Source organism: Dermacentor variabilis, chromosome 8 (assembly GCF_050947875.1).
Source record: "Dermacentor variabilis isolate Ectoservices chromosome 8, ASM5094787v1, whole genome shotgun sequence".
Classification (NCBI taxonomy): domain Eukaryota; kingdom Metazoa; phylum Arthropoda; class Arachnida; order Ixodida; family Ixodidae; genus Dermacentor; species Dermacentor variabilis.
In genome coordinates, this window is record NC_134575.1 from 93,687,260 (window position 1) to 93,759,348 (window position 72,089).

Here is a 72,089-nt window from a genome sequence, read left to right on the forward strand (position 1 = left end):
GTATGCTAGGCAAGATGTGTTATTGTCACAATAACGCGCATAATCCAAGCTCGCGACGCGTATCACCCAAACCAGCCACCTAAACATCGCGACAGCTTGGACAGAGAGACAGAGCGCAAACGTCACAGGCAGCTGCCGTTATCAACTACAACTAGAAACTTCTACATTATACTCGAAGAAGAGAGAGGAAAGAGAGGGCGCGCGGCCGAAACACCCTGTCATATCCCAAACACGGTGAGCGTAGGGAGAAGGGAGGGCGACAGACCGAGCGTGCGGCAACGGATGAGTCGCCACCTTCCTCAAATACATCTGTGGCCGCGAACGAAAATGCACGAAGTGTCTAGAAGATTGCCACGCTTCGTCCGTGCTACGTGAGCACGACTCCGCCAGAAATTCGAGAAACGGCAGGACGGGGGAGGCTATCAAAGCTCCGTGCGGGAATCAGTGGAGCAGAGATAGACCGCGCCGGCGAAGAGGTGTCACGTGCTGACTGACCGTCAGCAGAAGCAGATTTCCCATCGAGCTGACGAGGTCCTCGGGCGTCTGGATTTCCTCAAGAAGCCCCTTCTTCGAGATTTGCCTCAAGTTACGTCGGGCACGTCTGGGTCAAGACCAGCACAGGTGAACACGAGTGCACGCTTGTTACTCCTATTCATTTTGTACTGTACATGTTTAACTATTAGTGCTTGTCGTTTATTATTTTCCACAGTTTTGCTAACACCAATCTGAATTGCATGTGCCTAGCCGAAACGTGCATGTTTGTATGTGGCGGACTTATTGGAAGAACATGGTTTGTTGAGTTTTGATAACTCTCGGCTCTGGCTCAGTCTTTGGACCAAAACCGCAGTTCGCTGGGGCACCAGGAGGCCTCTTAGTATCTCCTCGTGCTTTCGCGAGGTTATTTTCGGAGGCTGATTAGTTGGTTTTGGAATTTGGCCCGCCCTTGGCGCCTGGCGCCTGGTACAGTACCAGTGGCACCTACGACGATAATGGAAGAGAAAATAGTCTAGAGGAATCTGAAATCCCACAAGTAACGCCGCAAGACGTAAAGAAAGTCTTGGGAGCTATGCAAAGGGGGAAGGCAGCTGGGGAGGATCAGGTAACAGCAGATTTGTTGAAGGATGGTGGGCAGATTGTTCTAGAGAAACTGGCCACCCTGTATACGCAATGCCTAATCACTTCGAGCGTACCTGAATCTTGGAAGAAAGCCAACATAATCCTAATCCATAAGAAAGGGGACGCCAAAGACTTAAAAAGTATAGATCGATCAGCTTACTGTCCGCTGCCTACAAAGTATTTACTAAGGTAATTGCAAATAGAATCAGGCACACCTTAGATTTCCGTCAACCAAAGGACCAGGCAGGATTCCGTAAAGGCTGCTCAACAATATACCATATTCACACTATCAATCAGGTGATAGAGAAATGTGCGGAATATAACCAACCCTTATATATATAACTTTCATTGATTACGAGAAAGCGTTTGATTCAGTCGAAAGCTCAGCAGTCATGGAGGCATTACGGAATCAGGGTAGACGAGCCGTATGTAAAAATACTCAAAGATATCTATAGCGGTTCCACAGCCACCCTGGTCCTCCATAAGGAAAGGAACAAAATCCCGATGAAGAAAGGCGTCAGGCAGGGAGATACGATCTCTCCAATGCTATTCACAGCATGTTTACAGGCAGTATTCAGACACCTGGATTGGGAAGAATTGGGGATAAGAATTAATGGAAAATATCTTAGCAACTTGCGATTCGCTGATGATATTGCCTTCGTTAGTAAATCAGTGAACCAACTGCAATGCATGCTCACTGACCTGGAGAGGCAAAGCAGAAGGGTGCGTCTAAAATTAATCTGCAGAAAACTAAAGTAATGTTTAACAGTCTCGGAAGAGATCAGCAGTTTACGATAGGTAGCGAGGCACTGGAATTGGTAAGTGAATACATCTACTTAGGACAGGTAGGGACTGCGGATCCGGATCATGAGTCTGAAATAACCAGAAGAATAAGAATGGGCTGGGGTGCGTTTGGCAGGCATTCTCAGATCATTAACAGTAGGTTGCCATTATCCCTCAAGAGAAAAGTGTATAAAAGCTGTGTCTTACCAGTACTCACGTACGGGGCAGAAACCTGGAGACTTACATAAAGGGTTCTACTTAAATTGAGAACGACGCAACGAGCTATGGAAAGAAAAATGACAGGTCTAACGTTAATGGATAAGAAAAGAGCAGATTGGGTGAGGAAACAAACGCGAGTTAATGACATCTCAGTTGAAATCAAGAAAAAGATATGGCCATGGGCAGGACATGTAATGAGGAGGGAAGATAACCGATGGTCATTAAGGGTTACGGACTGGATTCCAAGGGAAGGGAAGCGTAGCACGGGGTGCCAGAAATTTAGGTGGTCTGATGAGATTAAGAAGTTTGCAGGGACAACATGGCCACAATTAGCACATGACCGGGGTAATTGGAGAAGTGTGGGAGAGGCCTTTGCCCTGCAGTGGGCGTAACCAGGCTGATGATTAGGATGATGATGATGATGGCGCCTGTTTCATGGGCTATGTGACTATTAATTAAACGCCAAAATAGATCTGGCAAAATTTTGTGCTCCTAGATAAATTCTGCAATTGGCATATGCTGTGAATGAAGTTTTTAGTTAGTGCGCGTTGCTGGCTGCAATTATCAGAGCTCATGGCGAATTCATTTAAGATCATAAAACTTGGTGAGAACCACATTGCAATTACAAGAACAGGTAGACGATGGCAATCTTTCACTTAGGCGTCTCCTTATGGCACACGCGCTTCAGCGTTGGTGTTCTTCAGCTTAACTTTAGGCGAACGCAACGCACGAACCTAACTCGGAGGAGCAAAGGAGCGACTCCGAGTTCCTAAGGCCTACGATTCTACTACGCATTGGTGTGCGGTAATCAGAGATTGAATGAAGGGTTTAATGATTCATGGGTTGCGTGATGGAAATCCGTGAATTTGGTACAACAATATTTCTTTCTTTCTTTTCTCGGCCGTATTGAATTTCTCCCTCTGTCGTATGAGGGGGTAGTAATTTCTAATTATTTCTAACTATTTCAGAAACTTCAGTAAGTCAACGTGTAACTAAACTTATGCTCTGATGTATCTATAATGATTCTTATGAATTGTGCACTGTAATATTTTTTCAATTTTTTTCTTATTTATTCTGAATGTTGTCTTCGATCACCTCAGGTGGTAGCGCTTTCTATTGATTTCTAATTACTTCAGACATTTCAGTAACTAAACTTGTAAATCAACTTATGCTCTGATGACGTATCTATAATGAAACCCATCAATATTTGAGCAAGCTAGAGTTCTGGGCCAGTTGGTGAGACATCGTGAATAACACCGCTACACGCACAGGACGGAGGGAGACCACCCTGTGTTGTCGTCGTCGTGCGCCCTGTGACTGTCGCGGTTTTATTCACAAGGCCCACGGATATGTATTGCACTATTTTTCTCCCATTTATATTATTTATATTGAATTGAGTCCCAGGTCGCCCCAGTGATTTCTAATTAACTCAAATCATTGCAAATACTTCAGTAACTGAACTTGTAAATAAACTTATGTGATCAGATATATATATATATATATATAATGTGTGCTGCACTGTTTCTTTTTTCTATTTTTGCTGACTTGTTTGGAATTTCGTTCTCGGTCGTCTCAGGAGGGGTGAACCGGTAGTGCTGCGCACGAAACATGAGTGTCACTTGGTGCTCACTCCATTAATAATACAGCATTTTGGCTATCGTACCGAAGCATCCATACATACCATCACTCCGATGCCGATCCCTATAGTTGTGACGGGTAGAGGAGGCGCGGATACTCAGAGAAGCAGTTTGTATTCTACGTGTTAGCTACAGATGGCCCTAGGTAATTTATGTGTGTTTTCCCACATGCTGATCATAGCTTTCCTGCATTGAGTGACCTCAGATAAAAGCCTCGCGATTACCAAAGGGACAATGATATCTCGGGTGGGTGGCAGGCATATTAATACGTTCCACTTTTGAAACGTTGCATTCCTTGCGCGTAAGTCGCAGATACACGTTATCTTTGTCCGCAGTGATACTGAAACGTCTGTACTACGCTGTGTATTTTCGAACACATGCACGTGCCCATAGCACAACCAAGTGCACTACAGGAAGGCATACGATATAAATTTCAGTCATAATACCTTAGATTTATGGAGGGAGGAAGACGTGCGACGTCTTGTCAATCACAATGCACGGCATGCGACGTATAGTTTCACCAATTAATAAAAACACAATAGGTCTGCGCTCCGCCCTATTATTTTTTTGTACGAACTTGATGCAGCTGGATTCCCTGATCGATCCTCTTCTTTTTCGAGCAAGAATGCAGCTGTATTACTGGGGCCTCTGTGGTAGCTCACAAAGGTATAAGTCGTAGAACATGGCGAATATTTTTCTCTGTGCATGCTAAACACAGCCCGTATCTGTACCGTATTACTGCGCAACATGTCATCACTTTAGATAGTAGTGGCGGTATCATTAGCTGTAAACTGCGGAAGAAGCGCAATAAGCGACAGTAGCAGTAATCGTCTTTGCGGGTAAGTTGCATCTGAGCCTAATCTTTGTTTTCTTTTTTTTTGCTACATCAAGTCGTTCATTGTTCAAGTAAAGTGTTATAGTGGCTGTACTTAGTTGTATGCTTACAATATGATAAAAGAAATGTCTTCCCACTATTCTTCGAAGAAACGCATTGACAGCAATATGCCCACCGTGGCTGCTTAGTGGCTACGCTCTTGAGCTGCTAAGCAGGAGGTCGCGGGATCGAATCCCGGCCACGGTGGCCGTATTCCGATGGGGGCGAAATGCGAAAACACATGTGTACTTAGATTTAGGTGCACGTTAAATAACCCCAGGTGGTCTAAATTTCTGGAGTCCCCCACTACGGCGTGCCTCATGATCAGAAAGTAGTTTTGGCACGTAAAAAACCATAATTTACAGCAATATGATGAAAACTTCATTTTCCTATAGAGTAGATACACCGGGAATGTTTAGATAACAACAGGCCGGCGGAGATATCGGGACAGTATTCGGCACACTTCGACTGCAACTAGCACATACGAGGGCAGATCACAAAGTCCTTGCCCCTATCTTTAGTGGCACGAGCATCGAATGACGCTCTTCTTTCTTGCACAGCATTTCCGGTGCACCTCCTGTGATGACGGCGGGCCAAATTCATTATAAATAAAAAAAAATAGAATTGAAATAGTACAGAACAAAATTCGTGGGTTTCATTATAGATATCATATCAGAACATTCGTTTAGATGCAAGTTGAGTTGCTGAAGTGCCTGGAATAATCACAATTAATTAGAAATCACTGATTACCGCACAAGAAAGCGCAGAGTCCTAGACTTTAGAGACACGCCACATGAGCACGACTCTGGCGAAATTCCTGAAAAACCCCGAAATAGAAAGCGGTAGTAATGATGTCACTAATCGCGTCGCGCACAAGAAGGTGGCATGTTACTTCACCGGCTAATTAATGGGAAACGGTTGCCTAGTATAGACTGAAAATCTGAGAATAAAATTCGATATGACGATCTCCCTCTCTCTCGCTTATCCTCTCCCGGCGCGAACCTGCTCGGTCGCTCGCTTGCTCGCAACAGCTGCGCGCGCGCTCGTTACATGCTCTGACGTCAGCACATGAGAAGGCGCGTAAGGTGCGCTTCGTGCACCGCTGAATAGGGGGCTACGCCCTGCCATATGGCCCACGCTGCGCTTGCTCCTCGCCCTCCCTCTCTTCTCGCCCGCAAGAAGTGCCGCGGGAAGACATTCGCACAGTTAATCCACAGAGTTTGGTTCGTGCGTTGCGTCTGCCTGAAGTTAAGGTAAAGAACCCCAGCGCCGAGGTGCGAGTGCCATCAAGGGAGACCTAAGTCAAAGATTGCGGTCACCCACAATATTTTATTAGTCAAAACAAGGTACATACGGGTAATTACGAATATAAGTACTATTCTAAGTACCATACCCTACGTTTCCACATAGTCCCCCACCGGCTGAGACAATTGTCCGATCGCAGCACTAAATTTGATATGAATTTCGCTGATGTAATCATTCGCTGGTCTTTCATCTTGTCATCCAACTGGTTAAGCACCCAGCGACATGAAATCTTCCGGTGCCCCAAGAAACGGTGAACGATGTCGTAATATGAAATGTCGTAAAATGTCATATGGATGCCGTAATATGAAATGCCAAGCTCCGTGAAATTTTCCTTGAGGTGCATACGGCGATCCGCTTCCACCAACCATTGCGTCCACGCAGGAAATGACGTCAGTCAGCGACATGCGCGGCCTCCCCGAACAATCATTGTCCTGCAAGCCTTCACGGCCTTTCGTGAACTCGCAACGTCACCACCTCACACTTCTTTCAGCGAGACCCCTTTCCCCTCACGTGGTTTGCATTTTCCTGTGGATTTCGATATACCTTCGTCCCTTGCTACATAGAAAATTGCTCACACTTCAAGTGCGTAAAATAGCACTTGAAGAGACGCAAAAAAGAACTCTTCTTTGCAAGGCACAAATATAAGAAAATAATCACAAAAACCAAAAAGTACTTAAATCAGAGCATTCATCTTAATCCACGCCTTAGATGCTCTTGCGCACAGCTTACTCCCTTTCTGTGGACTCAGGCCTGAGATTTCCTATTTTCTGGCAATGATGGCGCACGGTGCTTCAATCTTTCAGATTTGTCGACCCACTTGAAATTGCCCTATTGAACTGTCCGGCGCATGTTTTGCGCTAGTATTCCTAATTCTTGCTGAAAACGTGCTGAAAATGTTCTCAGGGCTCTTGTGGGAAGTATTTGTGTTTTTTTGTATTCGAATACTGCACTCCAGGTTTCAGCATTCTGCGAGTTTCAACTTCCAACGTAGGTACGTACCGATATTCAATGCTGAACCTAAGCCTACTTTACAGAATTTTAGAATCCTGACAAAAGTAGTATGTTTAGTGGAAGCTAAATGAACACCTATTATCTGACGACGCACCCTCAGGCTAGGCCGGTCAACCTCTAAAACTCTTACAATGACACATAGCGCAAACTGGTATCAAGATTGGCCCGCACACGCCCTATAATACATTGTTTCCGCGACTATCCTGGCGTTGCAAACTGCAATCAAATCCTTGCAAGAGATGTGGTGCGCTAGTATCACGATCTATTCCCGCACGTCATTGATTGCTCGGCCTCACTGGACCATGTTTTGCAACTTCGCCTGCCACCTCGGCCCTCCCATATTGAAAGAACTTTGGTGTGCCACCTGGGCTTGGGCGTCGCATTCGGGAAAGGTTATGCATTCCTCATCGGAATGGCCAACATCACCGCATGCCCCTCATGCGGACGTAATTCAGCTATACAGTGAACTCCGTGACACTGTCGAGCCTACCATTTGCAACGGTACGCTCTGCATACTAGATTTAGCCACTTGCAGGACAAGCCCCTCGCGGCTGCTGAGATCCTGAGAGCTGGGCCGCAGACATTAAGTATGTAGAAGGCCGGCAAAGTGCTTATGCATTTCTTGATTTAGAGGAGCGCTTGCGGCCGTATACGTGAATGAATCTCCATCTGATGGTTCGAGCACAAGTATTTTTCTTTCTTAGCTTTCTTTCCATTTTCTCATGTGTAGGGTAGCCAAGCTGGCGCAACCTTCGTTAACCTACCTGTCTTCTATGTCACTTCTCACCTTGATTCGCCCTTCCTGATTCTGCGTCCGCAAGAACAATAAAGGCTGGTGGCTTTCTTCCAAAATCAACTTCCAAACTGTACTAGGTTTCCCTCTAAGTATGTAGACTGTATCACTTGCAAGTACTACGTAACACCTACTACATCAGCTTTAGCCATGAGGCGCGAACGACCGGTGAGGCAGATGGCAACACTTCTGTGAACGTCCTTCCGCATCTCCTGCCTGAAATTGCAGAACCCCTTTGCCCAAGTTATCATCGGAGTATTGTACTTCAGGGTATAACCAACTTAGCTGTCACGACACCTGCTCTAGAAACTACAGTCGAACCTCGATATGATGAAGTGGTACTTCCAGCAAAAAAACTTCGTTAAATCGCGAATTTTGTTTATTGAAGGTTTTAGAGGGTTCACATTAAAAACAACTTCACAAATTCTCAGAGCACACCGCGTGGATAATATCTACTTATTAAGCATTTATAAACAAATAGCAAGAAGGTTCGACCATAATAAAGCGGTTATGAGCGCCACTGTGTGCAGTGCACCCCGCACTGTGAGCAATGCATCGACGTGGCTCACGGTGTCCGAGATTTGTGGGTCTCGCGTGGCGCGGCGCTGTAAATCGAGGACGCCATAGCTGACCGCGCTTAGTGCCCGCAGCCGGCGCCCACAAAAAATACAAGTATAAGAAAACAAAGATATTGTTCCTTAGCCAAAAGAAGTCGTTAGAAGGGTGGAGCATTGAGGCGATAGCGAAGAGACTCCACGAAGTAAGTTCGCAGTTTTATCGGGGTCACAACCTTACTCGGTGAGAGGTCATGTCACCTTGACAGATCTCAATCGATGACCACGAACTCGCAGTCACAACTCGAGCGAGCGCTTCATACCGTGACTCAGAAACTTGAGCTTCCGCTACCGCCAACACTAGTCGCGCGGAAACAACAAAACGCGCGTGAAGGCACCATTTATTTCGGCTTGCCGCGGAAACGTTACCTCTTAGATAGGTACAGCGCATGGCCCGCGCACGAACGCGCGCGCGGAGAAGGCACATAGCTGCGCGTTCCTGTCCCCTGCCCCCCCCCCCCCCCAAACCGCGTGCTTGATCACATTACCGCGCGTTCACTCCCGGTCCATCCCTCTAGCACAGACTAAATCGTCAGCGCTGGTGTTTCTCCGAGTTGTTTAACAACGCCGTGAATGGCGCAGCGGTGTTGCCTGCCGACTGCGTCCCGGCACGCGCGGTTTGACAGCGGTTTTGCCGCTCACACATTTTATGCAGAAAGACGCTTGAAATACCTTTTGTCTCGGTCGACATAGTCGGTAGACATTTACCAGCCATACGGGCTCCAAGTACCTGATTGGGATGGCCGAAAAATTCGTTAAATCGCAACTGTGTGACACCGCGAATTTCGTTAAATCGATGTTCGCTATATCGAGATTTGACTGGATATCATTTCACCCAAATTAAAATTTGTTGCGCGTCATAACAGTTCGCATATTGATTAAGTTCATATTTACCCTTCGCCTAAACGTTCATAGAAACCAATCCCCTTTTAGCGATAAATAAAGGCACAACTTGCTATTTCAGCAGGTTACCCTCTCAGCTGTATAGAGATGCCTTCCCCAGGCATGAGCGTTTTACGGCAATCACAAAAGAGGTATATTTATTATTATGATGCTGCGAGATAGCGGGCTGTTTGGATCCTACAAACATGCAGAAAGTACTTAGCATTTTCGACTGCAAAACGTATTAAGCTACTAAGGATAAACCTCTTGAAAGGCTATAATGCTGGTCACCGACAACCAGCCCGTTCATGACCGCACCTCAAAGTCACCACTATTGAGAGGCACGTAGGGAGAGAAAAAAAATTGTTCGGTGTCCTTGCTGGGATCAAGGGGGGCGGGGACCGGGAAACTAGCCCCCCCCCCCCCTCCGGAGCTCCCCTTACTCAGGCGGCGGCGCGACCTTGAGACCGGCTGGCCGGCGACACCGCCAAGGACGTAGGCGATCTGCGATGGCTTCCATCTAGAGAAGACAGTGTTTGTTATTAATAAACGGAAAATGAGACATCCACCCAGTAATAGCAATTGCTACAAAGGGTGGATAGAGACCAATACGGAAGCATCGCACTTTACATCAGTGCCAATACACCCAGATTGACCTGAGTGTATAGCACGTATCGGCGAAATTACCGCCCTGTATCGAACCGAAGATTATTGGTATGTACAAAAAAAAATACAACAGAATTGATTTTTGTATGGGAAGGTTGAACTTATATTCAGCTTTAAGAGGCGATATTTCTGGTTGTGAAACCGGCTCAGGCCTTATCTGCAGGAAGATTAGGTGTCTGCGAGAACTTAAAGGCAAGGTGTGTGTTCATAGGGCTCATGTTTCTTTAAAGTCTGTATACGTAGATATTGAGAGCAGATTGGCACTTGTACATCACGCACTGCTGACACCACAGCATCTGACATCAGGTACTTTGTGATGTTCAGCTCTAGTAAAAAAATTGTAGTGTTTTACGTGCCAAAACCACTTTCTGATTATGAGGCACGCCGTAGTCAAGGACTCCGGGAAATTTCGGCCACCTGGAATTCTTTAACGTGCACCCAAATCTAAGTACATGCACATTTTTCGCTTTTTGCCCCTCTATTCAGCTGTATTCTGAATTGCGCACGGTTTGTGTGGTTATAAAATTGTTGGCCGAATTTTTTTATATATTCCAGGCTCAAGTAGCCAACACCTTCCGATCAAGTCGTTCAAGGGTTGGCGCGCGCGGGATGTTCCTGCAAGCAACGTTTATTCTTGCTGTGTGCGGCCTTTTCGTTTGGGCGATACGGCGACGTCACCGTCATGGCCTATTTGAAAGGCTTGGTGTACCGGGGCCCAAACCGTATCTCCTATGGGGAAACTGGAAGCAAGTCAAGAACGATCGTGTTCGGGTGAGCTCCTTTATGTCCTGCATGGGCTATGAAGTGTCTAGAAGTCTTTCTCACCGCGTGAAGCCAATTTGTTATAATTCAGGCACCTCGGCTCGAGAAAATCGCAAGTTACAGAAAGGGGGCTGTCACCACGACCTCTGGGAAGGGGGAGGGGGTCATATGAAATCATATATACCGGTTAATAGCGGGAGGGTAACGTCATACGTAAATGTCGCATGCCAAATTAGTTGGCGTAATTCATGTTACGATCATCAAAGCTACGGAATAAAGAATAGGATAAACTATTCATTGACGAAAAATCTAACTTATCATGAAACCAGCTTCCAATAAAACAATAGCGAGGATAGCAGCTATAACCACTATTTGCTGAGCACTTCGTGACGATTCGCAGTCTTTATTCTTAATTGTGAATAGGTGTAGTGTGTTGAACGGAGAAAAATATTCTATAACTTGTAATAGGCTAACTTTATTGTTGCTTGATAATGTCAGTTTATGAGACATTTGGAAGCGAAATAATTGTCTCAGATACCATTTGCAAACCACATTTCGGACACGCATCATCAATACGTTTACTTTTTGTCCATAATTATCACACAAGGAAATGGAGCTTGCAAAGAACTAAACTGACCTTTTAGACCCCGCCCAGAAAAGCAGTTGTTGCCTCGATGAAGTTAGTCTCTTTGTCGAAGCATGTCGGGAAATGTTCGGGAACATTGCATGGGAAAGTTTGATCTTCATTCGGTCTTCTACTTGCTGTCTTACGGTAGTGAGCAACTACACCTTAATAATTTCATTGAGTAGCCAAGAAATAGGAGTCCAGTAGTATCTACTGGAAGTGGTAGTTTCCTTGTTTAACTCCTACTGCGATTCGCATGTATTGCAACGTGTTCTCTGCTAGCTCACATAATGATCCTGTTGATTCAACAGTCCAAGTTAAGCCTCGATTTCCTGTTATTTGATGCAAAGTATTTAGGATGACTCATATATTGAAATACACAGTTTCTTTGTACGCTACATTGTCGCAAATTGTGCCTAAATGGTCCAGTTTCTCGAGCGCGGGCTCCATAACTACCACATTGTTACGGGAGCAGTCAGAGAGGAGGGACTTGATCGTCTCCTCTCAGCAACAGTTGTAAACAGCGCTGTCGCAACTAAGGCGTTGGTTCAGACGGGTTTCAGTATTCAAGGCCCTTAGATCTCTGCACAAATTTTTAAAGGGCCCTTCACCAGGTCTGGCCACTTCGAGCAGGCAAGCGCAAAATATACAATGCGCGCTAACGATCGTGTTTGCGAAGAATTACATTGCTACGCGCCGCCGAAAGGTCTGAAATTTCAATCCGAACGCTATTTACCCTTTCCCTCGCAGTAACATCGCTCCAAGCCGGACTGTGACGTATTCGTGTCCCTTCGCCTACGTAGTCGTGTCTGTAGTGTGATGGCGCTCGTAGTGACACGTGACGTCGAGAATTATTCAAGGCAATATTTGTTATTTGTGTGATCTGTTGCTAGAATTGACGAATTCAAGCTCAGAGAAATAATAAAACACACAAACGGAATGCCTGCGCGTTTTTGTTTGTTTTACTTCGCACCGAACAAGGAGAGATGTACTTCCGCTTCATGTGCTTTGTCCCACGGTCGTGCATTCGCGTTCGCAGGTACCTAGACTATGCAATTTTCTACCATGTTCAAGCGCGTGATCCGGCCCTGCGATTCGCTTGTTCTGCCTCAGTGTTCGTGTAGCACTGAATTATAACGCTAGTCATGTGTCCTTGTTCACAGCGAGCAAAATCGTGCGCTGCGCGTAACCAGACAACTAGAACAGCTCGCGTGCGACGCCGTCAGCGGAAGTTTGTAGCGTCCCAAAATAAAGCAAAGGCGGGGCCAGTGACGCGTGCGTCATGGGCTCCGCCTGCGATCCTTGAGGTCCCGTATGGTGGAATGCAGGGAAGAAATTTCGCTTGCGGTGGCTAGAGAGGGCGAGCGGAGAGTGTCTCGCTATGCAATGGAGCTCCCTCCCAGAAATCATGGGTTAGCGGCACTGAAGTATTTCTATCTCGACTAATAATAGGGGGAGCCGATTCGAAAGATTTTTTGCGGCAGAACGCTCCGTAGATGACACGTAACAACTTCCAGCATATACCCAAAATTTGCTATGGGGCCTTGTGAAGGGCCCTTTAAGGGCTTATGAACTGTGCGACCGATTTTGAAAGTAGCAGTGCGTAGCATGGTATCATTGTGTGAATGTTTCACTCTATTTTTTTCTTTTTTTCTTCTGTCATCCTTTATTCCCTTTAACCATTTCCCCAGCACAGGGTAGTGAGCCGGTGCTTACACTGGCTAACTTCCCCGTCTTTGCTTCTCTTTATAGTCTCTCTGCGTTCTTCTGATGCTTTCCTCTTATGAGGTGAACCACAAACGACGATATTTCCAACCGCAGGTATTGGATCAGTGGATTCAGCACTATGGCAAAGTGTTTGGTATATATTTAGGCGACAAGCCCTTCATGGTTGTCACTGATGTCGAGCTGATCAAAGAATGCTTCGTCAAGGCTACCAAGGTATTCCAGGACCGGCCAATGTATGCTATTCAAGAGGAACCACTTGTAACTGGATTGCTTTTATTACGAGGTTAGTACTGCCACCAGACACCCTCGTTGTATAGTAGCCTCTTCTTCCTCGTTTTTCGCCTTTTTCCTGACAATGTTTTGCATTCAGATTAATATCTCTTACGCTGGCGACGCGACACAAGACATTTCAACGCAGTGCTGTATTTGACCACTTGAAGGTATCATTGTGTGCATCACTGGAGTTATTCCAATGTACCATTGGGCTCCCAAGGTATTCATAAAATAAAAGAAATATCCTTTCTACGCAACCACCTATAGCGCAATGTTGTTAATGTTTCATTCCAGAAATCACAAGTGCCACCAAATTATTTCTGGGAGCATATACGGATTATAAACAAATGTCGTCTGAAGCAAAACAAAATTTCTAGCGACACACGCTCCAGCTCCTTCTTAGAGATAATCCTAGGAAATTTCGGAATGGGGTCAGCAGGAATAAGCCAGATACAGTAGACTCTTGCGATGATCACAACACTCCAATACACCAGAGCGACTGCTGCAAAGTGTTAAATCATTTTTTTACTTATGTTTTTCCTCTACCTTGCCGAATGTTTTCCCTCATCCTTGTACATCTGACTTTTTACCCATCGATCCAATGCTCATTGATTCCGTTGGTTTCACATGTTTAATTGAAAAACAGAAGATTTCATCTTGTTAAGATATTGACGGCATTACAACGAAGTTTTTGAAAATACATCTACCTGCTCATCATTGATTCTTCGTGGAATCTTTGAACACTCATTGCAGAATTGTTCTATCCCTCCTGATTGGAAGGTGGGGAAGGTGGTTCCATTGCATAGATCAGGTATTACCGCTTCAATACTTAACTGTCGGCCCATTTCATTAACCAGCGTTCCCTGTAAACTTCTTGAGCACACTATTAGTTCTCATCTTATTACGTTCCTTGAATCTAACTTCTTCAGTTCACGTCAACATCGCTTCAAAAATTTTGTTTCGCGTGAGACACAGCTTCAATCTTTTACTAATGATTTATTTCGCGCTATGGATGCTAACATTATTGTGGATTGCGTTTTTTAGACTTCGCTAAGGCGTTTGACACTGTTTCTCATGAGCTATTACTAATTAAACTTGGTGCTCTTAATCTTAAGGACCAGGTATTAGGCTGGATTAAATGTTTTCTTTCCAAACGTAGTCAATAAACGTAGACCACTCAGGACAACTGAATAACTGACTACAAAATAAAGGGATAAATTCAGCGTTGTCAATTTTGGTGAAATATTTCCGTAGCCTCCTTCCAAAGCAAGATCACTTCTGTTCTTATGTCGAAACATGCTCAGCTGACCTGGTGTTAGGATCAGAGACGTGGTTATCTCCCGATGTTAATAATTCTGAACTATCCTTGTCCAGCCAGTTTTCATTATTTAGAAAAGACCGCATTACTTCACGCGGTGGTGGGGTAATAATCGCCGTAAGGAAAAGCGTGCAAGCGTTTGTTGTTGATACGGGATCGTGCCTGGAAATTTTGTGGATTGGGGTTACGTCTGTCACCGTCTGTAACTAGTGCCGTTGGGGTGTGTTATCGCCCACCAGATTCACCCGAGGAATTCCCTGAATACCTCAATGAATCTTTAACTCACATTCAAAACAAATTTCCACGCGCACCAGTATTCCTGGCCGGCGACTTCAATTATCCGAATATTGATTGGCACAAGAAAGCGTGAATGCCTGAATTTTCTGGTTGTGCTAACAGTTTCCAATCTGCACCAAATAGTTTCCACACCCACGCGTGGTCATTCGCTCTTAGATCTTGCACTGACAATGCAACCGGAGAAGGCATCTGTACACCTATTAGACGGCACCAGTGACCACATGATACTGCAGTGCGATTTTACAGTAGTCAGGAATAAACCAGAAAAACAGAAAAAAGTTATATTTGATTATCCAGAGCAAACGTTGACGCTCTCCTTAATGAACTATCATTATTCTGTACGGATATTTTCAACTCTTTCAATATGCGGGATGCAAATGAGAACTGGTTCCTAATTCGTGACAAGCTGACTCTGCTGAAAGATAAACACATGCCTGAGGTCACCATTACCACATCTACAGAAAGCACATGGTTAACAAGGCACGTGAAACGATGCATGAACAAAAAGAAACGGTTGTACACAAAAGCTAAACTGACAGCATCTGAACACGATTAGAACAACTACCGCACACATGCGCAACTGTGCAAAAGAGAAATTGAATCAGTGAAGGACAAATTTGATAAGTGATCTTTCACACATGTTAAAAAAAAATGCTCAAAAATTTTGGCGGGTTTTAAATCCAAGTTTCAGTTCGAACTCCTCAGCATCCATAAATAAAGAAGGTAATCTTTTTAATTCCCGTGGTGTAGCAGAGAAATTTAACAAATTTTTCTGCTCAGTATTCGCTCATGAGGGCCGCTTACCAAATGACCTACAATTCCCAACGCTGCACTCAACTATGTCACTGTCACGCCGGAAGGTCTATATTCTGCCATAGACCGTCTCCCTACTAACTCGGCCCCCGGCCCCCGTGGAATGTGTCCTAAATTGCGAAAAATAGCAAAGCCTGTAATATGCCACATCTTAGCCGCAATTTTTCAGCAATCTATAGATACGGGTTGTGTCTCAAACGACTGGAAAATTGCGCGTGTCATACCCGTTTTGAAATCTGGTGATGCCTCTAAGCCGTCAAATTACAGACCAATTTCGCTAATCATCATTAGCTGCAAATTACTAGAACACATAATCTCATCGGCCATCATAAGCTATCTGGCGAAGCATAACTTATTTCTTGCGCATCAGCACAGCTTCCTCCACGGCCGATCTTGCGAAACAGAACTGTTCGAATTAACTACTGACCGTCATTGCGCTGTTCATGCTCACTCTAAAGTAGACGCCGTATTCGTAGATTTCTCCAAGGCGTTCGATAAAGTTCCACACAAGCGTCTAATAAAAAAAAACTCGACAATCTGAACATTAATTCGAAGGTTATTTTTTGGATTAAAAATTTTTTGGCCAATCGCTACCAATCAGTCTTTGCTAATGGTCATTCATCAACCTTCTCCACCCGCCGTGGTTGCTCAGTGGCTATGGTGTTGGGCTGCTGAGCACGAGGTCGCGGGATCGAATCCCGGCCACGGCGGCCGCAATTCGATGGGGGCAAAATGCGAAAACACCCGTGTGCTTAGATGTAGGTGCACGTTAAAGAACCCCAGGTGGTCAAAATTTCCGGAGTCCTCCACTACGGCGCGCCTCATAATGAGAAAGTGGTTTTGGCACGTAAAACCCCAAATATTATTATTATTACATCAACCTTCTCCCACGTTAAATCTGGAGTACCACAAGGGTCTGTACTCGGACCTACCTTATTCTTAGTTTATATAATTGACATAAGCAATAACCCGAGTTCTACTGTCAGATTGTTTGCAGATGATTGCGTGATATACAGACAAATAATTGAACCTTCTCATTCACTTCGGTTACAATCGGACTGAGACAAGATTAACAATTGGTGCACACAATGGCAAATGGGAATTAATACCTCGAAAACAAAAGTCGTGACATTTACCATAAAAACTGTCTCCGAACTTTGCCATCACAATGTAAATAGCATGACCGTATAATCGATACCTGTCAGAAAATAGTTAGGGATCCATTTAGCATCCGATCTTTCATGGAACATTCACATAGACACGGTCATTAACAAGGCTTCTAAAACACTCGGATTTCTCAGACGTAATCTGCATTTAGCTAATGCAGACACTAAGTTTTTAGCATACACCACATTAGTGCGCTCGCAGTTGGACTACGTCTCTTTAATTTGGAACCCGTACCAAGCATACTTAATAACAAAATTGGAGTCTCTTCAAAATAAAGCCGCTCGATTCATATCGAAGAACTGCTCGTGTACGGCAGGTGTGACTGAAATAAAGAAAGCTCTCAACTTGCCTCTTCTTGAAAGACGTAGAACGCTTTGCATACTGTCCTTTTTCCACAAATTAAATCACAGCCACTCTTCCTTTGCTATGTCCCGTCTCACGCCAGCGCATCGCATATTCCCACGCATTGACCACCAACTCAAAGTCGAACCCATCTTTGCTGGCACTAACCTCTTCTTTCATTCACCGCTCGTCCTAGCCATCCGTCAATGGAATCTTCTGCCTGGCACCATTGCATCTGTCATTTATTACGAAGCGTTTGTAGCCAGCCTGAAACGTCACCTTGAGCTGTAACCTTCATCCTTCCCCTCTCCCCATATTATATATGTGTGTATATATAACGCTACTCTATCTAACAATATTATGTTTGTTGATGATTGTTGCTATGTGTCTTTATATTTTAAGTTTTTCTTTCTTTGTACATGCTCTTAATGGTCAGCAACTTCCGTATACATCGTAGCACTGCGTTGCTCTGTACTTGCTGTTCTTCCACCCCCCCCCCCCTCTATGTAATGCCTTCCAGGCCTTTAGGGTATTTGAATAAATAAATGAATAAATAAATAAATAAATAAATAGATATGTCTCAGTTAATGATCATGACTCGCCTCTTGTTTCCGTAACTCCTGGAGTACCTCAAGGTTCTGTGTTAGGTACTCTCGTGTTTTTAATTTACATTAATGATCTTCCTGGTAACGTTATCTACAATACAAATGTTTTGGCAGATGACTGTGTGCTTTATCGTTCAATTACTAATCCCACTGATGAAGCACCTTTGCAATCCGACTTGTACACAATTTCTTCATGGTGCAGCAAATGTCTCATGACACTTAACACCACTAAGTGCAAACACCTGTGTATTTCCAGCCGTCCTCCTGAATACATCCCTCGCAATCTTCTTAATAACACTCCGTTATCATCTGTCTCATCGTGCAAATATCCGGATATTCACTTAACACACAATCTGTCCTGGAAAATGCTCGTGAACTACATATCCAACCAGGCTAACCGCGCGATCGGATTCTTACGGCGCCATTGCATAGCTTCTAACAGCGCCGTTATGCTTCATCTGTATAGGACGCTAATCAGACCTGAACTAGAATATGCTTGCTCCATTTGGGATCCTAATCAGATATCTTTAATTAACGCTTCAGAGTCTGTTCAAAACCGCGCCGCCCGTTTTATTGTTTCAAATTATTCCCGAACAGCAAGCGTATCTGCAACGAAATCTGCACTTGGTCTTCTCGTTCTTCTCCGCGCTGTAAATATTTTCGCTTATGTCTTCTGCACAGAATTTATTATACGAAACCTATTCTCAAGGATAAGTTACTCCTCTCTCTATCTTATATATCTTCACGCACTGACCACATATTCAAGGTAGGAATACCACAATGCCGAACTAGTCTTTGTATAATTTCATTTATGCCTCGAACTGGAATGGACTGGAACCATCTCCCTGCCTTCATGGCTGCTATCACCGACGTCAACAAATTTAAGAAAACTGGCGCCGATTTTGTATGCCCCTCCTCTCTGTAATGCCTCTGGCCATAAGAGTACTGAAATATATATATATATATATATATATATATATTGCGACGAAGTGGAGTGGGAGGCGAACATTATATTTACATAATATTTACAAAGAAAGCTGGGGCAAGAGACGATGTCTGATCCCGCTCACGTGCAAGCAACCTTATCGTCGTCTTTATCGCTCTGCCAAACCTCACGTTCATCCGTGTATCAATCCCTCCATACGATCGCCGTCAGGTGGCGGATGCGCCTTTCTGGCGCTTGCTGCGAAGGTAAGGAGCTAGAAGGGCGATAGGGCTTCAACCGGGAAACGTGAGCAACATCGTTTGGCAGCGAGAATGTTGAAAGCATGACTCATGGGTGTAGCCTCGTAATTGACGTCACCGAGTTGTTGCAGAACCTTGCAGTGCTCGGTGTAACGTGGGAGAAGCTTCCCTGATAGGCCAACGTGGCGGCTTGGCGACCATAGGAAAGACCAGAGAACCAGGCAGGCTGTCGCAACAGGACTTTTGGGAATGCTGCAAAGCACAAAGTCTGTCATGGGAAAGTTGACGAGCTACAAGGGCTCGACCAAGGACATCACTGGCGTATTCAGTAAGCGACTGAAGCGCCGAAAGAAGGAGAGTCTCGAATGGTGATGCAGGATGTAGGTCAAGCAGTAAATAAAACGGGGAATATCAATTGGTGTCATGCCGTGACGAATTGTACGCCAAGGTAACAAATCGTAACGTGCTGCCCCTGTCACAGTGATCCGACGAAACATACAAGGCCAGCCTCTCCGTTTGCATTCGGTTCAGGAGCTCGTTCAGTCCATTCGTCTGTGGATGATGAGCGGGGGTGAGCTTATGTTCTGTGAAGCATGCACGAAGGAGGTCATCTACCACTCGTGAGAGGAAGTACCTCCCGCGATTGGTGAGGAGCTGCCGAGTGGCGTCATGATGTAGAATTACGTCGTGTAGGACAAAGCCAGGGACGTCTGTGGAACAGCTTGTCGGCAATGCCCTGGTGATTGCGAACCACGTGGCATAATTTATCGCGACCGCAACCCATTTATTTTAGGAGAAAGACTTCGGGAAATGGCCTAGAAGGCAAGGCCAACGCGGAAGAATGGCACTGCAGGAATATAAATCGGTCGTAGCTGGCCTGCAGGCAGCGCTGAAATACGCTTGCGGCGTTCGCAGCGTTCACAAGCAGCGACGCAGCTGCGCGCAGAACGGTAAACGCCAGGCCAGAAAAACCGACGCCACATGCTGACGTATGTAGGCGAGACAGCCAGGTGACTGGTAGCTTGCACGTCGTGAAGCTGGTGAAGTACGATGGAGCGTAGATGGCGAGGTAGGACAAGCAGAACCTCTGGGCCTTCTGAGCTGATATTACGATGACACAGAGCGTTGTGGTGTAGCTCAAACAGGCGAACAGAATTGTTTGGTGATGGAGCGGTTAAATGGTCGATCATAAGTCATAAAGACGCGTCTCGTCGCCGCTCGGCGGGGATATTATCCGAAGCAACAATGGACAGCACACAGGCAACTGAGTCAGGGTCAATGAGCTTGGGACCATCGACAGGTTGGCGTGACAAGGAATCTGCGTCTTGGTGCAATCGTACAGATTTGTAGCGCATAAACGAGCTCCCAGTGGCCGAGGGGTCCAGACGGATCCTTGAGCGACGCGAGCCAACAGAGGGCATGATGGTCTGTAATCCAAGACAGAGTTTGGCCAAAAAAGTAAGGTCTAAATTTCGTGACAGCCCACACTAAACCAAGCACTCGCATTCAGTAATAGAAAAGTTCCTTTCGGACCATGAAAGAAGGCGACTGGCGTAGGCGATGACACGTTCCTTGCCCCGCTGTTTTTGGACAAGGACAGCCCCAGCTGCATGAGCACTGGCATCGGTGCGAAGTTCTGTAGGCGATGACGGGTTGAAATGTGTCAGTATTGGTGCTCTAGTCAGTAGACGCATAAGGGCAAAATACGAAGCTGCTTCTTCGGGTCCTCAAACGAAAGGAACGTGCTTCTTCAAGAGTTTCATTGAAAGGGCAGGCGATATCCGCGAAGTTCCGGGCAAAGCGATGAAGGTAGTAACATAAACCTATGAAATTCCGGAAGTCTTTGGTTGTGCACGCGACGGGATATGGTTGCAGTGCTCGCACCTTGTGGTGGTCTGGTTGAACACTGGCTGCACTGACAAGGTGACCGAGCCTAGTTATTTGGCGTCGCCCGAAACGGCACTTGGTAGAGTTAATCTGAAGATTGGCTTGATGGAAGACGGCCAGAATATTCGATAGAAGGGTGAACTGGCTGTCAAACGTAGGCGAATAGAAAATGGCATCGCCTAATTGGCATAGATAGATTGACCACTTATATACCCACATATATACAGAACAGGTATTCAGCTTTAACTCAGGAAGAGGACCTTAGTGTTGAAGCAATGAACGACAATCTTGTGGGCATCATTAAGGAGTGTGCAATGGAAGTGGATGGTAACTCCGTTAGGCAGGATACCAGCAAACTATCCCAGGAGACGAAAGATCTGATCAAGAAACGCCAATGTATGAAAGCATCTAACCCTACAGCTAGAATAGAACTGGCAGAACTTTCGAAGTTAATCAACAAGCGTAAGACAGCTGACATAAGGAAGTATAATATGGATAGAATTGAACATGCTCTCAGGAACGGAGGAAGCCTAAAAACAGTGAAGAAGAAACTAGGAATTGGCAAGAATCAGATGTATGCGTTAAGAGACAAAGCCGGCAATATCATTACTAATATGGATGAGATAGTTCAAGTGGCTGAGGAGTTCTATAGAGATTTATACAGTACCTGTGGCACCCACGACGATAATGGAAGAGAAAATAGTCTAGAGGAATTCGAAATCCCGAAGGTAACGCCGGAAGAAGTAAAGAAAGCCTTAGGAGATTTGCAAAGGGGGAAGGCACCTGGGGAGGATCAGGTAACAGCAGATTTGTTGAAGGATGGTGGACAGATTGTTCTAGAGAAACTGGCCACCCTGTATACGCAATGCCTCATGACCTCGAGCGTACCGGAATCTTGGAAGAACGCTAACATAATCCTAATCCATAAGAAAGGGGACGCCAAAGACTTGAAAAATTATAGACCGATCAGCTTACTGTCTGTTGCCTACAAAGTATTTACTAAGGTAATTGCAAATAGAATCAGGAACACCTTAGACTTCTGTCAACCAAAGGACCAGGCAGGATTCCGTAAAGGCTACTCAACAATAGACCATATTCACACCATCAATCAAGTGATAGAGAAATGTGCAGAATATAACCAACCCTTATATATAGCTTTCATTGATTACGAGAAAGCGTTTGATTCAGTCGAAACCTCAGCAGTCATGGAGGCATTACGGAATCAGGGTGTAGATGAGCCATATGTAAAAATACAGGAAGATATCTATAGCGGCTCCACAGGCACCGTAGTCCTCCATAAAGGAAGCAACAAAATCTCAATAAAGAAAGGCGTCAGGCAGGGAGATACGATATCTCCAATGCTATTCACAGCGTGTTTAAAGGAGGTATTCAGAGACCTGGATTGGGAAGAATTGGGGATAAAAGTTAATGGAGAATACCTTAGTAACTTCCGATTCACTGATGATATTGCCTTGCTTAGTAACTCAGGGGACCAATTGCAATGCCTGCTCACTGACCTGGAGAGGCAAAGCAGAAGAGTGGGTCTAAAAATTAATATGCAGAAAACTAAAGTAATGCTTAACAGTCTCGGGAGAGAACAGCAATTTAGAATAGGCAGCGAGGCACTGGAAGTCGTAAGGGAATACATCTACTTAGGGCAGGTAGTGACGGCGGATCCGGATCATGAGACGGAAATAATCAGAAGAATAAGAATGGGCTGGAGTGCGTTTGGCAGGCATTCCCAAATCATGAACAGCAGGTTGCCGTTATCCCTCAAGAGAAAAGTATATAATAGCTGTGTCTTACCACTACTCACCTACGGGGCAGAAACCTGGAGGCTTACGAAAAGGGTTCTACTCAAATTGAAGACGACACAACGAGCTATGGAAAGAAGAATGATAGGTGTAACGTTAAGGGATAAGAAAAGAGCAGATTGGGTGAGGGAACAAACGCGAGTTAATGACATCTTAGTTGAAATCAAGAAAAAGAAATGGGCATGGGCAGGACATGTAATGAGGAGGGAAGATAACCGATGGTCATTAAGGGTTACAGACTGGATCCCAAGGGAAGGGAAGCGTAGCAGGGGGCGGTAGAAAGTTAGGTGGGCGGATGAGATTAAGAAGTTTGCAGGGACGGCATGGCCACCACAATTAGTACATGACCGGGGTTGTTGGAGAAATATAGGAGAGGCCTTTGCCCTGCAGTGGGCGTAACCAGGCTGATGATGATGATGATGATGATGATGATACCCACGGCAGAGAGGCCATCATACGTTCGAAAGTTACAGTGGCATTAAACAGTGCGAACGTCATGCGCTTGAGTTGGTACACGCCACCTGGAGTAATAAAGGCAGTTTTTTCGTGGTCCATATATATGGTCGACTAAAATCTGCCAATAGCCGGACCGAAGGTCGATTGACGAAAAATATTGGGCTCCACGAAGCAACTCCAGGGTGCCATCGATGCGAGGCAAAGGGTAAGCTGCTTTATGCGTTACATTGTTCAACGTCCGATAATCAACGATAAACAACCATACTTATGCCGTGTCTTTGAGGTAGAAAATAGTATTTGCGAACATTAGGGTACGGTCCTATCGGTTGTTAGCACTCACGCGTTCGTACTCCGCTAGCCAGTCTTCAACGTCCGCTTCACCGAAATCGCAGAACTTGCCAGGATCCCGGAGTTGTACCAGCACGACCGAAGAAGTTGCGGGCGGAGATGTAGGCGCCGCGTGTTCCGCCATTACAGACAGATATCAAACGCGACGGCCGCTGTCGAGTTCTGTTGCGAGGCGTGACGTACCCCGCACTTCCACCAAAGTGTGAAGGAGGCGAGCTCTAGGCTAAGCATATATTTACAAAATAGTTACAGAGAAAGATAGGGCAAGAGATGTCTGATCCCGCCCCCATGCAAGCGACTTGATCGTCGCCTCCATGGCTCTTCCAAACCTGGCGTTCATCCATGTATCAATCGCTCTGTAAGATCACACACACACACACACACACACACACACACACATATATATATATATATATATATATATATATATATATATATATATATATATATATATATATATATATATATATATATATATATATATATATATATATATATGTATATATATATATATATATATATATATAGCGAAACACACCACACACGTGTTTCGTCAAAATGTTGCGCAATTCAACCTCTAATAAGCCATACCAACACACCTAGTCTTCAACTTTGACTACTGAAGCTCGTCCGAGGGATCGCAAGTAGCTCTTTATAACAAGTCCTAGCTCTTGGCATCAGCAGCTCTAGATCGGGTCTTCCGCCTAAGCGATGGCAGTGCGCGGAGCGCTACATGCATGTTCCCCCTACAATATATATGTATATATATATATATATATATATATATATATATATATATATATATATATATATATATATATATCACATTGTTTGGGTTATCATGGGCCATGGTTTGATTAGAACTGGTGAGGCTTATACGGTGCCCAATAAAGGCCATGTCTTCTGCTATACAGGTCTCCCTGACAAGAAGCTATACGGAGCAGGATTCTTAATCCATAATGACATAGCGGGCAACATTGGCCGAACTGGGTTGATTGAAAAATGGACAACTGAAAAGGGAAAATGAAAATTGGCAAACGAAGCATTAGACTACTAAATGCTAATAGAAATTGATAGATGGCCTATACATAATTGACATAAAAATTGTTACAGCGCAAACACATGCAACCACAATTATCAAGGACGGGGCACAAGCACTGTGTCCCAATAGCCGGACCGAAGGTCGATTGACGAAAAATGTTGGGCTCCACGGCATTCAGCGCTTGTGTCCCGTCCTTGATACTTGTGGTTGCATGTGATTCGCTGTAACAATTTTTATGTCAAGTATGCACCAACTCGCCCAGAAAGAAGTTTTAATGAAGGCCTATACATAACTTTAGGCTAAAATGAAAATAAAGTAAAGCGTCTCACGGTGGGTGCCCTAGCAGCCAAAGCTTCTTCACGCTTCAATGAACTTGTGTAGAGCAGTAATCATTGATGCTTGGCGTATGCCTAATTGGCAGGCGCCACAGCACACGACGTTTGGTGTAGTAGGCGCTAACCCCAGCTTACTAGTTGTGAATAAGAGAAGCATTCTGCAAAGGCAGGAAAAGCGGCGGCAGGAAACCACGAAATGGTCCATATTTTCTGGTTCATTGCAAAAGGAGCAGTGGTTAGTTATGGATAAACCAGATCTATGGAGGTAAAAATGTAAGCGGGGAATTCTACAACGGAAGCTTATTAAGGTCATTAGCACTGTCGTGGAAGGCATTTGATCGTGTCGCATCGGAAATTTAGGCGTCGGAAATGATCTGCGGAAAATAGTGGTTAAACATTACAATTAAAAATAAAAGACGCTTAAATCTATCTCCTGTTATAGCAGCTAAATCAGCAAGAATGTTTAGGAATTGGCCATTGAATGATGAGAATGCGAGCGAGCCAGCTGATTCATTTAAAAAGATTCCCCTAAGACCGGGGACCCAGACAAAGCGTTCGGGGCAAGCGTCGAAAATATACTCGGAAGGCGTGACCGAGTATTAGAAGTTAAATGAGTACAAAAGGAAAGCGGCATCAGTAGCAACTATTACTCTAGAATTCTGTGGGCCCAATTCTCTCATAGCTGGAATAATTGCCAGAAATTCTGCAAGAAATATTTTGGTATATTGAGCGAGACGGAGAGCAAAAGACCAGTCAAGCTGATATGAAAGGATGCCAACTCCGGCCTTCCGTAAATTTTGTGTTGCAACCGTACGAATAACCGAGCGAGATAGTAAGATAATCTTGAACGAGACCTTCAAGTACGCGCTGGAAGAAGTTTTGCGTGTTTTGGAAAAAATGTCGTCAAAAATCAGTTGAACGTTTAACGCATTAGTTTTTGGAGAAATGAGGCACGGTAGCGGAACATCAAGTTTTGATTACAGATTCTGAGCAAAAGCAACTTGTGGTTGTCGATGACGCCGCCAATGTGTTTTGAACAATTAATTGAGAGAATTGATGAAGATGGATTGAAAACGGGAGATGGGTGCATTGTATAGCTTCAGAAAAGTCAGGACAGTAAGTTGCTTAAATCTGGCCTCAAGGGGAACAATTCCAGCCTCCAGATAAAGCACGTCGTTAGCCACAAAACGTGGCAGCCCAACACATAGCACAGCGCTTGCCTTGCTATTAGTATTACAGGTCTTAGGTTGCATGCAGCACATCCTGAAAAAGGAACACCACAAAATTCGAGAATGGGGCGGACGTAAAACTTATCAATCATCCACAACTTAACCCTACGCATACCCATCTTTTTATTACGGAAATAGCAGAACAATCCTATTGCACGTTCTCCTTTACTAGCATTTGTTTCTATTTGCTGCTGCTAGTTTAGCGCACCATATCTTATCCCTAAGCGCTTCAAAGCTGCAATAATAATAATAATAATATTTGGAGTTTTACGTGCCAAAACCACTTTCTGATTATGAGGCACGCCGTAGTGGAGGACTCCGGAAATCTTGACCACCTGGGGTTCTTTAACGTGCACCTAAATCTAAGCACACGGGTGTTTTCGCATTTCGCCCCCATCGAAATGCGGCCGCCGTGGCCGGGATTCGATCCCGCGACCTCGTGCTCAGCAGCCTGACACCATAGCCACTGAGCAACCACGGCGGGTTCAAAGCTGCAACTTGCGGTATCTGCTCATTTCGATAATAAAGAGGAATTAAAACGGGATTTGCCCCTGGAAAGACAAGTAACGAGCATTTCTTGATATTAAGGAGAAAAGACAGTCAGTCCAACCAGGACTCGAATGCAAACAAATAAAGTAGCAAAATTTGGTGTAGCGTATTGATACCCCGTGATGTGGAGAAAAATGCAATATTATCAGCATAGAGATAAAGTTGCACATCATGACGAACTGGTACAGTCGATAACAAAATATTAAAGAAAAGCGGAGAAAGTAGAGATCCTTGTGGTACGCCTCTCTTCTCTTTATATCTCCCTGATGTAACCCCATCTTTGAAGCAAAAGAATTGTGTAGCGGAAACGAACTTTTCTATCCAGGCCACCAGATAGCGTTGAAGAGCACAGCTCGTTCATTCACAAATTAAAACTCCATGCTCAAGACTATCATGTGCTTTCGCAATGTCTAAAGTTGCGAAAGCTGAAATTTCCCGACAGTCCTGGGAGTCGAATACAGCTTTCTAAATCAACACAAGCTCACCATATGGGACATTGAGGCCTAAATCCTATTTGTCTTAAGCGAACATGATTTATTGAATCAGACAGACAGACAGACAACCAACTTTATTTAATCCTGAGGAGCTACCAGGACCTCCTAACGGGAGGCCATTGTAGCCGCTGGCCGCGCCCACGTAAAGGACAGAACGCCGTGACGCTCCGCTCTTTCCTGGGCCCTCTGGATAGCCTGGGCTTGCTGTCGGAGTACCGTGCTTCTGATGGCCTCCTCCCATTCGGCTTCGCTGGTGGGGAAGTCGTTAGGCAACGCAGGACATCGCCAGAGCATGTGAGCCAATGAGCAAAAGGTTTCAGTGCAGTCGGGACAACTATGGTCCACATCCGACTACAGCCTACTGAGGAATCCCCGCGACGGGAAAGATCCCGTCTGCAGCATTCTAAGTGTAGCTGACTGACCTCTACTGAGCTTCGGGTGAGGCAGAGGATAAATTCTCCGACCAAGTTGGTAATGTTTAGTGATTTCATTAAATGTGAGGAGTGGATCGTTCTGCTGAGGCCCTTCCTGCCCCTCCGGAGCCTCCAGACCGTCGCGGCGCGTGAGTTCTCGCGCACGGTCGTGGGCAAGCTCGTTGAGGTTTGGGAATCCCTCGAGAACGTTCGTCCCCACGTGTGCGGGGAACCACGTGATATAATGAAAACCGGGGTAAGCCCTTTTCTCTAAAATAGAGGCCGCTTCTCGTGCGAGGTTACCCGACTCGAAAGCTCTGATTGCGTCTCTCGAGTCGGTGTAAATGTAGGAACGCTCTGTATCACACAAGGCCAGCGCAACCGCAATTTGCTCCGCTATACTCGCGGTGGCCGCTCTGACCGAGGCCGAGGACCGAAGCACCCCCCGCAAGTCTACAACCGACAGCGCGAACACTCTCCTGTTCCCGTACTGCGCCGCATCGACAAAGAGCGCGGAGTCTCTCTCATCTCTAACTTTCTTCAATATGGCTCGCGCACGGGCTTTACGTCTACCCTCGTTATGCTGAGGATGTACGTTCCGCGGGAAGGGCCTCACCAGGTAGGTTGCCCTCGTTTCTCGTGTCAATGTTATACGCCGGTCCTCCATTATCCTAGGAGCCATGCCAACCTCGTCAAGAATTCGCCTGCCAGCTTGAGTCGACGATAGCCTAACCACCTGGGCAGTGACCTGTGCCTCTATGATCTCGTCTATGCTATTGTGCATACCGAGTTGATCTAGCCTGTCGGAGCTCGTGGCAATAGGCAAGCCTAGCACTTTCTTGATGCTCTTGCGCATGAGTGTATTTAATTTGGTCTTTTCCGTTTTTGTCCACACTAGAGCCGACGCCACATAGTTAATATGGCTCATGAGGAACGCGTTGTACATCCGAAGGAGATTGTCTTCACCTAACCCCTTCTTTCGGTTGGACACCCTAGCAATTAGCCGCAACATATTCTCTGTTTTGGCTGTAACGTGGGTAATTGTTCTGGCATTACAGCCCCTCGCGTCTATGAGCAGGCCTAGGATCTTAACTGAGTCGACTCTGCGAATTTTCTGCCCATTATTCGCGTATAATGCCACGGGTAGCTGGTTGAGGGGTGTCAGACCCCGAACCCCTTGCCTTGCGGGTCTGTAAAGCAACAGCTCCGATTTACTCGTAGACAGCTTGAGACCCGTGTCCGCGAGGTAAGCCTCCGTCTCGTCCAAGGCCGCTTGTAGAGCTTGCTCCATTTCAGCTAGGGAGCCCCTTGGGCACCAGATCGTGATGTCATCTGCGTAAAGTGCGTGATCTATGCCCTGGAGGCCGCCCAGCCTATCTGATAGACCCTTCATGACGATATTGAAGAGCAGTGGCGAGATGACTGATCCCTGAGGGGTACCCCGAGCTCCCAATTCGTACACGCTCGACCGAATCTGCCCCACCTGAATAGTAGCAGTTCTATTCATGAGAAAGGACCTGACGAAGGCCTGGAATTTGACTCCCAGGCCTATCCCGGCCGTGGCTTGCAGAATGTATCTATGAAACACTGTGTCGAACGCCTTAGTGAGATCCAGGGCGAGAATCCCTCTCACGTCCCGGGTGCCGCTATCAAAGATTTGCTTCCTTAGCATTAGCATAACCTCCTGCGTCGATAGGCCGGGCCGAAAACCAACCATATTATGTGGGAAGTGGTTTTTGCGCTCTATGTACCCGGAAACCCTGTTCAAGATCGCGTGCTCCGCTACCTTGCCTATGCACGAGGTTAGTGATATTGGCCTCATGTTGTCCAAATGAAGAGGTTTTCCTGGTTTAGGGATGAGTGTCACTATAGCCGACCTCCACCCGTCAGGCACCTGTCCTGTCTCCCATACCCTGTTGACCTCCTTAGTAAGTAATTCCACTGCTTTATCGTCCAGGTTTCGTAATAGCCTGTTAGAAACTTTATCCGGACCCGGAGCCGATCTGCTGTTTAAATTGTAGATCACCGCCCTGATCTCTGATTCTGTGAAAGGCGCGTCCAGCTCCTCTACCGTCGCGCACTCGATCTGCGGATAAACCTCTTCCTGCGTCGGCCCTATAGGAAGGTATCTATCCGCGATCGCATTCAAAAGTGACTCTTCAGTACCTCCCTCCTGTTTGTGCCGGTGTATGACTTTACTAAGTGTTTGCCTTTGATTATGCTTTGTCTGCGCGTCACCCAGGAGGTGCTTGAGGAGGTTCCACTTCCCTCCTGAGCGCATGGACCCGTCTACTGCCGCGCAGACCTCGTCCCATTGTAGCCTATTGAGCTCCGCACAATATCTCTCAATCTCTCTATTAAGCTCCGTAACCTTTTTCCTCAGCCTACGATTTAACCTTTGTGTTTTCCACCTCATCAGAATTGACGATTTCGCCTCCAACAGATGCGCTAGGTGCGGATCTATTCTTGGGACCTCCGCTTCTGTTTGTACTACCTTAGTAGCCCTCTCGACGTCCTCTGTTAGCGATTCGATAGCCTCGTCAAACGAGGAAAATGTGCTCGTTCGCTCCTTCCTAAGGTTCCTGAACTCCTCCCAGTCCGTGACTCGAAATACCCTGGCAGGTCGGGCTTCCACCGTCAATGTTACCGCTACTATGAAGTGGTCACTGCCCAGGTTCTCCTGCTTATTGGCCCACGTTACATCACCTACGTTCCTTACACAGGCCAAATCGGGCGTTGTGTCTCGCGCAACTGACGTGCCCAGCCTAGTGGGGAACCCTGGGTCCGTGATTACCGAAAATGCAAGATCATCCAGGATCCTCGCCAGGTTCTCTCCTTTTACAGTCCGTCTGACGTAGCCCCATGCATTATGAGGGGCGTTAAAGTCCCCAGCAACTATCAGAGGAGAGTGTTTGGCTATCGAAGTCGCCTTCCTAAGCAGGGAGTTAAACGTCTGTCTCTGGTCCGACGGCGGGCTATAGACGCACAAAGACGCTCTGCTTGAGACGCCCGTGCGGTATAACCTCCACGAAAAGGGCCTCCATCTTACCCCGTCCAGACTGGATTGGATGTTCAATAAAGGCTAGATTTTTTTTATCATCGTAGCTAGTCCTCTGCCTCCCGCGTTCCTGACCGACACAGTGTTGAAGCCAGAAAGGGTAGGTTCGTCACATAGTGTTTCCTGTAATAACAAAATCTGCGGTTTTTCCACCTCATTCGCCAAAAATTGCCGTAGCGGAGCCTTGCGCCTTTGAAAACTAGCGCAGTTCCACTGCCATATTACCAGCTCTTTGTGATCGCCCGCCATGATGCTACAACAACATACCTTGCTCCACAGCCGGAGCAAGCTCGGAGTGATTCACTGCCTTGCTTTGCGCTCGGACCTTGGCTTTGGCCTTAATCGCCGCCTTTTTTTTCTAGTACGGTCACTCTTTGGACCAAAAGCTTTACGCTTTCCTGATTTTCTCTACTTATCCTAAGTAGTTCCTCCAACATCTTTCTTTGCTGGACCTCTCCCTCAGACGTTTCCGAGTCGCTCTCGTCGTTAGGAAGGGGGGCCTTGCGCTTTGCTTTAGTGAGCCCTACGCGGGGTATATGTTCGACTACCTGTGGCGTCTGGTCGCACGCCTCTATTTCAAAGGACTTTGGGTTTGCCTTGGCGGCTTTGAGTCGGCGTACCTCCTCTCTAAGCTCCTCAACTTCCTTAAGTAATGCGTCCACGTGCGACCTACTACCATGCTCTGGCGAAGCCGACCGCGTTACCTCCGTGGGTCTCTGTAGCTCCTTCTTCTTCCGTTTGACACAATCTGGCCAGGTAGGCTCCTCCTGGATCCGCACGCTGGACACCGAGCGCCCTCTTGATCTGGAGCGCTGCCTGATTGCACCGCGCTTCTGCGCAGCTGGCGTGCGAGAGCGGCTTCTTTCGGTGCTGCGCTCCTGCACAGCTGGCGTACGCGAGCGGCTCCTGCCGCCCGCCGTGATGACGTCGGTTCCCAGCTTCAGCTGCTCGGCGCGTCGACGCCGCTGCCGCCGTCTTCTTCTGACAATATATGGAACTTGAAATTTGTCCCTACACTCTTTGGCCGCTGTGGGGTGCGGGCCACCGCACAAAGTGCATTGCGGATCGCACTGGTGATCTTCCGCCGGCGATCGTTTTCCGCAGGTGCGACACCACTTGCTTCCAGGGTTGGGACACACGTCAGCCCGGTGTCCCAGTCCTCCGCAACCGTAGCAGACTTCCGTGTGGCGTCGGTACAGCGTGCAGCGAAACATGCTCGCGCCGCATGCCACGTAGTTGGGCACCCTCATTCCCTCGAAAAGTACCACCACCGCTGTAGTGTTCTTGATCCGCCTGGCCTCCAAAGCGCCCGGATTCCGATAATTTACAATTCTCGCTCTGAGTTGAGCCTCGCTGACTTCCACGTCGACTCCTCTTATGACTCCTCTACACGTATTCTCGGGTGGGGCCAGGTACGCCGCCACCCCAAACGTGCCTTCACCGAGCCTGATTTGCTGCACTCGGGCGTACGCGTCCGCGTTTTTCTCGTGAGGGGTACACACGACAAAAATGTTCTGAACTCCATTGGGACACATCGTCTCCTCTTCGATTGTGGCCGGAGCCAAGGATGCCGCCATGGCCAAGGCTTGCTCAAAGTGTATTTTACTGACCTTGTTGACATTCAGGCCGTCGCGTGGTCTGACAATAATGCGAAAAGTGTCCCTCGGCAGTCGAGGCAGCCTGGAAGCAGCCGTGACGCGTCGTATCGCGTCGCGTGGTGCGGCGGTGCGGCCGCCGTCCCTCCGTCTGCCACTTGTATTTCCACCGTCTTGACCCGAAGAATATTCTTCCCTGCGCCTGCCGGGCCGGCGGCCGTACGCCACCTTCCATCCCGCGTCGCATGCCTCTTCTTGCGTAATCTCTTCTCCTTCCACAACGTCCATCCTGGATTCAAAGTCCCACATGCGCGGGAGTAGGCCTAAGCCTACCCTCGCCGTGTTTCAAACACTCGCAGAACGGCAAAATGTCCTCCCACCGACGAAAATCCGGTATCGGCAGAGTCCTCTTGACGTGCCACGTCGATTAAGGCATAACTCGCCCGGTTGCGCAGGGAGACCCACTCGAAAACATTGATGAAAGCTGGAGCCGATGTCAAAGCGTCCGCACTAGTCGACTTCTTCTTCCTTTCCTTGAATCAGACACGAATTACTTTTTCTCTTATTTTGACTAGATTCGAGATAAGGCCAATTGGCCGAACGATGTCCAAGACATATCCGAGGTTCTGATTTTTAGTTAAAACACCACTTTTGCGATTTTACAAGAGTCCGGGATCCATATATGTTGAAGTGAACAGTTGTATATATTCAAAAGCTCACTAGGGAAAGAGGCAAATAATAGTTTAATCATAGCTGTGATACGGTCTGGTCCCGGAGCCGATTGTTGTAGATTTAAATGACGGATAATTCCGCCATGGTTACATCAACAAATTCAATTGTTGAACAATTAAACCTCCTAGGTCAAGGACATTGCTGATAAAAGCGTGCTTCAAGCCCATTTGCGATATCATCTAGTGAATCCGCCGCTTTTTTGGGTGATAAACAATGGAATGTGACTATACGGACTGTTGAAGAGATTTTCTGCTCCGTAAAAGCCTAAAAAGAGCCGACCTTTTGTCTGGCATTGAAGAAGTGAATGCAGTTCGTTTTTTGTTCATCTTTTGGTATTGCCACAGTTCTTTTAGACAGAGCTGCATAGAATTTATAGTCAATCAATTTTTGTGATGAATGATTGTATAACAGACGTTCCCATGCCGCTTTTCTTGGCCTGTAAGCCGGTGCATATGCTTCATTCCACCAAGATGAGTTTGACGGCGAGCTACCCATGAACCCATGAACTTAAATGATACCCATGAACTTAAATAACAAATATAGTCACAAGAGTCGAGGAAGAGCTCGGGAAATGACCAAGCAAATAGTGGGAATATAGCGATTTCTGAGCCTAATAGCGACAGAAACACGGAAAGAGAAACAACATGTTCGTTGGAAAGGAAAAAAAGCAACCGAAAGCTGGTGGAACAGGGAGACACGAAAAGCGATCGCCGAACGACAGAAAGCATCCCGAGAGCACAGGCAGACAAAAAAAGCGCATTGCCGCAGAATAAAGTAGCCAGAGAATGGAAAATATAACGAGAGAAAAACCTAGGGTTAAAATACTGGTTCAAGCAAAGATAAAAGGTGAAAGTGAGCGTTGGTTGTCAGAAATATGTGAGAAAAAGAAGGCCGCGCCTAGAATGTTTTGCAACCACATAAACTTATTAGGCAGGAGGTCTGGACCAATACAGAAACTTATCCTAGACGAAGATTCAAACAATTTGGAAGGGGACGTGGCATTAAATTTCATCCGAAAAATAAGAGCCGAATCTCTCCAAACCAATGACGAGGTTGTACATGAGGCAAAAAGAGCATGAAAAAGAACCAGATAAAAAGGAGCAGGTCCTGACAAATTCCAACTGGAAGAAAGCCGAACAGAAAATTTCTAAACGCACAATCACTTGGCTAGACGAGGTTCTCGTTAGGCAGATGAATGAACTTGGACGACAGAGCAAGGAAGCTCGATTAAAAGTGGTAGAAAACAGTTTAAAAGATAGGCGAATAGCAGACTGTTGGCGACAAATTGGAATGAATTTAATTTATAGAGGAGGGGACAGATAGAATTCACTGATATAGGCCGTTGACCATTACATCCGTAATATATTGGTCATTAATGTAGCCAGTTAAATTAAAGCTGCAAGCACGGACATTACGGGAGTGTATGAAAACGTAGACTGGAATATTTTGTGGGATATTCTGGAAGGCGAAGGCTTGGATGAGGATTCTATACAGATTTTGAGATAGATTTACCTAGAAAATACCGTCTGCGTAGAATGGGAAGAAATGAAGAGCGAGGAGAAAGTTGATATCACAAGGGACTGAGGAAGGGGTGCCCTTTATTACCACTGCTCTTTATGATGTGCATGGTGAGGATGGAAAGGGCGCTAGAGGAAAGTAATATCGGGTTTAATCTCTCATATAAACAGGCGGGTACAGTAGCAGAGCAGCAGCTTCAAGGTTTGTTTTATGCGGACGACATCGTGTTGCTAGCGAGCAAGCAATGTGATATGCAACGTCTGGCTAATATCTGTAGACAGGAAGTTGAGAGTTTAGGTTTGAAATTTACCGATAAAAAGGAGGTGTTCTGGTAATAGATGAAAACTGAACAGACACTGTCAATTCAGGACTAGGAAATACCCCGGGCAAAATAATATAGATACCTTGGTATACGGATAAACGAAGACAATAGAGATACGGAAACGCAGGGAAAAATAACGGCAAAGAGGCAGAGAAATGGCGGCCTCCATGAAACCAGAGGGCAATGGGGATACAAGAGGTACGAGGTGCTCCGGGGTATGTGGGAAGGTGTAATGGTTGCAGGACTTATGCGGTTGTTTCCTTGAAATCAGGGGTCCGATCAGGACTCGACGGGAACCAAATGTCTGTGGGACGCCTCGCATTGTACGCTCACGGGAAGACTACGATGAAGCTGTGCAGGGTCATATGGGTTGGGCAGTCTTTCAAGTGAGAGAAGCTCACAGTAAAATTTATTATGAAGAGTTACTGTGGAATATGGAAGTAGGTAAATGGGCTGGGAGAGTGTTCAGTTATTTGTACAGGAAAAAGATTGATTCACAGCGGAGGAAAAGAACTAGGAAGCATACCAGCAAGTATGCAACCTGTATTGTGGGCAACATGGCAACAAAGGACGTCAAGCCGAATGTCAGGGAGGCTGATATAGTCTCACGGGTGGCGGCGAAGAAAAAAAAACCTCCTATGAGTAACTGCGTAAGAGGAAAAAACGAAATCAGGAAAGAAACAATTTTTGATAACTAAAAGCGAAGCTCATTCCTTTTCGAAGGGAGATCAGGGTGCCTTAGAACATGCACATTTAAAGCGAGGTATAAGATGGGAGACAAACGTGTGCTAGCTGCGGTAAAGGTAGGGAAACTATGAAGCATGTTTTATTGGAATGTGAAGATATCTGCCCCCGCCCGATTTAGGCAACTCTGGCCTCCTTGAAGCTCTTAGATTCAGGAAGGTAAGAATGTGCTCAATAGAGGTTAGTAAGAGGCGATTGGATGATTGGCGGGAGAAAAGTAGGGAGACGACAAACAACGGACATGTGAAAACACAAAGTTCACAAAAGAGGTTCAGAAAGTTTGGTTATGGGTATTCATCGTGGTTTTTCTTTCTTTTTTTTGCTTTTCAACATAAGTAGGACATTAAGCATTATAATAACAAGAGCTCGGTGGGGCAACCCACCGCCCCATTCTAAAGGTGACGCTCGTATGATCCATCCATCCATCCATCCATCCACCCACCCACCCATCCATCCATCCATCCATCCATCCATCCATCCATCCATCCATCCATCCATCCATCCATCCATCCATCCATCCATCCATCCATCCATCCATCCAATCTTGAGGTTGGGGTCCCTTTTGAATAAACTACACTTAGGCTAAGCAAATATGAGCGCATATTCTAAAACAAAAATGGACAGAACGAGAGTAAGTGCTACTTTGATTCCTCACGACGAACATATAGTTCCCAAAGAGACCCACTGTAACAAGATGGCTGCCATCTCCAAAATTTGATGACTAAGTGTTTAGTCTCCGGTTAGAAAGAGATCAACGAAAGGACGAACAGCAGCGTTTGCTTTCTTTACGAAATCGTTGTTTTCCTGCAGGACGCCGTAAACAAATGTGCACGGGCCCACACGTCTATTCACGAGTCAGATTTTTTTTTTGTGGGTTGGCATAAAAGGAATACGTGTTGCAAAGTGGACAGCACACAGGTATGCATGCCGACAAAGGAAAGGCACGGTTGCACCGGTACGCCAGCGCGCGAAGGCGCATTCGCCGCGAGTCATATAGTGCATTTGCCAACAAGTTGGGACAAAAATGTCCTGAGAACATCGGAATAACATGCAAAGCTAAGCGGGACCTCGTAGGACGTCGTGACAAACAGCCGCTAGAGAAAAGTACGGTTGAATGACTGTTGATTTGCGATTCTGTGTTGAACGACTGGTCATAGTATAGGTTACGTATAGTGCAGGTTGCTGCTGGGATCACGTTAGCCTACCACAAGAATAACGGGCTAATCAGCGAGCTCGCATCGCTGTATTAACGCACTCGCGTCCGACGGTTTGCCTTTCTGTTCAACCTGGCACGCCTTCATTGCAATGCTTCAAGTGCAAATAAACGGTATCAGTTAAGGCGGAGTTGTCTGTCCAAAGGAGGCACTCCTCCCGCGAAGAACCACACACCTCATGGAAGTAAAGAAGAAACATGGAACAACTGCCTTGCGTACCCATGTGCATAACTAGGTGCCTCGATCGTGTCCAGCATTGCAGCGTTTTTCCGTGTCGGTTATGCTCTTCGTGAGCATCCGATGATAAGAAACTCAGCGGCAGCTGATCCCGCACGGTGCAGCGACCCGGAACACAAGAGAGACCGCGGTTACAGGTGTCGCAACACGCGCTTGCATGGAGCTAGTCGTCAGACTAGAGTTATACAAACACGCCATTCGTCATGTGAACACGGCTTAGTACACATCAATGTGTAGGCGCTAACGCACACGCAACTTGTCAAGTACAGATACGTATGCACAGCGCGAGCGAAACGTGCGATGTGGTTTTTAAAAATAAATATCAAATAAGTCTGTATACTTGAATATTGCCGTAGTATAGAATGTTTCTGTAAATGTCGTTTATTCTTAATATAGGATGAGAGCGCATGCGCAGCCTTTCCTTGAGTCACGTAGGCAAGCACATTGCGCTTGCCTACGTGCTAACAAAACTTTGCGCTGACACCGGTGCTGCCATCTCTCGACGTTTTCGCACGCAGCTCTGTTTTGTTCGCGTTAGCACTAGCTGTATACGCAGGATTCAAGGGCTACGAGCAGTTTGTAGCAAGTGCGTTTTGCAACATTGCGCAACGTTCTCGAAGTCGTCATGACGTCTAAATGTGACATTTCGGGAGCGCATTACAGTTGCGAATTTTACTGGTGAGTGCAACAAGCAGGATCTCTTCTGCTATCTACAAGACACCAGTGTGCTCGCCAGACAACACATCGCCTCCGTGAAATTGCAGGTGAGTAATCACGAGCTGCATTGAATTTGGAACTATAGTTGTTGCTCGTAAAGGATAGGTAGTTACAGTCTATCATTGTTTATAGCGTACGCAACGAGTAACTATCTCTTTCTGCTGACTGCATGCGCAGGCCTTGTCTACTTCGCAACTTGATCAAATGCTTGGCTTTTGCTTATTCACCTATGAAATGCAACCTATATCGCGATAAATGTACCCTCATTTCCTCTTGTCACAAAAGAGTGCCACTGCACTTTAGCTGCGTAATAATTCGCTTTTGCGTAATAATTACCATTCGAAAAAAAATACGCTTCTTGCAAGTCCAATCGGCATATTAGTCGGACTACATAGGGTGAATGTAGATTCTGCGTTGATGCCGGTACTTGTCGCTCATTAGCTTTATGTAACGTTAATACCGGCTGCGGGGTGAGGACCTCGGTGATAATGTGTTGTCGCATCACTGCCGAGCCACTGTCCTGCCTCTCGCCTGCGCTGCGTGTCATACTGCATGTATTATTTTATAAAACAGCCTTTGCAAAGAGATTTTGCAGAAAAGTTTTCACAATATTTTTTTTTATAATGCGAAACTTTTTTGAAGTTGAACGTTGTCACAACCGTACATAAGTGCAGCAGGGGGTGTGAATGCGGTGCTTACTATGCTGCATCAAGGAATGTGTACGCGCATTGAAGCTTTGCTGAAGCTTAGCCTCTTAAGCCACATCTTCACTTTTCTAATAAAGAGAAATGCAATGCCTCGTTTTACTAACCGCGATATGGCCAGTTGAGCTGTACCACTGTGTTGTAGTATGCAGATGCCCCCTTCGCTGCACTTTATCCAGGTTTTATTGGAGCTCTATGAAGCAATTGATATTTGATGCATGCATTTTTCATTGCAGGTCTATGGCAAAAATTTACAACTCGTTGTGCACACCACGCAGATGATGTCGTGCCCCATGAGGCGAAAATGAAAATAAAGAAGGTAAATTAATTCCGGTAAGCTCAGATTTCGTGCGTATGTCTACCTATATGCACAAGAAGGATTGATTTTTGGAATAAAGTGTAGCTTTGCACACCAGCCAGTAAATGAATCTTGGCACATAGCTACGGTTACATTGACGCAGTGGCGCAGAAAGTGTTTCTTTTTTTGCTGTTGCCATTGCCGTAATAATTTCTCCTAGCTTTTATTGAAGTATCTGCTGTTGGCTCTTAAAAGGTAGCTTGGAAGCTCTGTTCATGTTGGTGCTACAAACATCATGTTATACCCTTAGGCATCTGTTTCCGCTAGCACAAGAAAGTAACACTTGGGCCTAGATTCACAAATCTGTCCACGTACACGCCTTCTTAACAGTGGTGCATGAATGTCCAGCACCCTGGTTTCTGCATCCTTTTCAAGTGTGGCTCAGTTCCACTGGAATGCTGATCAATCACACGCTTGCATATGCTTGCATACAAAAGCTTTGTGAATCTGTTTTCTGGTTCATTGTGCACCTCCTTACAGTTTCCAAACACTGAAGCGGTATGCTGTCACGAAGAGTGGCGAGAAATGTTTGTATTCATTCTGTTGCCTCTTCAATAGAATATGTATACTTTGCGACCGCTTTTGAACATGTCTGGTTTCTGCCTGCAGGTATTCATTTAGTCTAACTTGTAATCAACAGTATCAAACCTGTACATAAAAATGCATTTAGCGAGATTTCTCAGGCCATTTTTATTGTAATCACAGGTATTTGTGTTAAGTAAGAACCATTTCCTGCAGTGTTTGTGCCAGTAATATCAAAGATGCAAGGTATTTGGCACACAGTACGTATTGCTTTGCAGTGGCAAAGCCTGCTGCTTGCAGCCTGCTATGATTTATCTGTGGTACGTGCACAGAAAGGAAGCTACCTATGTTCCTAAATATGCTGCCTGTCGGTCTTTGGCCCCTCTATTTTTTTTCCTACTTATTGTGCAAGAGGGCTAACACAGCCCTCAAGCAACTTGCACGCCTTTAAAAGAAATAGCAGATATTGTCTGCAGAAATGCTTCCTTTACTTCCTTTATTGGCCACCTAGTGTATAGCATGAGCTCATCGTCTGGTACATCTATCGCCTCGTCCAATTCGCCCACTTTTCAATTATTTGGCACATCATCGGGCATGAACGGTTCCTACGTACCAAGCAAATTGCTGCATTTAGGTTGGACAGCTTTTTGTACGACCATTTCACGGCGCATAGCAGGAATCCCCACTCCTTGTCCTGCCTTTTTTACACGTGTTAAGCTGAAAAATTATAAGCCCCGCAAGGTTCATAAGTTGTGTGAGGGTTGTGGCATGTTTTATTGAAACCTGGAGATAATGTTTCTCTCGGGCCACCCTTGGTTACGCTGCTATTGATTGGTTGATATTTGTGGAGGACGCATGGATGACAACTGCACCACTGTTCAATCTACCAAAATGCGTGTCGCGTCCTTTTCAGGGTATAACAAAGGGCTGTGAAAGTAAGCTTCTTCAATATAGCACGACTCAAAGAGACAGTATTTTATGTAAAAGCGCGTACTAAAACATGATCATGGAAAAACATGGGAGCACGGAATCTGACAATCTGGGTTCCCTAAACACATTAATAGGGGCTCAGCACATCAGTTCGGTAGGAACACTTAGAGTCTAGCGATCTGAAGCGCACATGCATGCGCTGTCTTCCGCTCGTTGGTGTGCGTTTCTGCCTCATTATTGCTCTTGCTGTTGTGTTCGACTAGGTGCTCGCACCTTGTTGGTGTTGAGTACTCCAGGGTATCGTATCGTACTGCTGCCGAGTTGTAGCGGCGCGTGCCTATCGAAGCTCGGCCGACGTTATTTATTGGGTAGCGTGGAGTTTTCGGCAGGCTGCAGGCACCCGGTAGACCATGGCGACCAAGCAAGTGCGAGACAATTTTCTAGTGAGAAACTTCCACAGTTTATTCAAAGGTAGATGAAAGATAATGAGAAGAGCATGAAGTGTATAAAAGTACATTTCGGAGCTCTTAAATAGGCTCTCTACAATCGTGGGCGGGATCTTGCTTCCGTCGACGTCGCGTAACCGGCACAGAAAGAGGGCCCCTCCTCCTCTGGTTATACCGAGCCTGCTGAAAGGAAGAGGTCGTCCCGCCTCCTGGAATTGTTGACGCCTGTCCGCCTCTTCTGCGCGTTGCGGGCTCGTGGAAGTTCTCCACTAGGTCAAATTCCAGGAAAGGGTCTCTCTAAACTCGTACACCCGCACACACATACACACACAAAAGACGCCTCTACATTGCGGGGCTTCCGGCAGACAGGCAGACACTCGAAATGTCCATGGCGAATAGAAAGTCACGGTTCATTTCGACGAAGGAGGGTGAGATGGTCGCTTGAAATTCCTTTCAACACGTGGTGCCAGACGCAAACCCTAACATTGGTCATCGTCTTCGGCATCCAAGCTGTGTGCTGATTGCTTGTGACACGTATAAAAATATAAGTTTACTCACAGGTATTTTACTGTAGTGTACAATAAAAAATATATGTTTATGATTGGGTGACACTGAGAAGGGAGAAGAAGAGAAACATGCTCATTTTGCCACCTATTGTGTTCATTTTCCTGTCTTGCAACGTAGCCCAATTAACGCTTTGAAGGCTCACAGCCAATGTGCCTTTGTTGAAGAATATGTCGAGTGGCAATGTTACATAACAAAAAATACAGTTACTTGTCCTTGCGCAACGCGACATGATTATAATATTTGACTAAGGCCACTGCTTCTATGAGCGTCTATATATTGTATAGAAATGTAAATTATGTGCTCTGACCACATTAAACATAGAACTGCATATTAATGTAGGGGGAAATGATGTGAAAAACTAATGATTGTGCCTTCATGTAGTTCCAGCGGTGCAAATAAGTGGTGCATATTGGGATGACTTTAAAAGGCTATCACCTATATTTCAAGCATGCCCAATGTTAAAATGCGGTGCGCGTATGTTAGAGGGCACCGCAGCAGCATATTGAAACGGGCAGAGGTATTAGGTGAAATGGGAGCATGTTAACTCTGCAGAAGGTATGGACGGTGCAATCAGTATAGCAGAAGTACAGGCAAGCCCCACTACGTAGTCCCTTGTTTCTGGTCGACCTTCTCGCTCTCGTGGCAGCGTGAAATCACCTCCGATGGCGAAAGCGGCGAGCCGGCGCCTGCTAAATGGCTGCCGCATGGTACTTCTTGAGACGAACCATGAGGGCGCCATCAGATGATGTAGGCGACGGGAAAGCATCGGCTGGAGTTATTTCATAAGTGACATGACTGAATTGTCGGACGACGCGGCAGGAGCCACAACACCGGCAGAGCAGTTTTTCCGATAGGCGCACAAGTCGTGAAGAAGTCCAGCGGAGGACGAGGTCACCGGCAGAGGACTGGACATCACGATGATGGTCGTCATAAAGAAACTTCTGTCTGGACTGCGACTCAGAAAGGCGACAGTGGGAGATCTGGCGTGCCTTGGCAGCTGTAGCTATGGCGTCGCGAGCGTACTCAGACGCGGACTCGAAAGCGGTTGGCAGGCGCGTGCCCAAAGGTAATGTCGGGTCACGTCCAAAGAGGTGATAGAAGGGGGAGTAGAGAGCGGCATCGTGGCTTCACAAGTACGCGAACATCACAAATGTTAGGGCCGCGTACCAGTCACAATAATATGATGACACATCGAGAGAATATATGTAAGTGTTTGGTTCAGGCGTTCAGTGAGGACGTTCGTTTGAGTGTGATATGTTGTCTTTAACTTGTGTGTTGTTGCACAAGAGCGATGTAGGTATTCGATAACCCTAGATAAAAAGTAGCGGCCTCTGTCTATAAGAAGCTGGCGAGTTACTCAGTGTTTCAAGATGACGTCTGGCCGCATGGAGGCTGCGACGTCGGTAGCGCCACTGGTCTACATGGCTCTTGCAACGGCATAGCGGGTTGAATATTCCGTTGCAACGGTAATATACTTATTTCAAGTTTTCGAGATAGGGAATGAGTCCAACGGGTCGAGGCCAATAAGATAAAACGGTTTGATGGGTACATCATTTGGCAGGAAAGTTGCAGCCGGAAGCAAAGCAGGCTTAGTACGAGGTTGGCACGGTTCGCAAGCAGCGACATAACGTCGCACGGTACGGTAGAGCCCGGGCCAGAAAAATCGTCGGCGGACATGTTCGTACGTACTGGGAACACCCAGATAGCCAGCAGTGGGGAGATCATATAGTTGCGTGAGTACAGTCGCTCAAAGATGAGAGGGAACGACTATCAGCAGTTCGTTTCCGCCTGAACTCATATTTCGGCGGTATAAGATGCCATCCAAAAAGAGGAACATGCTAAGTGAGGGGTCTGATGGGTCAGAACGGAGGCGGCCGATTAGTTTGTGCAAGGACGAATTACGTTCTTTCTCCTCGTCGATGTGGTGGCAGGGTGACAGCATGAATATTCCAGCAGGTGTATCATTGGAGCCTGAGCGTCGACGTAGTGCCCACAGACCTAAACTACCCGTTGGATCTTCAATTGTGGAGAACCAATAGAGAGCGCGGTGGTCTGTAGTACCAGTGAAAGGCCGGCCGTATAAGTGCGGCTTGAATCTGTTCACTACCCATACCAGTGCGAGGCACTCGCGCTCTGTAGTGGAGTAGTTGCGTTCAGCGTGTGAAAGCAGGCGACTTGCGTACTAGTAACTGTCATCGTGACATTGAGACTGAGCTACCGGAACAATACGGGAAACGTGGCGTGAAAGGAGAAACTTCGACAGACCTCATCGAGTCCACGACCTTCAGGAGCTTTTCTACAGAGACAGCGTCTGGTTGGCATACCTGAAGCACAAAAGGACAGTACAAGGCCCATCCAATGAGCCTCGGTCTACCTGGGTTAGCATTGACACTGGTGCTGTACGCAGGAACAGGACTCAGCTGGTTCAGTAACTCCCGCTAACACCAACGCAGAAAGTGCCAGTATCTGTGAAGGTGCTGCAGATGCACTTTCGGGTTACTGGGACGTTTCCCATATGCATACCAGACGTGGGAAGTGCGTGAGAGCGCCTGCTGCAGCGAACTTCATTTGCTCTCTTGGGGAGACGTTATAGGTGCTGCCATATAGGGAAAGCGGGGCGCGATATTTCCCCATGATGTCACGTGGATGGTGATCTGGCAGCGCGTGCTTCTTATTTAGATCAAACACGTCTGATTGAATATAAACGTGTGGTTATGTGACTTCTCGTCTGGCCATCTCGCTATTCCCTCCTGGCCGTATAGAAAATGATCCGGTACTCAGGGCTTGGCCGAAGCAGTGATAAGGGCCGGCGCCTGCGATGGTAGACGAACAAAGTCGGCACAGCAAAGCTGGATCGCCACTGTGTCTGGAAGGCCGGTGACATCAGGGAAATCAAGTTGGACTACACCAGCCGAGCAGTCAAATACAGTTGAGTGAGCAGATAAGATAAGAAATGAAGGCCAAGAATAACGTCGTGACGGCAATGGTCAGGTACATGCAACAAAACATATATGCGGGGGCCACAGACGCTGACACGAGCGGCACACATTCCCAGCACAGCGGGAGTTGCCCCATCATCGTCTCGTGCTACGCGTGACTCGGCAGGTGAACCGCTTCCGGAGGTCAGCGCTCATGATTGAGATGTGTGCGCCGTTGTCGATCAGCGCAGTTAAAGGTAGGGCGTGAACTTCCATGCCGATTAGATTCTGAACTGTCGGCAAGGTAAGGAGAGCATCTGTAGGTGGGGGTCCAATGCAGCGCCATCACTGGGAGCTGCATCCATCAGTTTTCCGGGGATGAGTGTACAGAAGAGTGGGGCGATGAATAACGACAAGGAAGGGGCGAGCGGGGCCGACGATCGTACGGCGACGGCAAACGGCTCGAGCGTCTTGTGGACGCAGAAGGTTCTCGCTCGTGGTCGGTCGAGCCATTTAGAGGATCAAGTAGGGGGTTCTGTGTGTCATTGTAGCGGTAGTAAAATTCTTAGCGAGAAAACGAGTGCTAACGATAAGGGCAGTAGGGGAATGTGCCCTACGCCGCTACAGTGGAAGCACATGGGTTTTTCTTCAAGTCTTGGCCATTGGGCCTGATCCTGATTGCGTCGAAACGTCAGTGGATGTCGATGAAGAGGGTCAGTAGGTCTAACCGAAGGGCGGGTTATGGAGCACACAATTTGAAGTCCTGCGTTTGCCACTTACTCGGCGACAATTGCTTGGATGATGGAGATCGTTTACTAAGTATCCTCTAAAGTGCCTACGAAAGAAGATGGCGACCGAGCCTTGATTTCGCGCCGCACAGTTGGGACAACGCTATCCATAGCGGACGACTGAAAGGACGAATGAGCTTCTTCGCACGAGAACGTAGTGGCGTTGTTCGGAAGACGTACGAACTGGCGGGCGATGCGATGACTCTTTGCGTCTTCGGAACGTCTGCACTGAAGGATAATTTCGTCTAACGTCGAGCAGTCCCTAAACACGAGCAAATTAAACACATAATTGACGGTGCCCTTCAGAATATGCTTCACTTCGTCATGCTCCGGCTAAGTGAATCGACGCGGCGGTGAAGAGCTAGGACATGAAGGATGTGCGCAGCGTACGACTCTGTTTGAGCCCGACAAGATAGGTTTTTTGCAGCGGCGCTCTTGCGACCAGCCAGCTTGTCAAAGATGCAGCATAGTTTTTGCTTACATGACTTCCAGCTGCTCAGCTCTTGTTCATGTGCGTCATACCAGGCGCGTGATGGTCCCTGGAGGTAGAAGACAAGATTTGCGAGCATCACTGTCGGGTCCCATCGGTTGTGTGCAGCGACGCGTTCGTATATGCCAACCCATTTTTCGACGTCAACGTTGTAGGTGCCTGTACCAGAGAAGGTGCCAGCGTCGCGCTGATGGGTCAAGACGACTGACGGTTGATGGCTGATGGCCCGGATGCGCCGGTCGCTGACGATGTGCTTGACTCAGCGGCTTGGTTATCTGTCAGCATATTAGGACGGCCGAGGACAAGCCCGCTGCGGTGTTCCGTCTTCTGTAATACCCAGCACCTCCACCAAAAATGAAACGGGAAGAGATATAATGTAAATGGGACCGAGTTTACTATGCAGAAGATACGGCCGGTAAAACCAGTATGGCAGAGCGATAGGCTAGCCCCACTACGTCGTCCCTTTCGTCTTGTTGAGGACCGTCTTCTTTGTCGCTCTCGTGGCACCTTGGCAATATCACAGGACAATGGGATGCACAGCTACTTTGCACGTGATCCAAAGATTTGCATTAGCACCAGCAAATGCCACATAATACACATAATATTGATCGCACGTCACAGTGTTTAGCAAGTCCGAATGGTGCAAAGGCTTATTGCAAATTCCCTCAGCTGCATAAAGAAAGGGCAAAGGTGCCACTAAACTAGCAGTAGCATCAAGTGACAGAAATATAAATAATTCATTTTTGCATGGGTACGGCCTAGTTGAAATGACACGGACTGTGGCACAGTCCTGCTTACCACAAAACTTGTCCTCACCCACGGTTCTTTGTCCCATTTCATTTACAGTAGGCCCGATAATACGAACTCGAGGGAGCCCCAGAATTTTGTTTGAATTATCATAAGTAAGAAATATCCGATGCAAGGACAAATATAACTTGGCGCAACATACCTGCTATACGGCAATGAAATATCTCGAACTTGAATTATTGCGAGCCTACTGTTATGATGGGCAGCATGCCCCAATGTTCATAACTGCAGGGAGAAACACAAAGGCAAGGGAAGAATCTACGCAGAAACCAGCACAATAGAAGGTCCAATGTTCCGAAAACGTAAATGCTGATTGAACGACATGAACACGGATTTAGGGACCGAAGTGAACACTTTGCTGCTTCTCCTAAAAGCATCTGCATTGCATGGCGCTGTTCGAAACGTGCAAATTTCTAACGTGTTTATTTTTCCTGTATTTTAGGATTGTTGAGGTCATCGATGTCTATCTGGTACACGATGCCGAATTCACCTCTAACTGGGAAGACAACCGTGCAAAATGGTGAGCGTGCAAAGCATCTTAAGAACCGGAACCACGTTGTGCAATGGCTGGTTCACGACCTCTGCCCCTACGCACTGTAAGCCTCCTGCGCATAGCATTAGCTTGTTTTTTACGTTTCATGCTCGTTCGTTTGATGACGCTTACTACTTTCATAGTCACGTTGCTTAAGGTTGTTCACAGTATTGGTGTGTAGTGGATACTGAAGGACTCTGCTCGTGCATTGTGGATATCGATTGCACGTGCAGTTGTTCTGAAGCTCACAATCCGAGGAAAAGGCTGTGCCCTTAAGTGCGTGCAGAGCTGCTGTAAAACGAAATAGAGAATATCTGCATACCTCGTATCATGTTTTTATTGTGTTTCCTTCCAAGCTTGCTTTGTTGACTTATGCTAACATTTCTCATGCAGAATGCTACAAATAATTTTTGTGCACTGCCTACACATACGATGCCCGGCATGGTTTAAATTAAAATTATCAGTTTTGGCTTTTGGAGTGCGCTCACACAGCTGAAAATTACACCTTGATTTTCTTACGTGATGGTTGGTGTGCAAATCAATTTTGTTAATTTCTGCTTCTACCGGCTAAGGCCCAATCTGTTTCACCTACTGTTTGCAGCACTAAAGAAGGCGCACCCTTTGGCAGTCAAAAGGCTGAAGAGGCATATCCTCAGAATTTAGCCACTCAGAGGATACTGTTGACAATGTGTCTTCCAATTAGTTTTCAAGCTTGCACGCGTTCTCTTATTTCTCGCAGAAGGCTGTTGCTTCCATGTATTCGAGAAAGAAAGTGGGGAGTGCTATCATTTTTTTTCGAGCCAGTTTAACTAGTCATTGACGTGCTGTTGATAAAAACTCCTGATGGTCTATTAATACAGAATCCGCCACTGTGGCGTGTCTCATAATCATACCTTGGTTGTGGCACTTAAAACCCCCTAATTTATTTCCTTTTTTTTAAACACCAGCATACTTCACGCGGTGTCTAGAGTGACATTCAAGGGTACTACCCTGCTTGAAACAACAGCCCTCCATGTGTTGCTTGAGTTGATTACACTTGACGAAGAGAGATTTTTTCAGCCCTGGCCATGCACGTACCCTTATACTGGGCATCTGAGATTGTTTTTCCGGCGAAAGCACAGAGAACAGTTGATTTAATAGGCGGCATGGTTTGTGTTCACACGTTAAAACAGACGTTTGGGCGAATCGGTAAGACATATTTTCAGTTCTGTGCAGCGTGTAGAAATGATTGTGAATGTATGTATGTTTTTTTTCTGTTGGTTGGAGCTGATATATATGCTTCGTTTCAAGCAATAAACTTCAGTTGCGAGTCAGCGCTCGTCCGTGTCGTTTTTCCCTGCTTGTCCCCGTGATCAACACGCTGTTCTGTTTCAAATTTGTGTTCACAGCTTTGAGCGGCCAAATCCACTTCTGCTTGTGGCACATATGTTTCTGCAGTCAAAAAAAATAAAGTGTTCCTTTGTATCGATTTTTGTCCATATTTTGTGTAGCAAGTACACAAGCAGCTCTGGTTATGTGTCGAGCATCTGAAAAAAGCATGTTTGGGATAATATATTTAACCCCGTAAGGAGTAAGTACAGATATGAAGGGCTGAACTATTCATCCCCTGTGGAGTAACGGAAAGGATCAACAGTTGGTCCTCGGAGAGTAACTACAAAGACTAACAGTTAATCCTCAGGGAGCAACTGGGCAGACTAACATTTCATCCTCCAGAGAGTAACTGGAGGGTCTAACGGTTCGTCTCCAGGATAATAACTGCTAGGGGACTAAGAGTTCGTCGCCTTGCCGTAGCCTCCTAAAGGGAATAATGGTTGTGGCAACGCAGTTAGCCTCTCAAAGGACTAAACCCTGTACCCCCATTGGCCTCTTAACCCCCGTATTCATAAATGCAACTTAATTTGAAGCCCATGCTTGACTTGATCTAAATAACGGCTATCGTGAACGCGCCGAAGGAAACGCAGTGAGCGCATTTGGGCACGTTAACGCCAGGCGTCATCTAAATGAACTCAACCATGGGCTTCGACTTAAGTTGCATTTCTGAATACGGGGGTTAGAGTGTAAGATCACCGCTGCAAATTCAGGGGATAACATGAAAGCGTAGTGAATCGCGCTAGTTGGTACGTCGTGCTCACTTTGTAGAATGGAAGCACGATGTAAAGGGAGACAGAACAACGAGGAAGTGTTCTTGTCTGTCGATGCTCCTCTCTGATATTCCGTTACTTCTCGCAACCATAGCTACCCTATTCCTTTACTTCCAGCTACTCGTTACACGATATTCTCGTTATTTCATTTATCTTTGCTAACGCTGTTTCACTGATCTGCAACACCACTGCCTGTCTGTATTTGATTATTTTTGTACTTAGCACAGGAGGTCCCCACGGCAGTTTAAACTATGGGACCTCCTTCTGGATTAATATTTACCATATACTTTCCTGTATTCAAATACCTTTCAAAACAGCCTTCAAACTTGCTACCGAGCAGAGGTGACAATGCAAATGTTTAATCCAGGCTGTTGTGCCAAAACCCCTATCTGTTCATCAGACATACCGTAGTGGGCTTCGTTGGATTAATTTTGACCACTATGGAGCTTGTTCACGTGTCTCTAAATAAAGTTCAGCAGCGTTGTCGCATTTTGTTTTCATAAATGCGGCTGCCTTGACCGGGATTGAACCCGTGACCTGGAGTTGGGCAGCCTAACACAACAGTTGCTGGTTTACTGCGACAGGAAATATTGATGCTGTTATATTTGGGTACATGAGGTTACCTCGGTATCACGCATTTTAGGCACAAATTAGGAATGCAGCGCTAAGCAACGGCTGCACACGTGCTGTATACTGAATGAATGTCGATCTGCTTCTTGCAGGAAAGAAGTGGCGGCAAGTACGCTCAGTGTTCAACGCCTGTTTCACCGCTGGAAAAGTAAAGGAGCTATTTGGTATTATCGACGGTAGTATGACAGGCCTTGTCCAGAAATTCGACGAAGCTGCACGTTTTGGTGACATTGTCGACGCCCGTGAAGCAAGCCGTGGCATGGTGTTGGAGATGCTCACAAAAACCGTGCTTGGACGAGAGGTTAGTCACGAATGGTGCCCTGTATACATAGTACCGCCACATGAAAGCTACCAAAACATACTCTCAAGGAACCACAGTGCTACAAATGCTGGGGTATTCTCTGGCAATAACTCTCGGATACTGAGGAAACGATTACAGATCAAGACCGCCTGCTCGGTTTAAGGTACAAAACCAACCAACGCTATTATTGCGTAAGCATTTTTTGGCGAATACCCCAGCAAAAGCTGTCGCTTAAAAAATGTAACGCCTTTTATCTGCACAAAAGTGCGTAATTTGCGAAGACATGTCATTGTTATAATAGTGTAAATGTCCTGCACGACGGGTGGAAATCACATGTTACTCATCGCAGACGCGCTTGCTGTAGCTTAAAGGAGGCATCGTAAAAGCATACAGAAAGCATATAGCATATATGTCCAAGCATATAGAAAGGCCATTTCCAATGTACCAATGGTTTACTCGCGGATCAGAACCCGATTGTTCTGGCGGCTTATAGCGGATAATTCAAGCGTGTTTTCAGGAAACTAGGATCCTCTGGGCTGCAATTTTTCGACGTAAGGTGGCCTCACAGCCAGCACGGTTATCTCAGTGAGCTAGCTTGGATGCAGGTTGCCATGTCAGAAGTTCAAATTGGCTTTTTTTTAATGTCAAGGTGAGAAGCTCGAATTTGCCGCCTCCTGTCAACTACATCTCCAGGCTTGGAGTAGGGCCTGACACCAGCAAAAATGCCGAGAGCCAGTGGGGCTATAATAAACCAGGCATAACTAAATTCAGAAGACCCACTAAGCTTCCAGAAAAGATACTCCCTCACCAGAACAGGAATGGACCTCCCTGGTGCAGTATTCGGCCACTTCATCCGAAATGACTCACTCGATTAACGAATGGCCGTCATTACCCAGGAGCTGCGGAGCACCTGACCAATGGGGCGGTCTGAGCTGCAACGCAGCAGAACGTGTTAAGAATCTCAGGACCCGGACAGGCCGCCACTGGAAACTGACCCTGGCAAGGTTTAACACCCGAACTCTGTCGAGTAAGACTAGCTTGGCAGGACTATTTGACGAACTGTCAGGCATTGTGTCGGATATATTTTGTCTTATTGAGGTTAGAAGAAGTGGGGAGGCTTATACAGTGCTGACAAATGGCCACGTCCTCCGCTATAAAGGGCTTCTGGGTGAGAAGTAGTACGGAGTAGCATCCCTAATTCATAAAGAGATAACGGGCAACATTCACGAATTCTACAGCATTATTGAGACGATAGCAGAAGTCGTAATAAAGCCTAGTAAGGGAATGCATTAAAAGTGGTACAGGCCTACGCTCCAACCTCTAGTCATGAAGATAATCAAATAGATTAGTTTTATGAGGATGTTGAATTAGCGATAAGAAAAGTACAAACTCCGTGTACTGTACTAATGGGCGACTTGAATGCAAAAGGGGGGGGAAAGCAGGCTGCTGAACAACCAGTTGGCAACTACGGCGTTCACACTAGGAACGCTCGAGAAGAGATGTTAGTGGAACTCGCGCAACCGAATGAACTGCGAATATTGAAGATCTTCTTCAGGGAGCGTAGGAACAAAAAGTGGACGTGCAAAATCCCTGAAGGTTAAACAAGAAATGAAATTAATTTCATACTTGCAACCAATCCCAGCACATTGCAGGGTGTAGAAGTGCAGCGTAGTGTAGGGTAAGGTGCAGTGATCATAAGTTTATGTGGGCTAGCATTCACCTCAACTTGACGAGAGAGTAAAATTGGTCAAGAAGAAACAGGTCAACTTGGACGCAGTAAGGGTATAAGGACACCAATTCAGTAAGGTACTTGCAAATAAATATGCAGCCTCAGCAGAGAGCGATGAAGATGACATATAGGTAATGAATCAAACCGAAACTAGGCCGGCTTCCGAAGCAGTAATTGAAGTTGGAGTAACGCACCAAGGCAACCAGTAGGTAAGCTCTCCCAAGTAAGAAAAGTCCTAATAAAGAAACGACAAGAATAAAATGTCCAACTCAAAAGATCACATAGAATTCGTGGAGCTGTCAAAACTTATCAAGCAGGAGATAAGGGATATTCGAAATTGTAACGTTAGAAAAACTGAGAAAGCAATCAAAAATGGACGCAGCATGAAATCAGTGCGAAGGAAGCTAGGCATATGACAAACAAAGATGCAGGCACAAAAAAAATTAAGCAAGGCAATATGATCAGCAATTTCGAAGATAGAGTAAAAGCAGCGGAAGAATTTTATACTTCCTTGTAAAGTACCCACAGCAGCCAGTACCCACAGCAGCAAGTAGTGATGAACAGGTTCCAGAGACTCCTTCTATAAGAAGCGATAAAGTTAGATGGGCCTTGCAAGACATGAAAAAGGGAAAAGCGGCGGGAGAAGATAGAATAACAGTCAATTTTATCAAATATTGAAGAAACTCAATGCTTAAAAAACTGGCGGATACAAACTGTCTGTCGTCTTCAAAGGTCCAACAGAACTGCAATCTACAAAAGGTATGAATACGTTAAAGAATTGAAAAACCATAGGCCGATTAACTTACTTCCAGTATTATATAAAGTATTCGTCAAGATAATCTCCAATATAATAAAGGCAACACTGAACTTAAGTCAACCCAGGGAACAGGCTGGTTGCAGGAAGGGATACTGTACGGTGGATGACATCCATATCATAATTCAGGTAATCGAGAAATCGGCAGAGTACTATCAGCCTCTCTGTATGGCTTTCATAGATTATGAGAAGGCATTTGATTCAGTAGAGGTACGAGCAGTCACAGAGGCGTTAAGTAATCAAAGAGTAAAGAAAGCTGACGTAATTATCCTGAAAATTTTCTACATAAATTAAACAGCTACCCTGATTCTCTACAATAAAGGTAGGAAGATACCCATAAAGAAGGGGGCACACAAGGAGACACGATCTCTCGATGCTATTCACTGCTTGAATCGACGAAGTATTCAAGGTATTAAAATGGGGAGGGCTTAGGAGTGAGAAACAACGGCGAATATCGCAGCAACCTTCGATTTTCAGATGACGTTGTCCTGTTAAGCAGCAGTGGGACGAGTTACACCAAATGATTAAGGACCTTAACAGGGAGAGTCTAAGAGTGGGGTTGGACGATTAATACGCAGAAGACAAAGATAACAATCTATAGGTGGGCAAGGGATGAAGATTTGAATATGGACAGTCAGCCTCTAGTGCGTGTAAAAGAGTACGTTTACCTGGCTCAATTACACACAGGGGACCCTGATCTTGAGAAGGGAATTTAGAGAAGAATAAAAATGTATTGGAGCGGTCATACGGCATACATTGTCAGATCTTGACTGGAAGCTTACCTTTATAATGAAAAAGAAAAGTGCACAATAGGTGCATTCTAACGGTGCTGACATATGGGGCAGAAACTTACTCACAATGAAGCTCGAAAACAAGTTAAGGACCACGCAAAGAGCGATGGAACAACGAATGTTAGGCGTAACGTTGACAAACAGGAAGTGGGCCATATTGATCAGTGAGCAAACTGGGATAGCGGATCTTCTAATTCACATGAAGTGAAAAAAACTGCAGCATAGCAGGTCATCTAATGCGTAGGTTAGATAACCGATGGACCACATGGTTACAGAATAGCTGCCAACAGAAGGGAAGCGCAGTCGAGGACAGCAGAATACTTGGCGGTACGATGAAATTAATAAATTGGGAGGCACAAGTTGGAAACCTTTGGCGCATAACAGGGTTAATTGCAGATCGCAGGGAGAGGCCTTCGTCCTGCAGTGGACATAAAACAGGCTGGTGATGATTATGATTATGGTGAAATGTAGATGATCGTAAGCGTTATAAGCGATACGAACCAATTGAAACCAAAAAATATTTGCTCAGAGAGAGTAGCCATATGATCAGATTTATGCATAACAGGAGGAATACATAGAACTTCATCGAAAATGCATGGGGAAGTTCATAGTAGGGATGGGCCAAATTCAAACTTGGTGGTCGGCCAACTTAAAACTTAGGGGCGGGTCAACATGCAATTTAAGGCTGGCCCAAGTGAAAATTGGGAGTGGGCCAACTTTAAATTTGGGGGTAAGTCAACTTACAAGGATGGCTTGGTGGGCCAATTGATAAAGCATCATAAAGGGTTTGCAGTCGTGTCCTGTTGTTCTCTCTGTCGCCGTGCGTGGGCGCTGTTGATGCTTTAAAGTAAGTCTAAATTTAGGGCGGACCAACTTGAAATTTAGGGGTGGTCCAACTGAAAATTAGGGCCCGGTCAACTTGAAATTTGAGAATGGGTCAACTTAACATTGGCGACGTGAAAACTCGAACTTTGAGGGTGGGCGAGCGGAATATAGTGGTTATGCTTATGCATATTTAGACAACTTGAGTAAAGTTTTTGCATGCTTTGTTAATAGAAATGACCGTTCTACAGTGTGTTCTGAAGAGTACGGCGTAGCCAGTTGATGAGAGAAATAGGGCAGAAATTGTAGTTTCTTTACACTTTACACTTTAGAATTTGCAGTTTACCAGAAGGAGCTTCACGTAATTGTTCTGTGTGTTCCATCGGATACAACAGCTGAATTAGTCTTTTGAAGGTGGTTCTATTCGGCATTGGCACCTCTCAAGATCCGATCCTTTCATCTTGTGAGAAGATAACTTCGGCCATTTCTCCAGTTATTCAGAGCTACCGCGGTCATGATGTTCATGAACAAAAAGGAGAGGTCCTGTCTTTCGTGCGACTGACGGATGTGGCACAGTGAAATGGGGTCATGGGAGACTCGTGAAATATTCGGTTTGATACCAACGCTAAAGCTTGCCGGACATCCTTTGACCGGACAGTCAGCGATGAGTGTGTTGACAAGGTAGCTTAGCCGCACCTCTAGTGGAACCGCTGCTAGAAATAGTGGTCAGTCAATATCCTAGAAGAAAGTGAGGTGGTATTACAGATTAGAATTCGTTCACATCTGCGTAAACGTAGGTCAGTGTGCCTAGTCGATGACAAGCCGCACATTTATTAGTATTATTGTGAGGTTTCAGAAGTTGAAATAACAGTTTCTCAAGACCTGCTTTAATGATTTGACATGTTCAATCATAGGTTAAAGAAATCAATTAGGTGGTTTTCCGTGCCAAAACCACGATTTTATTTGAGGCATACCGTAGTGGGGGACTGCGGAATAATTTGGACCACTAGAGAACCATTAACCATTTCTCCAGTTATTCAGAGCTACCGCAGTAAATGATGTTCATGAAGAAAAAGGAGAGGTCCTGTCTTTCGTGCGACTGACGGATGTGGCACAGTGAAATGGACTCATTGGAGACTCGTGAGATATTCGTTGTGATACCAACGCTAAAGCTGGCCGGCCATCCTTCGAACGGAGCGTCAGCGACGAGTGTGTTGAGAAGGTGGCTCAGCCTTACCTCTAGTGGAACCGCTGCTAGAAATAGTGGTCAGTCGCTTTCCTAGAAGTGAGATAGTATTACATATTCGAATGCGTTCACATCTGCGTAAACGTAGGTCAGGGTGCCTATTCGAGGCCGCAGATTTATTAGTATTATTGTGAGCTTTTAGAAGTTGAAGTAACGGTTTCCCAAGGCCTGCTTTAATGATTTGACATGTTCAATCTTAGGTTCAAAAAAGGAATTAGGTGGTTTCCCGTGCCAAAACGACGATTTGATTTGAGGTACGCCGTAGTGAGGGGCTGCGGAATAATTTGGACCACTAGGGAACCATTAACGTGCACCTGAAACTGATTACACGGCTGTTTTCGTATTTCGCCCCCATCTTAATGCGGCTGCCGTAACCTTTCGTTCCCACAATCCGTCCCTGCAAGCGGCCTCCTCAGGTTATACTTCAAGCGAATCAAGTGGCTTGTGAAGAAGTTCTAAATGTTTTCTCTTGGTATTGTTGTTCAAAGTCTCCTTAGATACATTTAAGTGTGCTGGCATGTTATGACGTTAGAAAAGATGGCTCCATGGACTCCTGTTCCACGATGAACTGTACCTCAACAGGAAGCTTGTGGTCGATTTGACGGCCACCACTTCAATGTGCATTGCGTGCGTAACAGCATACGTGAACTTGACGATGTATAATTTCTGTGACCCAGAGAAGCCTGCGCCTGTGACATCAAAGCGTGGCACTTGCGTAACCTTCTTAATAAGCAGAGAACCAATTGGCTCAGTGCCAGCACTGTTGTTTAAACTACTGCGCGTCGCCCATGTTTGAGCGCCTTTTTCACCATTTTCCTTCTTCGCAGAACGCAGTACTGCGAAGAACATCATATGCGCCAGCATCCAGGAGGTGGTGGTGTCTTGCGTTAATTATTAGTTGTTTATAATGTGCGGCAGCGGAGAAATGGCAACGCACGCTGTCTGCGAGGAGGGTGGCAGCTATTCGCACCGAAAGGCACCCGAGTAATTTTCCAAATTTCTGTCGGAAGGTCAGGGTTTTGAGTCGCTGGAACGAATTCGGATCACAATATTCGGAGGGCATCCCAATCTATCAGTTGCACTAAAATTTGCAAAAATACGCACCCAATGTCTGCAGGTATTTCAAAACGGCTCATTTTGAAATTTAGAAAGGCCTTCAGTAACTCGGTGGTTCAAGTTTGTTCTGGTTCCACATCTTCGCTGTGAAATGCACATCCTGAATCACATAGAAGAGGCGTCAAATACGGCTCTAACTCTGGTCGAAAGGCTTTCAAGCCTAAACACAGCATGATGAGGTATGTAGTAAACGCTGCTTGCGTCATTGTTGATTTCTTCCAACGGAAGTCATTCTGCAAACCGCTGTTCCAGGTACTCACCATAGTTGCCTTCTAGTTGATCAGTACCACCTTATAGTTCAATCACTTATTTGTTGGCTAGTCAGGTGTTTCCTTACGACCACTCTGTTGTCAGGGAGTATAAATTTCACTGCTTTCCAGGGTACTGCTGCTTCATAGAGTGATAGAAACTACTCTTAAACACTTTGCTTGTTATAAGCAAAATGCCAGCGCATGCCCTAAAGGTAAAAACACTCAATAGCGCGATTTACCGATGATCCCTGTCGGAAAATCAGCATCTGCCGCATAAGCCTGCTTGGAGCCGGTAGACTAAGGTAGATTCAGCAAGCGCCAGCAGCGGCGAGCGACTATGAGGGCATGAACACTACCAGTATATTTATTTTTTAGTTCCATTAGTTGATTTCGTCATTGTTGAGGGGCCGCATTTCTGAGTTGATGCTTCTTAGGTGAATAGGTACGCATTGCAAGACTTCTCCGTTGCAGCTTAACTTCGTGTAATCGCCGCTGTGCATAATCGAAAGCGGCAGCGCAGCGGAACTGCATCTACGACTTCGTGTGTGCAATGTACACATTCAGCGAAGCACGTTCCTTCTTTTGCAAAGGAACGAATGCAACAAAGCCTCCCATGCACGATAGTCCCCAGAATTTCTAACGCAGCGCAGCTCAGACGACCCGATGTATTGCGGCGCCTTGCATTAACCAGTAGGGCGTTGCGTTTTCTAACCCGAAACCAATAAGTACAGCGTGGAGGCTCTTGTTGCCATGCATTTCCGCAGCACTTTTTGGACAACATATCACTCCTATAATTATTGTCATTATATGCAGAACGCACCTAGTGTAATATATTCTTTTTTTGTTGCAGGCAGACCGCCAAACGAAGAGTGATGACCCACTATACAAATCATTCGAGGTTATATTCCATGAAGTGGACCACCCGTTGTTTGAGACCGCGTTTGCCTATCCCGGCCTCCGGAGCATTCTTCAGTGGCTCTATCCGTTTACATCTTTCGGTAAAGCAGTGCAGAATCTGTTGGAGCATACGCAGATTGCTATAAACAAACGAAGGAGGGGAGAAAATGAGCGAAAGGTTGATGTGCTCCAGCACATTCTCGACGCTCAAGAAGGCGTTGATAATTTCCCGCTCACAGCAAGCACTAACGCCCGTTACATGGATGACCACACTTTGTTATGTAACCTCGCAGTGAATATTCTAGCTGGCTTCGACACAACTTCTGTCTCTTTGACTTTTCTGCTGTATCTTCTCGCCAAGCACCCCCAAGAACAGCAGAAAGTACGAGCTGAAATTGAGACACGGCTCCGTGGTCACACAAACTGTGGCATAAACAATTTTGACGAAAAGCAGAAACTCGAACAGAAGCGATGGCAACCAAGAGATAATGTTCCCGGCTCTTCACGCTCGCATAGCTCGGATAACCCGACAAATGCAAGCCAGAATTCCGAGTACGAAGCTTCGGAAACAAAACTTGCCGAGCGAACAGATGTGCCAAAGTTCTCGTCACATCAGCGAAGCGAAAAACGCGAGCTCGATGAAGACGACGTCATGCTGCTCGAGCGCCTCGACATGGTGGTTCGGGAGGGGCTGCGCTTGTACCCGGCAATTCCGATCGCCATAATGCGAGAGTGTGTCGAGGACACCACCATACAGGGCCGATTCATTCCAGCGGGAACGAGCCTTTTTGCGCCAGCGTGGCACGTCCACAGGAGCCCAGAGATCTGGCCTGAACCGAATCGCTTTGTGCCTGACCGCTTCTCGCCAACACAGCGAGACGGTGTGGCTTGTTGCTACTTCCCCTTCGGCCTTGGGCCCAGGATATGTGTAGCACACAGGCTGGGAATGGTCACGCTGAAGACAGCACTGTATAAATTAATAAGTAATTTCGAGATTTCACTCGCCGAAGACTTCCCGGACCCGCTCCCGGTATTTGTGGATCATGTGCTTCTTAACCCAGCAGTGGCTATAAAACTGCGGGTTAAGAAGATAAAGTTGGTATGAATTCGCCTGTAGTATTGTGCAGTATTTATGCCGCTTGTAATATTATTTCAATATTGGTATATTATATGCAGTGATTGCTTGCATTCGGGCCAGGTGTTTAGAGATTAGCTTGATTTTTATGATTTTCGCAGCACAACGTATTGTTTTCCCAATAAATCAGCATAGACGCCTCAATATAACTTGCACAACAGACTTTTCTCTCAAGAGACTGCTCTCCCGCATTCTAGTTTAACATCTGCTTACTAATTATTACTCCTCCACATTATTGGCTTTCGTAATGGTCCATCGTTTTTACAACAGTCAAACAAAGAAGCGAAGGCAGATTTGGAAGAATAAAACGCAATTACGAAAGATACCTTCCAATCTTTTGGCGTACAGGATTTCTCAGCTTCGCCAGCGCAAGGTAGCGCCATTCGATGACGCGTAGTAATCACTGGAGAGGATTGGAACACCTTGCAGGGAAACGACGATATTAGCTCATTTAGTATACCTTGTTTACTTAGGTAACTCCAGAAACAATTTTGTTTATATTACTTGTGTTAACTGCCCGATTATAGCAATTATTTAGTCAAGTAACGTCATTTCTCATCAATTCCTGGGCACTAACTGCATAAGTTTAGGAATCTCGCTCCCTAACAGTACTACTAAGTAACGACAGCATTCGAATTATTAATTTAGTCATGTGTCAATAACATACAAAGTGCAACCACCTTCAGGGCTTCCCAAAGGCCTTAGGTATTCACCACCGGCAAGAGAGCGCGGAACTTGTTCGACACATCTGCAATGTCGGACGCGCACTCTGCACGGCTCTCGAGCGACTCATTTCCGGCAGTAATTTCTTGTGCATGTTCTTCTACAGCAAATTAAGTCGGCTTTGTCTAACGCCCTCTCGGAGGCAATGGTCCTCTCGCTGAAAGCACCATAGTTGTTAACGCCAAGAAAACATAGGAGCCACACCCACCCGGCGATCGAATTCATTTGTTAATTAGACGTAATATTAGTAGTATGGAATTTATCGAAGGCTAAAGGAGTACTGAATCGGATGAAGAAAGCTAATCTTCCTTGCTCAACCACCGGCGAGCAGAATCCTCGCTCTAGGAGTCCAGCAGCAATAACTGCTTCGTCACGCCGACTGTTCCCGGCTGACCCTCCTCCAGTAGGAAGACTGCAACACTTCCGCACGATACGCTATGCCTCGGAGATTCCGTCGGGTTAATCTCACATAGATGGTGTTGGGAACCTCAGCGCTTACGCCCGTTGTTGCACCTGGGTCGCAAGCCCCAAGGGTAGCGTTGGCCTGGCGGCCTGGGGCACAACTGGAAGCATTCGAAGGTCCCGGCAAAGCATGAGTCGACTGGTAACAGAACAACTTGTTTATTCTAGCATCGCAAAGAGTGGGCGGTCAGGTCGACCGAAGTGGAGAGACGGGAGAGCACGTTACTCAACAGAAGAAATCGGAGCCTCCTCCGGCGTCCGGGGGCAGCTGCTTTTATACTCTCGCAGTTGAGGGCAAGAAGGAACGCCTCTATAGATGCGCACGTGACGTCGCCGCTCGGGCACGTTGCGACGAGTAGGTGACGCATCCGCCGGGCCGGCGCCGCTCGGGAACGTTGGGATGAGTAGGTGACGCATCCGCCGGGCCGGCGCCACTCGGGAACGTTGGGATGAGTAGGTGACGCATCCGCCGGGCCGGCGCCGCTCGGACACGTTGGGATGAGTAGGTGACGCACCCGCCGGGCCGGCGCCGCTCGGGCACGTTGGGATGAGTAGGTGACGCATCCGCCGGGCCGGCGCCGGTCAGACCTCCTCGCTTCACAGTTGGGGGAGCTCCTCTCCCCGGCTGCCGCGCTTCGACAAGCGTGGGCACCAACATGCACACACACACACACACGCACACGAAGACACGTGGCATGGGAACATGCCTGGACGCGCTTGGCAGGGAGGCGTAGCAACGGCGCCGAACGGGCCAAAATGTCTGCCGCTTTGAACGAAGCCCCGGCGTCCGTTGCATCCGCGCCGGCATTACCGCGCGTCGAAGGCGAAACGTAACAATGGGCAAAAATAAAGATTTTTGATAATCAGGTGCTAGCATTGCGAGTCGTGTATCTGCAGCCACGGATACGATAGGACGACTTGTTTGCATACACAGTTTCGTTATAAAGCCGCAATCCTTCTTCACACAATTTAATCTCGTCTACACCAACAGTAGTCCGACGGTGGCTCAGGTTATTGTACACGGTCCTGCGGCTGGCCCATTAGCGAGCACAGCGAAAATTCTCAATGACCAGTGGTTGCCCTAATTAGAGCCATATTTGGCGATTTAGCAGCCCTTACTCCACCAGCTGCGTGAAAGTGTTCATGAGTGTCATGAGCCCTTTAGCTCATTTAGTCGTGTCCTTTGGGACCATCAGGTCATCTCTAGTTGAAACTTCCCTACTGACGTGGTATTCCTAGACCGCCTAACTTGATGCCCGCCTAGCCACAGCGCCCCAAAAGCAAGTGTCCTTCTTTTACCGAAAGGGACACTAAAGAGAAGCACTAAATGGGAATGCAGGGCGATCACTTTTTAATTTTACTGAACTTTAAAAAAATTGTAGCACCTAACATAATTGTAGTCCTTAAGCTGTATTATTGAAAGGTGCGGACATAACTTGCAGGAGGAATTAAAACATAAAAATTCACTAATGAACGGCCTAATTAATCATTTTACTGCCCATGTTGCAATTTTCAAGTTGCAGCTGTTGAGTTTGCAAGGCGCATCAAATAGGAATGAATTTCCAAAACACCACCAATTTAGTGATACTCGCCATCTAACTCGCTTTAAAGATGCACGATTGTTCCACTTACTTTTTTGCACAACGTTCTTTTATGCATTGAAGGAGAAAAGCAACTGGACCACCTATGAACGAGAAGAAAGGGGGGTTAACCGAGGGGCCCGATTTTTATTAGTCATATCATGAGAAGCCAACAAGCACTGACACCAAGGACAACATAGGGGAAATTACTTGTGCTCAATAAATGAAATAAAGGAACGATAAATTAATGGAAATTAAAGTGGATGAAAAAACAACTTGCCGCAGGTGGGAACCCATCCCACAACCTTCGCATTTCGCGTGCGATACTCTACCAATTGAGCTACCGCGGCGCTGTTTCTCCATCCACTTTCTTGGGTATTTATGTATCGTAGTAGAACCCTGGGAGTGTTAGCCAGCGCCACCACTCACAGACCTTGGCGGCGCACGTGGAACGTCCTTTTTGCCGCAGGCGTCACGGGAACGTGACGCCTGCGGCCGCCTATGTATTTCGTCCCACACTTTGAGAAATACCACTTTGAAGCTTGCGTTACCCTAGAAATTCTCCAGTGCCTACGTCTTTCAAGCTCACCGAAATTGCAATATGGGCTGCAAATAATTAGTGAAGTTTATTAGTGCCTTTTTGTTAAAGGATTGCATACTTGTTTCCATTTAGCGTGCTAGTGATTTCCACCTCTTCGAAAGACCCAGTTGAAAGACAAGAATTAGGCTGTCGGCCACAGGCGACCGGTAAAAATTTCGCTATACTCAAAATATATCGACCCATAGAATAACACAATACGCCTCTCAATCTATTTTAATAATTTTGTGGTAGAAGCGGCAGTACTATATAATTATGAATTTCAAATTGCATTTTTCAGTTTTGATCGCGCCGATACTCCAGCGATATTACGTCACTGTGATGTCTCCTATTTGAAAGACTGTTCTGTTCTTCGAGGCAACTGCATCAAAATAAATTGGCTTGAAACTTCCAACTTCACTATTTGGCGCTTTTAGTAATCGGTGTTGTTGGTGTGTACCTGAGTGGCCGTCAAATTCGGTGGCGTCACAGAGAGTTTATGCAGCAACCTGAGCGCGGCGTCGCCATCTGCGTTTTGTGCTTCCGTATTTTTTCTTTACCAAGGCTCTTCTTGCGAAAAGAGGCCCCTTTCGGCGTGCCAGAAAGGTCAGAATTTCAATATAGTTCAAATATATTTTGTCTTTAGTGTTGCTTTAACTATATGCTTTTCCCTTCATTGTCTGTCTTTAAACACCAAGCCTTTGAGCTACTCCTGCCGAGCTTTTGAATGCGTTACACGTGCGATAACTGCGATAGGTGTCACTTGATTAGACCTGTATTGAGGTAATGTACTTTCCCAATCTTTCTTCCTACTCTTAAGACGTGCCGCTCTTCCGCAATCTGTGTTTGCTAAATCCACAAAACCACTTTGTCTGCTTTCTGTTGAACTGGGTGTTTCTGAAATTTAGCATCAGCCATATAATAAATTACTCTGCTCATGAGTACTGCGAGCATATTTCCAGAAAGCACTGCATACTTGAATATCAGGGTAAAGCTTTTATGATCATAACTAAAACAATTAAACATAATTTTGGGGGCCATTATTTTCAGCCCGTGGGAAATCCTATGGAGGTGACAATCGCAATGGCTTTTATCCCTTCTAATTGGCGATCGGAATTCGTGCGTGATTTCCTCATTTCTTTATTTTAACGCTTAACATTGAGGTGTTTCTGAAGCCTTAGTAAACATTATAGCTTTATCTCTAGACGTATTCTCGACATAAAATCAAAACGCATCTGTGCACTGGAATTTGAAGAGTGGATACCTACACACAATAACATGTGATGACAGTATAAAAAGCTAATACACTTGCACTTGTGTATTCCTTTAATGATCTATCCATCAAATACGAAGCATTGACGCATGCCTCACGAATAAGTGGCCCTAATAGGCATATCATTTGAAATTATTAGCAGTGACTGCACCATTGAGAACAGGAGGTAAGCTTCTTTTCCAATTTACCGTAATGCTGCACGGGTAAGATGTGTCAGCGTCGTTAAAACAAAATCGTTGCAATGTGCAATGAAAAACGTTGCTTTCAAACTGTTTCCGATAGAGATAAGCAAAGAAGGGCGGGAAGGTCTTACAGACCCACGTTCGCTAGACTGGAATGAGGGTAGGGGCATAAAGGGGTGAATTAAAATTAAATTATTGGGTTTTACGTGCGTAAACCACTTTCTGATAACGAGGCACGCCGTAGTGGAGGACTCCAGAATTTTCAACCATCAGGTGTTCTTTAACGTGTGCCTCAATCTAAGTACACACGTATTTTCGCATTTCACTCCCATCGAAATGCGGCCGCCGTGGCCGGGATCCGATCTCGCGACCTCGTGCTCCGCAGCCCAACACCATAGCCACTGAGGAACCACAGCGGATTAACGGGGTGGAAATGGAGAGAGAAAGAGAGACAGTTTTACGCGCAAACTTTAACATGTGCACTAAATCCATGAATGGCCACAGACATCTGAATACTTCATTTGCGGCAGCGACGCACAAGGCTATGGGTCCGAGGAGCTTCGGTTCTAGAGTCTTGAGCCCAGCCAGTCTATTGCTGTCCGGAAAAGGCGACACTGGACGTCATAATGAGAATTAAATTGAGGATCCATTTCACTCTGTGAAGGCGGATGACCAGCCAAGCTTTAGCACATCGCACACGGTTAGTCATGTGTTTATTTGCATCATTTGGTAATGGTAGTAACGATAGCTTCGTGATTACTGTGGTATACACGGATGGGCTTGGTTGCAACCTTAAACAGATACTTGGCCAAACTTAAATCTATGCACGAGCGTTGTTTAGCAATTGAGTGACTTCTATAGGTGTGACACTTCGAACGAAACACTTCTATCACAAACTGAGTAAGCCATTTCTTACCTGGTTTTCACATTCATACACTGAAGAAGTCTATAATGACGACCGCGGGGGTAGTGTCATCACGGCACCTAGGCAAACTACGTAGTCATGGGCTTCTCGATAACACACTTGGGTGTCCCCGGAGATATATACACTGTGGATATCACAATTCCGTTTTTCCTTTGTACGGCACAGATATCTCCAGAGTCGGTGGTATTGTCCTCTTGCGAGTCAAGGCTGTACGGTTGTACACACATTTTGTCAATTGGAAAAATGGCAATGCCTGCCGCTCGTGAGTCCATGTGCTGTTCTCAAAGAATTTCAGTATGCCCATCCACTTGAAACAAGGTGCCTCGATTTATTTCTTTAATTTATTATTACACGTGGAGTTCTTGAGAACTGCTTCACCTCTGCTGCGTGACGGCCCGGTATTGCACTATCTCCGGGATCAGCCAATGCTCACATTTAAACAGCGAAACTGTTTAGGCTTGAGTTCCAGCCGTGCCCGGCGAGTGCTCAAAACTCGGTGCAGCTATGCAAGGCGAAGTGGAGAGGAGGAAAGGCTAGGTGAGACACAGAGAGGCAACAGCTAGAGGCGCGCGTCGCGGCGCAGGTGTTTCGGTGGCGTGCGTCTATTTGCCGTACAAAAATCCCTCACGTGACCTGATCCTAGGTGCGTAGGGACACCATCGTTTAGGGATTTTTGAGAAGGCGCGATGCTGGTGCCGAGCGACGCCGTGGCGTGTTCGTCCTCGGCGTGGTCGTTGTCTGGACCGCGCGTTGTTCAACATTGCTCATGTGATTGTATACGTGCATTGCTTGTGTGTTGGTTGTAGGTTCTGTGCTACTTGGCGGAAAGCCGTGAGTAGTAGCGGTGCGGCACTGCGGCTTTGGCCTCGGTGAGCTCTGGCAGTACAGAATCTGCGTTGTGTGACCCGTGCTTTCATTAGAACCCGGCGGTGGTGACAATTGAAATATCGAAGTGGCGTAGCGCCTCGGCAGCGAAGTCCTGCGAATCCGGATGTGGCGTCGCCGTGTCCGACTTTGCTTAACGGACATCGAGGGATGTGCTGCTCGCTCCAAGTCATGTAAATGCAACTGCGTCGACCGCCCACTGTTCAGCGCTGAATGTGTGTTTGGTGTGCTGTGCTTAAAACGAGTGGTGCAGCCATGCAGCGGTGATGGCGGAGGAACAGAGTGGCTTAGGGGCTCCCTTTGCGCGTTCACAGACATCTGCTCCCGTCTTGGTCTCATTAGCGGCAGTCGCGGGATTGTGGTGTGCTAGCTCCTTGCCTATTATGAAGTTTACGACGTCAACACACAGCATGTTCACGTTTTCCCGCGCTATATGTCATCTGTATGACGGCCGAGTTGAAAACGAGACATATGTCTGCGTTCTTGGCGTTTGTGTGTTGTAAATTACTTTCTATTGTGGAAGTTCTGGGAGTCTTATTACGCAAGGAGTGCGAACGTAAGCATAAACACATATGCGTGTCTGAAATTTTGAATTACCGATAATACCCTTAACGACTAATAAGTTGGCCTGTGTGAATCAGCTACCGTATGTTGCGGCGTTTTTCCATGTGGTAGACGGATGCATGGTGCGCGTTTATTTCTGTACTGTTGTAAAAACCATTTGTTTATTCACTCAATACAAATGTACGGCTTCTTCGCCGCAGTACATTTTAGTTACGTGGCGAAGCGACTAAACGTGGGAGGGGGCGCTATGGGCCAGCATAGTATGCCCACTTAGGTGCCCTGAGAGGCGGCGGGTGCGCGAGTGTATAATTAAAGAACTCTTGTTATGTCCAGTGACAGTGGCCCCTTTTCACTTTTAGTATGCTTCACCGCAGTACATTGCTTAGGTTTCACTGCGAAATATTAGTGTAGTGCGAGAAAGATAATCGTAAAAAGCCTAATTATGCAACGTTTCTTTTGTAGCTTGCTACACTGCAATACAGGGGTGTAAATAAGAGTGGAAAGGGCACATATGTTTACACTGTGCTCATTATTTTGAATTGTTACATAATTTGCAAATGCATCTGTGCTGTACTGAAGGCACTGGGCAGCGGGCATGGTGCTAGTGGATGAGAAGAAGACGACGAGGTGTGCTTGGTTCCCCGTTTCGAGATAGCACCGACCCGTTTTAAGCCTACCGCTGCAACCTAGAGCTAGTGCTGCTAGGCGAACACCCCCCGTTGCATTTGGTGGAGGTGCTGGGTACTCCGCAGTCGGACGCTACTACCAGCTGTTCCAATGGATGAACCGGGACCATCCCAGGCTGCTGCTCCCGTGCCCCCGGCCATCGTCTGCTCTGGTGTTATCCGCCAGCGCGATCCGGCTATATTTAGCGGCACAGACGACCACGACGTGGAAGACTGGCTCGCCGAATATGACCGTGTAAGCGCCTATAATAAGTGGGACGACCGCGCCAAGCTCACAAATGTCATATTTTACTTGACTGACGTGGCCAACCTATGGTTCCGCAATCACGAAGCCGATTTTACCACCTGGTCGGCTTTCACGGCGACTTTGGCTGAGGTCTTCGGCCGTCCCGCAGTTCGCCGGCTTCGCGCTGAGCAGCGCTTGCGTGGTCGAGCTCAACGCCAGGACGAGACCTTCACCAGTTACATCGAAGACGTGCTCTCGCTCTGCAAGCGCGTCAACTCATCCATGGATGAAGCAGACAAGATCAAGCACGTCATGAAAGGCATCGATGAGCATGCCTTTCAAATGCTCGTCGCGAAGAGTCCCCGGACGATTGCCGAGCTCATACAGCTTTGCCAGCAGTACGACGAGCTGCGCAAGCAACGTGCATCAACACGCGCTGCTCAGCAGGACACTGCGGATCTATCCCCGTTGGACTTCGGTCGCGACGCTGCCGACATCTCTGCTTTAATGCCGGAGATAAAGCAGTTCATCCGCCAGGAAGTCGCACGCCAACTCTCTCTGGCGAATAGCACACCCGAGCCGTCGACAACCCTGGCTCCTTCGCTTCGTCACGTCATTCAGACGCAAGTTGCCGCGGCGCTGCCATCTGCCCCTCCTCCGCAGCCTGCAGCTGGACCGCTAACGTACGCTGACGTTGTCGCGCGGCCTTACACTCCTCCGGCTCCTGATTCCTACCGGGCCACCGGCACCTTCCATGTACCGCCGCCACCTTCGCGTCCGATAGTCGTTCCTTACTCGGCTGCTGGAGCCCCTGTCGTCAACCCCTGGCGAACACCTGATAACCGGCCAATATGTTATTCATGCCATTTTCCGGGTCACGTAGCACGATTCTGCCGCCGTCGCAGCCCTAGTTTACCTGACAGTGGGGGTGCCTCAAGCTACAGGCCTGCTCGACTTCCGCGTCAGGACCAATCTAACCTTCCTCCGGACACCCCTTACAGTCGCCTCCCCTTCGATTCACGCCGGTCGCCTTCCCCACGTCGCCGATCCATTTCCCCGATGGTTCGCCGACCCAGCCCAGCCCGAGAGGAAAACTAGCAGTCGCAGTTCCAGAGGCAAGAACTGCGTTTCCGTCGAACATTTCAAGGCCTCATTCTGCGCCGGCGAACGAAATTGAACTGTCCGTAGACGGCGTCACCGTACACGCACTTATCGACACCGGAGCCGCCGTTTCTATTATTAGTGAGAAGCTCTGCCGCAATTTGAACAAAGTGACCATTCCCCTTACCTCTCTTTCTCTGCGTACGGCAACCTCGCATCACGTTCAGCCTTCAGCGTCGTGCACAGCCAGGGTTGTCATTCAAAGCGTTCTGCATGTTATCGAATTTGTCGTCCTGCCTCGTTCCTCGCACGACGTTATTCTTGGTTGGAATTTCCTATCTGTAAATCAAGCTCTTATCGACTGCGCTCGTTGCGAACTTACGTTATCAGTGCCGTGTTTTGACCCTGACGACCATTATTCTCCTAAAGTTGTTGCCGCCTCTGACATCGATATTGCACCTTTCTCCGCCGCTCTGGTTCCTGTGTTATGTAGCTCTGCTGCGAACTCATCTGTCCTTTTTACGCCGTCGACCACTTGTGCGCGCCGCCGGAACTTTCTGCTTCCGTTTGCTGTCGTCACTTTTTGCGAAGGTTCTGCTGCCCTTTACCTGTGCAATCCGTCCGCCTGCCCATCATCCCTACTCCGTGACGAGTGCCTGGGTACCGCTGAAGCTTTCGATAGCATTCTTCCGGCCACCATGTTTGGTGATACGGCTTCACTTCCGATTTGTGCCGTAACTCCTCCCGCCGCGACCGATGCCCCTGTAGACGTCTTCGCTCGTGCCGTCGACGCAGAACTCACACCTGCGCAGCACACTGAAATCATCAAGCTCCTCCAGCGTTTTCGTGCCTCATTTGACATTGGCCAACCATCCTTGGGCCGGGCGTCCGCAGTCGTTCACCGTATCGACACCGGCCAACAAACACCATTGCGGCAGCGTCCGTATCGTGTGTCGGCCGCTGAACGCCGTGTCATCGACAAGCACATTGCCGACATGCTGGAGCGTGGCATCATCCAGCCCTCTAACAGTCCCTGGGCATCTCCGGTTGTCCTTGTTAAAAAAAAAGACGGCTCCATTCGGTTCTGCGTCGACTATCGCCGCCTTAACCGAATAACGCGCAAAGATGTCTATCCTCTGCCACGCATCGACGATGCCTTGGACAGTCTGCAGGGAGCGGAATTCTTTTCCTCGCTGGATCTACGCTCCGGGTATTGGCAAGTGCCAATGGCAGAGGCCGATCGCCAAAAGACAGCCTTTGTAACTCCTGATGGGCTATATGAATTCACCGTCATGCCGTTCGGCCTCTGCAACGCGCCTGCCACTTTCGAGCGAATGATGGATAGCATTCTTCGAGGGCTGAAGTGGAAAACGTGCCTCTGTTATTTGGATGACATTGTGGTTTTTTCCACCGACTTTGCGACGCACCTCAGCCGCCTCGAGCAAGTCCTTGCGTGCCTCTCCACTGCAGGACTGCAACTCAATCTGAAGCAATGCCACTTCGGCGCTCGCACACTTACTATTCTCGGTCATGTAGTTTCCAAAGACGGTATCCTCCCGGACCCCACGAAACTTAGTGCCGTAACCGAGTTCCCCAAACCAACCTCCATGAAAGAGCTTCGCAGTTTCATCGGCTTGTGCTCATATTTCCGGCGCTTCATCCGTAACTTTGCCTCTATCATCGCCCCCTTGACGCAGCTTCTCACCGGCAGTTCTGACCTATCAGCCTGGTCCCCGGCATGCGACGACGCATTCCAAGAACTGCGACGCGTTCTCACCTCTCCTCCAGTACTGCGACACTTCGATCCATCTGCACCAACTGAGATCCATACGGACGCTAGCGGTGTCGGGCTCGGCGCTGTTCTTGCACAACGAAAGGATGGCTTCGAAGAGTACGTCGTCGCGTATGCCAGCCGCACCCTTACCAAAGCCGAGGCGAACTACTCGGTTACTGAAAAGGAATGTCTGGCTATCATTTGGGCAATCGGAAAATTTCGTCCTTATGTGTACGGGCGTCCATTTGACATCGTGACCGACCATCATGCCCTATGCTGGTTATCTTCATTAAAAGATCCAACTGGTCGGCTCGCCCGTTGGGCATTGCGCCTGCAAGAGTACGACATCCGCGTTGTTTATCGCTCCGGCCGAAAACATTCCGACGCAGACGCTCTATCCCGGTCACCCCTGCCCTCCGGTCCTGTCCACTCGTCTATTTCCACACATGGAGCCTTCGCCCTCAACATTACCGACATGCCATCAGAGCAGCGCAAGGACCCATGGATCTCTTCGCTTCTTGACTTCCTGTCTAGCCAGTCGCCAGCGCCAATTTCTAGGACGCTCCGTCGTCAAGCCGCGCACTTCATCATTCGGGATAACCTGCTGTACCGCCGCAACTACAATTCGAGCGGTCGCAAGTGGTTGCTTGTTATACCCCGACACCTGCGCCCTGAAATCTGCGCCACGTTCCACGACGATCCCCAATGCGGCCACGCTGGTGTCTTAAAGACATACTCTCGCATCCAGCTTCGGTACTACTGGCGCGGTATGTACCACTTTGTTCGCCAGTACGTCCGGTCCTGCCTCATATGCCAACGACGCAAGACGCCACCTCAACATGCCACCGGTCCCTTGCAACCTTTACCATGCCCCGCGCGCGCGTTCGACCGCGTCGGCATTGACCTATATGGTCCGCTTCCCAACACTCCAAGTGGCAACCGCTGGGTTATTGTCGCTATCGACCACCTCACGCGGTACGCCGAAACTTCAGCCCTAGCATCTACCACAGCAAAAGACGTCGCCAGTTTTATCCTTCGAAACCTGATTTTACGCCATGGAGCACCTAGAGAATTACTGAGCGACCGCGGTCGCGTTTTTCTCTCCGACGTCATTGCAGCATTGCTAAAGGAGTGTCGCATCATTCACCGCACCACCACGGCATATCATCCTCAAACTAATGGGATGACAGAGCGTTTCAACCGCACCCTTGGTGACATGTTGGCCATGTATGCTTCATCTGACCACTCGAATTGGGATCGCATTCTGCCTTTCGTCACCTACGCTTACAATACCGCCACGCAAAGCACCACTGGGTTCTCCCCTTTCTTTCTCCTTTACGGACACGAACCTTCATGCACTATGGACACGATTCTGCCTTACCGACCAGATGCTTCGGAGTGCACGACTGTTTCTAGAGCGGCTGCTTACGCCGAAGAATGTCGCCAGCTCGCTCGTTCGTTGACATCCCAGGACCAGTGGCGCCAAAAGCATCGCCATGATTCATCTACTGCGGCTACGTGCTTTGCTCCTGGCTCGCTGGTCTGGTTGTGGGTGCCCTCTACTCCTCCAGGCCTTTCCTCTAAGCTCCTCTCCAAGTACCACGGTCCTTATCGGGTACTGAAGAAAACATCCGCGGTCAACTACCTCATCGAGCCAACGGAAGTGCCTTCCGACCAGCGTCGTCGCGGCCAGGAAATTGTGCACGTCTCCCGGCTCAAGCAGTGCCATGACCCTTCTGTGTTTTCCTGCCCTTAGGTCGCCAGGATGGCTACTCTTTCGGTGCGGAGTGATTGTACTGAAGGCACTGGGCAGCGGGCATGGTGCTAGTGGATGAGAAGAAGACGACGAGGTGTGCTTGGTTCCCCGTTTCGAGATAGCACCGACCCGTTTTAAGCCTACCGCTGCAACCTAGAGCTAGTGCTGCTAGGCGAACACCCCCCGTTGCAGTGCTCATGGTAAGCTTCATTGACAATTCTTCGTACATTAGAAATTCATATTGCAGGGACATTCGCCATTATGGTACGTGTTATTCACCTGCAATGATTGATTTCATTGATTCATTATTTGATTAAGCGCGATACCCAGCAATGGGTAGCCCAAACATAGATTTGAGAAAACCAAAACGAACTCTGCAGTAAGAAGCTAAAGAGTTGTTTTGGTGTAGACCAGTGGCCAAGTCCGGATATGAAAGAGGAGGAAGAAAAGCCGAGTCTTTCCACTTCAACACTCCACTATACAAATAATACGACAGTATTATTTGAAAGAAATGAACAGAAATGTTTTGATTTGAAGCGAACTATGGGCCTTTCAACTAAATTGAGACTACATCTCTCGGCGCCCGTCCAGTGACTTCAAAACGTGCACATGAATCGAATTTACACCTATGTGAACTATTAATTTTGGCAACATAGATATTCCGCTTCTCCTCGGAAAGCTAGAAAACGGAATATGCATATTATGAGAGCACGAAGGGTAA

General features: G+C 46.9%; 1 protein-coding gene across 1 annotated transcript; it reads left to right on the plus strand.

The window, feature by feature from the left end:
* The first annotated feature begins 10,469 nt into the window (after positions 1-10,469).
* LOC142591188 (cytochrome P450 3A24-like) lies at positions 10,470-59,057 on the plus strand. The gene is made up of 4 exons (XM_075703555.1): positions 10,470-10,671; positions 13,109-13,298; positions 49,645-49,853; positions 57,473-59,057. Exons 1-4 carry the CDS (start codon positions 10,510-10,512, stop codon positions 58,622-58,624), a joined length of 1,713 nt encoding a protein of 570 aa, XP_075559670.1. The 5' UTR covers positions 10,470-10,509; the 3' UTR covers positions 58,625-59,057.
* The last annotated feature ends 13,032 nt before the right edge of the window (positions 59,058-72,089 follow it).

Bases quoted from the DNA above. Each gene is read 5' to 3' on its own strand.
- LOC142591188 (XM_075703555.1), top strand. From the start codon at position 10,510: ATGTTCCTGCAAGCAACGTTTATTCTTGCTGTGTGCGGCCTTTTCGTT. The intron at 10,672-13,108 runs GTGAGCTCCTTT...TTCCAACCGCAG, and splicing joins TCAAGAACGATCGTGTTCGG to GTATTGGATCAGTGGATTCA. The intron at 49,854-57,472 runs GTTAGTCACGAA...TTTTTGTTGCAG, and splicing joins AAACCGTGCTTGGACGAGAG to GCAGACCGCCAAACGAAGAG.